This window comes from Carex rostrata, chromosome 12, assembly GCF_964058835.1.
Source record: "Carex rostrata chromosome 12, lpCarRost1.2, whole genome shotgun sequence".
Lineage (NCBI taxonomy): Eukaryota > Viridiplantae > Streptophyta > Magnoliopsida > Poales > Cyperaceae > Carex > Carex rostrata.
In genome coordinates, this window is record NC_135929.1 from 4,187,023 (window position 1) to 4,259,111 (window position 72,089).

Below are 72,089 nucleotides of genomic sequence, written 5' to 3' on the forward strand. Positions count from 1 at the left end.
CTAAAATTGCTTGCTGCTAGTATTTTTAAAAATATTCAAAAAATGTGGGCAATTTTGTATTTTATTTATTTTTGTAGGAATATACTAAAAAACGGTATGAGTAATGAGATAACTCAAAAATAGAGTTTAAATACAAACCTTTCGTTACACATTACAATGAATTGTAAAGCTGTCCATTTCCATTAAGATTGTCTCTCTCGTAAATTCTAACTAGATCTGATTTTTTAGCAAACTAATAAATTGAGCTAACTTAGGCCGTGTTTCATAGGAGGGGAGAAGAGGCTATCATTAAAGAAAAGGAAAGAAAGAGGAGGTGAAGAGTGACCAGACTGTGAGGTGACATGGTTTCTGCACTTGCTTCAGAAGAGGAAAATCAAAGAGGGAGCGGAGGGAAGCAAAAGGGAACAAACACTGTGCGGAGGTGACGACATTGTGTATTTTGTTAATATTTGTTACTCCCAAATTGAGGTGTATGAAATACTGTGCAGAAGTGAGCGACACGCTGATCACCTTCTTCCATGTTCCTTCTCCTTCCTCTATGCACAACATTTATGGAGCACAGCCTTAGAGGTTCTAGACTCCAACTTATGTCTCGCATAAATTGATTGAGAGTTGAGACAGATGATGCGAAGACCTTATGGCACGTGGTCGACATACGTTTTTTTTAGGTCTCTTCACACTGTGAATTTTCAGCAACTATCATTTCAATGATGTGCAAAATAGTAATAACTTGAACCCGGGTTGGATAGTTACAACATTCGTGAATTAAATCTGAATAATTTATTTTTTGGTAATGTCGAACTGAACGCCGAATTATTCGGTTGACCGAACTTTGACCGAATTAAACCCGAATAATTCGCGAATTTTGCAAATTTTTTCCGAATTTTTCCCGAACTTTTCCCAGAACATTTTTTTTTTGGTTTTTTTTTTTGCTCTCTTGCAGGACTGAGATCTCTGGTCCAAATAATTTCCGAATTATTAATAACAAATTTTTGACCTCTCCGAACCGAACCCGAATAATTCATTTGTCACTATGCCCGGTAGTTAATCTGTCATTGACTTGCTGCAGCCTTGCCAACAGAGTTGCAGCTATAGAAAATCAGACAAAAATTGAAGAAGCTCCTCGAAAATTAGAGAGCGTCTGTGGAAAGCTGTGTTACTCGGATACGGCTATTTAGTCGCCGTACCCGTATCCGATACATATCGGATACCGATACGCGTCCGATACGGCCACGATACGTATCCGATACGCCAGCTGACGTATCGGATGACGTGTCGTATCTCTAAACTTTCTGATACGATCGCGATACGCGTTGACTCGTATCCGATACGACTATTTCAGCTAGATACGGGCGAGATACGGCTATCAGCGCTGGTGAACCGTGCTCGCACCCGTGAGCCGCGACTCTGAGCTGCGCCGCACCTGTGGACCGCCGCACCTGTGGACCGCGTATACACCAGCTGAAATATATTTTTTTTCCGCCAAAGCTGTGGTTCGAACTTGGGAAGGCCCAGTCCCAGCCAAAAGCTTTATCCACTCCGCAAGATTTTGTTTGTGCTATATTGTAGTAACTATGTTATTTAATATCTAATCTTATATTAAGCCTTTAGTTTTTTATAGCTTGATTCGGTTTTTGTAATATATTCATCTTTTTAATTATATTTTTTATGATTATTTAAATGTAATATACAGATTAATAAAAAATAATATATATATAATAGCCGTATCGTATCCTTCGTTTTTGAAAATTGCCGTATCGCTGTATCGTATCCGATACGATACCCGTATCCGTATCCATGCAACATAGGTGGAAAGTAAAATGGCTGAGGATCTGAGCCATCGAGCTGATTGCAGTTTTTGTTGTTCCACGAAGCATAATCAAATATAATATAGTTTTTTTTTGTTTCGAGATATGATTAGTCTTTATTTTATTTATTTTTCTGTAGACTTGGTAGAGACCAGTAAGATGAGATCTGATTAGTCTTAGTTTATATGATATCTAACGTGGATTCAGTATTGATTCAGTAACAATTTAATAATAAATACCCGAGCTCATGTGCCTGATGCAGTGGATCAGATTTAAGATCATCTTACCATAAAAATTTATGATCCGGTGAGATTAAATTTGAACATGACTTGTCGATCAAATTCTAACCGAATTGAGTTGGAATTTTAATTTACAGATGATGGTATGGGCTTATATAAAACATAATTAATTTGTAGGCGTATTTATGGACTTGTATAATAAAATAAGCAAATAGTTGGAATTTTAAAACCACTTTCTTAAGGCTTCCTCTTATTCACATTTTAAAGCTTGTTCAAATTTTTAAGGAGTCATTCTATGTAACTTAAGTAACGGAAGCTTTTTAAGAATTTTAAACATTAATTTTTTGAAATTATTATTGCTCAACACCTCTTCTTTAGTGGAATTTAAAATTAATGAAACCAAACTAATGTGATTTAAAATTAATGAAACCAAACTTATTTTTGAAGTAACTTAACTTAAGTACCGGAAGCTTCTTTATGTGATTTGATAGTGCCCAATGAAACCAAACTAATGATTTGATTCTTTCTATGACTTCGAATTTTTTTTCGCCTTTCTGACTATTTACAGAATTAATACACTTCTCAAAATAAAAATTCCGCTTTACAATGGAAATAGTCAATAAAACACATAACATTTGTTAATTTAGAGAAGACACCATGTCAGTAATTTAAAATCAGTGTTCAAAAATCACAAACAATTAAAACATTAGAAAATTAGCACTAATGTAATGCTATGCATAAATACAGAGGATTTAAAAACAAAAACAAAACAAAAACAAAACAAAAACACTAATTTTCTCCACTGTGTAGTGCAATGCATTACGTTTTTTCTAATATTTTTTGTTTTTACTTGTCTCCAGTCTCAATTGTGTTAACTTCCTAGTATCATCTTACAAATTCGTATCTCCTGCATTAACGAAACGTGTGTTAATAGATCTAGACTGTCGAATGAGGTGGATTGGCCCCGATCCTGATCAAACAGTCAAGATGCATTAAACCAAAAAAAAAAAAAAAAAAGCTCTTTTGAGTTAATGCAGGTAGGGCTGGCAAAAAAATTCGTAGTTCGTGATTCGATTCGGGTTTGATTCGGGTTTAATTCGATTCGAAATGGGTTCGAATTGAAATGAACCAAACCAGGTTTGGTTCGAAATTAATTCAAACCAAACTCAAACCTAGCCTGGTTCGATTGAAATGGGTTCGGTTACTTTTATGGTTCGAATCTCATAATAACATCGGCCGTCATTTACCTGATGAAATTAAAATCCAAGATAGAGAGTCATTATTTAACTTAGCCGACACTCCATCGCTCTCAGATCTCAATAACCTAGTTCTCTTTCCACCTCTCTCTAACTCACTCTCCCTCTAGCTCTAAAATCTAGCCGACGCTTTCGGCGACTGGCTGTCTCTCCAGCTGTCACTCCTCTCTCCGGCCTAGATGACTATCTCTCCTCTCTCTTCGGTCGTCTCTCATAGTTCATACTAGAAAAGCCGTCTCTGATGTATTTTTTCATGAACAATTTTTCAACTTAAAAACACTCATTTCATAGTTCATACCGGTAAAAGGGAGCCATGTGAATTTTTTCCCGCGAGAAAAAATTAATGTATAAACTACCGGTATAACTAGGGCTGCTAAAAAATAATTTAGTTCGTGATTCGATTTGGGTTCGATTCGAAAAATGTGTAGTTCGCAATTAATTCGATTCGAAATGGGTTCGGTTTGAAACGAATCAAACCAGGTTCGGTTCGAAATTAATTCAAACCAAACTCAAACCAAGGTAAATTCGGTTCAGTTCGATTCGTTGCCACCCCTAAGTGCAGGAGATGGTAATTCATAATTTGTAGGCGAAATTCAGGCGATTTCGAAGCTGACGAGTGGCGACACTTAGCATATAAATTATAAGAGCATCTACATTCCTAAAACAAGAAATGATTTCTAAATAACTGTTAATTACTTTTTAGAAATTATGGTATTTAAAGTTTCTAACTCTCACATTTCTGAAACTCATTTTAGAGTTTCTATTAAGCCACGTTAGCAACAAATTAAAAAGGAGAAACAATTTGAGCCAATCATTTGGCCAACATAGAATTTATAAACAGTTTTTTAATAAGAAACTTTCCTACGTAGTTTCTAAATAAGAAACTCTCCCACATCTCTGAAATTAGATTAGAAACTGCCACGTCAGATTAGAAATTCTAATAGTTTCAGGAATTTAGATGCTCTAATTACTAATTTCTCAAATAATAAAAAGAAAAGGAAGCGTCTAATTGTCCACAGCATTTTGTCCACCATTTGTCCACAGCTTTGACTTGCGCGAATACTGTAAAATTACTTCTACATGCTGTATAATTATACAATATATCACATAAAATATATCACTTAATCACAAAACATCCAGCAACTATTTGAAGTGGTCTCATGATAGTTAGAAAAAGATTGCAACTTGCACAACATGACAAAATAAATGTACTTTCAAACTGTACTTTCGAAAATTACAGTTATAGGAAGTTATTGGCAGTTAGAGTTAGTTATTAGCGGTTATTAGCACTGGGTTGAATCTTGTATACTGTAAAATTGAATATTGTATACTGTAAAATTGAATATTGTATACTGTAAAATTGAATCTTGTATACTGTAAAATTGAATCTTCTATACAGTAAAATTTACAATTGAATCTTGTATACTGTAAAATTGAATCAGCAGAACTGTAAAATTAAATCTTGTATACAGTAGAATTTTCAATTGAATATTGTTCGGATGAGTAAGAAGCCTTTCTATCATCTTTTTCTTCCAGATTTTCACAAAATGAATACTGTAAAATTACAAGATAAATACTGTAAAATTAACAAATAAATACTCCATATCGCCTTTCTATCATCTCTTTCCTCCAGATTTCCACAAGATGAATACTATAAATTAACAAGATGAATACTGTAAAATTAACGGGGCAATACTATAAAATTAACAGATCAATACTCCTTATCGCCTTTCTATCATCTCTTTCTTCCAGATTTCCACAAGATGAATACTGTAAAATGACAAGATAAATACTGTAAAATTAACAAGGAAATACTGTAAAATTAACAGATTAATACTCCATATCGCATCTCTATCATCTATTTCCTCCAGATTTACACAAGATGAATACTGTAAAATGACAGATGAATACTGTAAAATTAACGGGGCAATACAGTAAAATTAACAGATCAATACTCCACATCGCCTCTCTATCATCTCTTTTCCCCAGATTTCATTTGAAATGTTAGATCTGTTACTGCATACAACGAAAACAACAAATTCAACAGAATGAAATATGAACACTAAGTGTTAGTCCCTAGTTTAATCAGTCAGTTTGATAGTGTATTAGAAATTTGAGATCAGTTGAGGTATACTTGTAAGATTTTAGTACGTTCGGTAGTACTTTGGTTACATTAATCCTCTAACATGGAAGCAAGATAAATTTAAGTTACATTGAAAAGCCTGGTTTACTGATTGAAGTCTATAACAATTAGAAGAGATCTACCTTCTCAACATACTATTCTCTTGTGATAATGTGAGTAATGCTTTGGTTCCATAAATGTGAAAATGAAAAAAAAAAGAGAAATATTTTCATGATTTTGTATATGATTGAAAATATATTGAGCTCACCGAAAGAGAATCAGCAATCCCCGACTCAAGCAACTCCCCTCTTGTAACCTTCTTCGAATTACTGCTTGTAATTCTCTTCGCCTCATTCTTTATATTATTCAAATCTGATTTGTGTGCTTTCAAATTCACAAGCAATCCTGCGAATTGAGAACCTGAACAAATGCTCAGAACAAAGGACGACCATGTGCAATAAGCTTGTATCTTAAAACACATCATTACCAGTATAGTATAAGCAGCAAAATTTCCACAAAGCTATAAGAAGAATTTTGTCGAACACCTGACAAGCATGGCCGAAACAATGCTCTAAGTGATTTCTTCTTGCGATTTCTGCCTCTCCAAATAGCTCTGACTGAATTTCATCAGATCTGAAGTGGTATAGGCTAATTGACTATTTTAGAGACGACAAAATCCCACCGTATTCTTCTTTAGAAGGTGAAATTAAATACTGTAAAACAAATATATAATTCTGTAATTTAATACACTAGACAATTCAAAACAACGAAATAAAGAAAACAACCTTTGTAATTTTGATTTCAAATATCAAATTTTACAACAAAAATTCAAATCAAACTTCATATAATGCAGACACGACTGAGACTGCATCAATTCAAATAAAACTTCAATAGAAGCAAGAAAATCGTAATTATTAATTCAAATCAATAGAAGGAACGAAACTTTAAATAGATCAGTAAATAACTTACTCAAATTGTATCTCGCTATCGTGGATTCAAATTGTATTCAAATCAAAGTTCAATAGAAGAAACAAAACTTAAATAGATGAATAAATAACTTACTTAAGAAGATGAAAATTACTTTTAAAACTTCAATTGAACCTGCGCCTAAGACTTCCGTAAATTATTTAAGTAGTTGCACAGTTTGGTGTCGATTGGCTCAAAGATTTACATCCATCTTATCTTAAATGAGGCTGAAGTAGATCGTAAGTTAGTAGTTGCACAGTTTGGTGTCGTTTGGCTCAAATCCGTCACAGAAAAGGAGATCGTCTAGTAAAATGAAAGAAATCGCGAAGGGAAAAACGAATGAGCTAAGAGAAATAGAAAATCGACCGTCACCACAAAATCGCAGAGAGATTTAGATTTGATTTGAAAAGAGGAGAACAAAGGAAATGGACCGTCACCACAAAAAGGAAGGTTTTATCGTCGGCCGACCTGTTTAAATAGGAAGACGAGACCGTTAGAAGGTGGGGATCGAAGACAGTTAAAATTAGTTGAACCAGAGTCAGATAATGCTGTGGACAGATGGTGGACAAAATATGATGGACACAAACCTTTTCTCAAAAGAAAAATGATCCGTTTACCAATGAACCAACCAAAAGCATCGGCAATTCAGCATCGGCCTTTTAAGGGCCACCTCCGCTCCTTCTTCTCTCTAACCTCTCTCCACAGCTCCACTCCCACCTCCCTCCGCTTTACTAACCCAACCAAATTTATGGCAAACCCGAACCCGACCCAAACCGGAACCGAGGTGTACTCCGTGTGGGCCTTCCCACCGGAGTCCGTACGGGCACGCCTGAAGAGTGTCATGTCTGGTCTCCGCTCCGAGTTCGGCGGACCCGAGTTCGAGCCCCACATCACCGTTGTTGGGGCCATCCGCTTAACGCCCGAATCCGCCTTGGAAATGATCCGATCTTCCACTAGCGGGTTGCGTCCGTATAAGGCCAAGGTGGCGTCGGTTTCAAGGGGCACTTTCTTTTACCAGTGCATTTATCTCCTGATCGAACCATATAAGGAGGTGTCTTTGTCTGATCCTTTTTAGTTCTTGTTTTAGTTGTCAGAATTATTATATAATTGTAAATGGGTTGGAAATTATCCGACTGAATCCGGATCCGTATTTGAAAAATAGATATGGATATCCAATATCTGACATGCGGATGGTGTTACGGATATGATTTTGAATTTTAATTATTCATATCTGAATAGTAGATAGATACCATATAGTTTAATATATATTATGAAAATATTTATGTATATATCTACGGATATCCGGTATCCGTATGTATCCGACTAATATCCGATCCATATCCGTATCCCGAAAAAAAGGCGGATGCAGATATGGTTTTACCACTATCCGATCCGTATCCGGACCATTTTCACCCCTAGTGTGGTTCATGTCAAACATTTTAGCATTACTAGTTTGATCCACCTAATGAGCTGTGTTTACAGAAAGGCTGGATCAAGGAGAATTGTTTGTAATTGAGTCAAAAAGAAATAGTAAAAGAAAATTGAAGGATGTTGAAATTTGATATGTGAGTTGTACTCGAGAATTTATGGTAAATTGGATAGTGAAACACAATGATTTTGTACATCATTTAATGGGCAAATAGTTTTTCTTTTTTTCCTGTTTTCTTATACAGGAGAGTAAAATCTGCTTCAATTTAACAAACTATTGTAAGATTTCTTGGGTCATACATTTTAGGTCGGATTGTACTATAGGAGTGCTCCTGAGCCTATTGATCAAACTTGGCTTAAAGACTGAAAATATGCCTATTAAATGTGCTGATAAAATTTCAATACTAAATCTCAGATTCATGTGCTTGTCAAAAATGTCTTTACTCTTTAGTGATACTTGCTAATTTGAACTGTTGATACCTTGATATTAGTGACATCCTCTGGACAACTAATTAATTAAAATAATGCTGATTTTTTTTTGGAGAGATCCCCGTAGATGTGATAGATACAATACAATAACTTTTGAATAAGCTTGTTTTGTGAAGTACAAGTAGATGAACCAAAAACAATGAAAATAATTAGGTTGTATGTTCAGTTGAAGTTGGTGCCAGTTCATGCATTGAGTTTTGTAGGGTATATGTGCAAATGGGAAAATTGGTAATCATATTTATGAAATGCTTAATTGTTTTGGGTTTTATGTGCTTAGGTGTTGGAGGCAAGCGCGCATGTTTGTGGTCACTTTGGATACCAGAGCTCAACTTGTGAGAGAGAGTCCTATATTTTAGTCAAATTTTCATTTTAAGATTAATTTCAATATTGGTTCTGAATCTTTTTGATGCATATATTTTAGAAAAACAAAGAAAAGAAAACCATCACAATCCTCTGTTCAATTTAGTACAGCCCAATCCACCCCTAATTTCTCAAATTAGAGAAAAAGAAGGAATTTTGTTATTGTTTTGGCAAAAATAGTACTGGAACCATAATTTTAGATTTCTATGTTTTAGAGGGGTGCATGAACATTTCTTGTTTTGTTGTAGTGTGGAAATTTAAATATTTGGAACGAGTAACATGTATGTCTCAATTGCAGCATATATGCCACATCTGAGCCTATTATATGAGAATGAGTAACATGTATGTCTCAATTGCAGCATATATGCCACATCTGAGCCTATTATATGGAGATCTGACTGATGAAGAGAAAGAGAAGGCAATAAAGAAAACAGAGGAATTAGACAAAGAGCTATGTGGCTTGGAATTTGAAATTTCTGAGTTGGCTCTGTACAAGACGGATACTGAAGATAAGAGCTTGAAATCTTGGGAGAAAATTGAAGTGTGTCGCCTTGATGGTAAATTGGAGTAAAGAAACTTGAAATCTGTTATGTGTTAATAAGGAAATGTTTCCACTCAGAACAATTGAGAAATCAGGACATTTGACTACTTTATGCTAGCTTAGAATGTGACTTGGAGAATGTTCGTTTTGTCCTTGTATTTTTGAATAATATTCTCGGTTGTGATTTCCCTGGAAAAGCCTTAATTGATACTTCGGATAACATGAAATTGTTAGTATAAATGCTCAGTTACATACGGTCCAATACTCCAATGTGAAGAATTTTTTTTTATAGGATGTTCAATGTTGAAATAAATCCTTGGAAATGTCAAGCTAACCATTGCTGTACCAGGTTGCTGGTACATGCAGATACTCAGTGAGAATTAAAGGGTCAGATATACATCATTGATCAGGATGGCTGGGTTGGTCAATATCAGGTATTTGTTGTATTTACTTGATTGAGTTGAACAACATATCCTTTCTCCTCAATCTCAACTACATAGTAATTTAGCTAACAAATAGTTCTTTCCCCCAAGTTTCAAGTCTAAAAATTCACTGTTTTCTACCGTTGTTGGCTTTGTTCAAATCAATAACCATCTGTGCTGCTTGCCTATGACCTGAAAACTCCTGCACGGAACCCGCCAAACCGGTTCTTTAGCACATCATAGCCTTACACATAATATAAGCTCTCTCATGACAATACCTGAATCCGCAGTTACTTCCTAATTCTTCCTTATTAATGCAATTGCCATCAAGTCCATTGTCAGTACGTAGTAGCCGTCCCTGCTAACCTTTTACCAGAAGTTACATGAGCAAGGCTATATTAGAAATAGACTGAATGTTTTGACTTTTGAAAGAAGATATTAACGGTGCAATTACAAGAATCTGTAGCCACAAGAATATAGTGTCAGCCCTCGACAATAGTCTTTTTATAACTATTAAGAATATGTGAGTAGCACAGATTCTTGTAACCATGAAAACGGATGAAAAATTTGAGAGGTTTAGACAATTTTTTTTGAGAATAATCCTTTTTTGTTGGAGAACATTGAAACTTTCTAAATAACAACACGGCATTATCAATTCTATTAAATAAACAGAGATATATCAAGACGCGCAAAATCATTATTAAGATCTATATATATAACAAGAAAATAGTGAGGAACAACCAAGATCTACGTAATGTCCGACAAACCAACTCTTTCTATGGGTACATATGACATACATCAAATTATTAACAAGAACAACATACCAACCAGACTAATTTAATCCAACTTGCAAAATCACACACCCAAAAGCCGACACAATCCAATACACACCAATGGAGACGGCTGAACCCTCATTATCCTGTACTGGTACATTGGGAGCAGATGCCGGTGTAAAACCAAAACCTGGCCCAGCCGGACCAGATGCCGGTCCAATACCTATTCCCGGCATAGCAGGGCCAGATGCTGGTGCAATTCCAATACTTGGTCCGCCTGAAATGGGTACAGGTGCTATACCAACACTGGAACCTGCACCAGGTACAGGAGGAGGTGCCAAAGCTGCAGCAGGGGAAGGTGAGAGTGCTCCATCTGGCGGTGCATTTGGAGGTAAAATGCTACCAATAGGTGGCACCGATATGGATGGGAAAGGGGAGATTGCAGGAGTTACAGGTATGTTGTTTCTCACAGCCATAACTACTATCACCATTTTGTGGCCCTTGTAACATTGGTCGGCGATGCCGCTTATAAAGTAGAATGGACCTGATCGGTTGAGCTGGACAATGGAGTAGCCGCCACGCAATGTCTGGATTGGGTTGTTTGGATTGCATGTGTTGTAGTCTGTTTCGTTCACCACTAGTACTGAGTCGCGTTTTTCATATGAAAACACTGCAAATAAGAATAACACAAGGGGGTCATTGGATCAATTCAAACAGAAGCAAATAAGTTCAAGAAACCACAATTTTGTTATATTTTGCTTGATAAATATCTTTTGATGTCATACTGGTTTCCTTTTTTGTGCTCAATTTTGTTATACTGGTTTCCTTTTTTTCCTTTTTTGTGGATCAATTTTATAACCTTTTCTAATGAACCTTAATTTTAACTGCTCAATGACTTGACAACATCAAGCTAACAAAATCAGGAAATATAATAGCTGATGAAAATTTTATATTACTTATCTTTTTAATGCTTTAAATGCGAAATGATTAATATGCTCTTCCCAACTTTGCTGAAAACTGAAGGTAAACATCATTATTAAGTTGATGTACATGTATCACCATTACTAGAAATATAAGTATATAACACCCAAAAATACAGCATCGAAAACTTAAACCTATTCTTATTTAATTGAGTTAATGATAATATACCGAGTCTTTTTCAGGATAATTAGATGTTTCAACAAAAAGAAAAACGGACAATAATGATACATATATACTATATGTAACCCCTAAATATAGTAACTATCTTTTAATTTAGTCACATACTAATAAAATATATCAGCTAGTAACTATCTTTAGTTTAGACACATACCAAGAGTATCATTGACTTGAAATCTAGCGTTCCCGGCCCAGTGATTATAACTCTCAGAAGGGCTGGGAACCCATCCATCTCTTCCCCCAACAAAGTGCACATACCCCTCTGTTAATGCAACAAAACCCAACAAAATTCCTAAAATTGCATAAAGAAAACCACCAACCATAAAAAATCCTCCAAAACCCTTCATCTCTCCTTTCTCTTTCCACCCTCAAACATGCACCGTAATCGAATAAGGAAACCAACACGGTACCAATGTTGGCATTGATGATATGTTGATAACCGACTGATAGATAGATAGAAAGAGCCCAGTGAAAGTTTGATGTCATCCACGCTGTGGTGTCATGAAGACACGTGGAGGTCACAGAGCGAGCCAACGGCACCCTTGATAAGATCTAGCACAAAGTGCACCGCTTGTGCCTTGTACTCTTGCCAAGGCTGCCTTACTATTGGGCCGGGCTGGATCTTGTGGGCCGAGCTCAATATAGCTTAATAGAGGTCGGGCTGTATATAGACTTATTGGATCTGCAAACAGCGAATATGTTTACGAAATCCGGTAAACATATTGGGTTAATCTGATCGGACCCGGTAAGAACTGATCAGAGGTTAAGGGGTTGGATCAGGCCAGGATATTGGGTCCGACATTTACCTTTTATGTTACCCTTTATTTAACAAATTAAAGAAGTATTTTTTATTTAAATAATTATAATCATCCCCACACCTCTTTTCCCTCATTTATTTCCGCATTTCCATTAAAAAAAAATTATACTATGGTCTCCACTAATTATATAGTTCTCCTTTTCCGGTTAACCTTCATAAGTATATACTAAAATATAAGAAATTAATACTTGTAAAATAAGATATTAATACTTACATGCGTAACTTGATATGACCATCCATTTTCTAATCCTCAATGGTCCTTGTGTCAGCCTTCATCAAATGAAGTAGTAGGGACCCCACATTCCCGCATCAACCTTCCCTAATCATCCCTGCATTAATTTTTCTCTAACAAAAATAGTTGATCACATATGTATAAATACTTCAGTGCATATATATAAATATTTGTAATACTTGATATTAATATTTTCAGATGTCAGCCAGTGTCATATGCAAAAAATACTTGTAAGTAAAGGTATAAATACTTGCACGACGAGATATAAATGCCTGTATGATGACGAGCCCAAAAGTATGTTATCATGGATCTTATTTGAAAAAGAAAATTGGATAAAAGACGTTAGTAGTTTTAGATTCGCAAAATTCCTATTTCTAATGAGATTGAGTGAAGAAAAAAAACCATTTCTAAAAACGTGTATCCTCCCGTGTAGTTTGAGATTTGATTGAAGAGAATTATTTATGTAAAAATTATTCAACTTATAGGTATAAATATTTTCGTTTTGAGATATTAATACTTATGTGCATGGAGATAATACTTTAGAAAAAAAAAAAATCAGTGCTGGAGCTTTTGTGGTCTCCAAAACAGTTGTAGAAGTTAAGTGCGGATATAAATGAGAGGATAGAGGCGTGAGACAATTATTAGAATCCTTTTTATTTTTGATAAATTTGAACTACTTTATTGACGTAAAAGCCTTAAATCATGATGAGTACACCATAAATTCCCAACTATAACGGTATATTTTTGTCATTGAGAAATATAGGACCAAAACCAACAAAATTTATCAATTTAATAATGCTGGTTCATTGATCGTATTACCATGCTGCATTAACCTTATTAGACTAATTTATAAGTGGCCACTTCGTTCTCAAATTTACTGTATGGTTGAATTCCATGAAATTTGTAAAAGGTTAATTAAATTCGACATATATCCTTGGTTTCAATCGATTGGCACCAAAGAAACCCTAAATCCCTAAAGGGGATAGCTATCATAGCTCTTCATGAGATGGAGAGGCTTCTGGCAACATAATTAAATTGGGTCTGTCGTGCTCGAATTCCCATGCAAGAAATATGAAGCTGGCATTGCATATTTATTATTGCAGTACTTGTCAATTTATGCACAGACATGATACAATAGCTGTCTCCATTTATAACCATTTTGAATTTCTGATTTCTCAGTATGCAAGGGGTCTGATACGACAGACACAGACATGTGAGCCCCTCCTAACTAGCCTTATTTATTTTAAAGTACTATGTATATATATATTTTTTTTTATTGAAAAAAGTACTGTGTATATGATCCACCATACGATTCATTACTGTTTTATATAAGATCTTTCGGAACTACGAAGCACAACTAGTTTCTTCTTTGCACAAAAGCCGCATGTTGTTTAATTGTTCATTAAAACATTGTTTCATGCATGACTCAACAGCTAAAATTATGGATCCATATAGGGGTGCACTACTAGAGAAAATGTGACTATACAAGGTTGAAAACGCTAATGAGATATGGTTATGCAAGTGTCTGCGCGAATCATGTATGAAAATGTTGATAAGTTGTATATGGTTACAGAACTGTGTCTACACGTGTACAATTTACATACACGGTTACTACAAGTGAACCGTGTCAAATATAAAAAATGCACTAAAACAAGATATATATTTACACACAATCAAGATTACCATGAATAATAGTACGGGGTATGTAGATGGTTCCACCAAGGAAATCATGTGTGTTTCAGGGGAATAATACATGATTGCTTATCAAGCATTTTGACGACATCTGACGAGTCTGGTGTAGACATTTTCATACTCATATTTACTTAAAATTAGTCTTACTCATATCATATCCTTACCCATTATATATTATAAGCTCCCAAACCCAACCCTTACCTATTAAAATAATGGGTAACAAAAGAAATAACAATAATTAGATAATAAATTGATAGCATATATATATATATAATTTACTTCAAAGGTATGATAAATAAATATATTAAAAACATCATGTACCTAATATCACAAAATTAAAAAAATTATAATTTTTTTATCTCATTTATAATTTTTTATCCTATAATTTTAAAAGATATGAATTAAATAAAATGATAAACTTTGTATAAATAAAATTTGACATAAATTACTAATTAAAGGACCATACAAAATGTTAAATATATTAATTTTATTATTAATTACTAAATAAACAATTATATGAAATACAATATAAGTCAATCTAATTAAATATAAAATTATATAGTTACATGTATAAGTAAAAAATAATAATTATAATTTTATATTTATTAATTATCTTATAGGGTAACAACTACGAAATAGCTCTTACATATACTCTTATCAATAAGCTAACGGAAAATATTTATTACCTATACTCATATCCAATAAAATAACAAAAAAAATATTCTCCATACGCGCCTTAATTATCAATTATGGCACGGGTCAGGTAAATGGTTAAAAGAGTATTGAATCCCTTGATCCATAAGAATGTTTTATTGCGTGAAAAATAACACTAGTAAGAACTTATCAGTTATTAGATTTATGGTGTGTATATGATTATATGTTTATATGTTTATGAGATAAAATAAGAATCAAGTCTTCAAACTTTATATGTTCATAAAAAAAATTTGATCAAATTTTAAACTTACAATCTTCACACGAAGATAATTATTGAAGTACTAAACGAAGACTAGTGCTCGTGATTATAATGTTTATACTTTTTACTCTTTTTCTATCAAAAGCCCGTAGGCATATACTTTGTAATATATTTTAAATGTAATTGTAATTAAGTTCTTTTAGAAGTTACTACAAGTCTACAAAAATTATAAAATTAAGTTAATACTTACATAACGTGTACAGGAGTACATGCAAATTTGGGTGGAATAACCTTATTACTTGAATTTTTTATGTTCTCCAAAAATAATATTTAATGCTCCTGACAGACAACAACTAACCTCTATAGCCCTTGAACAGAGCATTTAAGCCTCTCCAGTTCTCCATGTACATAGCAGGAGGACTCTTCTTATCTTTCCCTTTTAAAACTTGCTTTTCCTTGAGGTGGTGAGAAAGAGAGATAGGTAGAGATCTAGAGAGAGAGAGAGAGAGCAAGAAGAGAGTAGTCATGGCGAGTGAGAAACGAGTGAAGTCTCATGATTCCATGTGGTTTTTTCTAGTTTTATTAACCTCTCAACTAATGCTTGCTCCAGTTGAAGGTCGAAAACTTGGAGAGGTATCTGACCACACTTGTAAGTACACTGCCTCTCTTTAAGTTCATAACCTAACAAGGAAATTACTTTCCAACCTAAAAAAAAAAAAAAAATTATACAAGAAAACCCTAATCTTTTCTCTCTAGCTACATACCCGGCTCAAACTGAAAAAAAAAAATCTTTATATGTTGACTTATAGCGTTCCCATTTTCTAGTAGACTTATTTTTGTAGGTTATGTTATTTCATATAATTTTGAGTCAAAAACTTTTATTTTCAATTAAATCCGTGTAGAGCTATATATATATATATATATATATGGTTCTGTAATTTTTCCTTTTTGTGTTTTATTTATTTGGAATCTATGGCTTGTTCGGTATATATTTTATAGGCAACATTATTGTACTCTAAATGTTCGCAAATATCTCAATTCATGCAGCTACACAAAGTGAAGGAATTCGTAAACCTGATTGCTACAATAATCCTACACCATCTACACCTACCCCATCCACACCTTCTTCACCGTCTACCCCATCCACACCTTCTTCACCGTCTACCCCGTTTACACCATCTACCCCATCTACCCCTTCTACACCTTCTCAAGGCTATCCACCATCCTCAGGTAGTACGCCACACCACGGTAGCACACCGTCTCACCACGGTAGCACTCCATCTCATGGAGGTACACCGTCTCATGGAAGTGATCCAAATCATGGCACTACACCGTCACATGGTGGCACCCCATCAACCCCGTCACATGGTGGAGGAGGGTATTATAATTCTCCGACTGTGCCTGTTGTCACACCTCCATCCACACCATCCACGCCGACCCCTCTTGTGCCTGGTATTACACCTCCATCCACACCATACACGCCGACCCCTCTTGTGCCTGGTATCACACCTCCATCCACTCCATTCATGCCGACCCCTCTTGTCCCATTAGCGCCGACCCCTCCAGTTTTTCCGCTGATACCTACACCACCTACTACCCCTGTGCCGTTTGATCCGAGCACCATACTCCCTGGAACCTGCTAGTAAGCGAGTTCATTATCTTTTCATAAGCATTTTATCATTTTATTATTGGGTTCTGCATTATGTTTCCCTAGGATGATTTCATTATTAATTGATGATCACTTGTACAGTGATTTCCTTTTGCATGTTAATGCATTAGCTAACTAGCTATTGTATATAACTGGTACTTAAATTAGTTTGTAACAGAAAGACACTCCCATGTTCATTTCTGTGTAAAGATAATTCGTTAAGAAATTTAAATCTAGATTCTAGCTTGAATGTTTCATCTATCAAACTATAATCATAATAAAAAATTAATTGAGATCGTTTATTTCTTTTTCAGTTTTTGGGCAACACATCCTATGTTGATCTGGAGCCTGTTGGGTTATTTTGGCACAATGGGTGGGGCATTCAGCCCAATAGCGACAACAACCTTCGGTGAAAACCTCAGTTTTCCTGAGGCTCTAAGCAACACAAGAACGGACGGTATTGGTGCCTTATTCAGGGAAGGCACAGCATCTCTGCTGAACTCGATGGTTGATAACAAATTTCCTTTCACAACTCAACAAGTGAGAGATGCATTCACGTCCTCCCTTCACTCGAACCGTGCAGCTGCGGCACAAGCGAAGGTGTTCAAAAAGGCCAACGAGGGACACTTCAAGCACAAATAGGGTTTAGTCCGGTCTTTTATGTGTTGTGAGTTTTCTATGGTTGTGTTGGGTTTGTTGCTAAATTACTAGTAGTTTCTTTACTGTGTGGTAGTCTAGTGTGTTTGAGATGATGTCCTCTTTACTTTTAATTAAATATGGTTTGTTCAGGTTCAAAACTTAATCAATTAGAGATAACAAAATCTGCTGCCTTGTATGGTGAAAATGCTTAATCTGGCGTTTGATGCATATTAATTAATCATGTAGCTTGGTTAACATAAGATATGACTTACAAAGTTGCATTGGATGCTCTATACTTCACATAACTAAAAATTGTTGCAATTTTTTCTTGAAGTAGGTAAAAAGTATTTGTTCAGACTTCAGAATTTGTGTGGCTAGATTTTGAATCAATTAATTTCGAAGCATTAAAAGAGAGGCACGAGACTTCCTTTGATCATTGTTGCCATGTCATAAGTTATGACCAGCAAAGTGTTAAAATTCTGTGGGTCCATGTCATAGACATCATAAAGCTAGTCATTGTTAAATTTTCTCCTAGCCATCTGCTATATACCATGAGGGTATTGATTGATTCTACAAGTATCAAGAACATATATGCATGTTATACTAACATGAGAATTAAATCCAATTATTCAAAGATCGTATGGTCCTTCTTAGATTATCAAAGAAATACCGTGTTCAATATCTGTGCGGAGTTGCTGTTCAATATATAGAATATCATGCTATGTATCAATGACAAATTTATTGTTCTTAATTTCTCATTTATTGACGAAAGAAAATATTATTCTCCTCCTTTGCCGACATATGATGGAATATATCTTATGTAGCCTTTTGGTAAAAATATATAAACTTTTGAGGTTTATGTTCCTTCTATTTTTAATTTGTTGTTGAAGGCTAAGACAAGATGAGCTTTTTTTTTATTAATATTTTTTAATTAATGAAAGGGTTCGTCTATTTGGTTTAAATCAACCAATTACGATTAAAATTTAAAAATGAACTTTTTTTAAATAAAGAATAAAAAACTCTCACAAGATACACATATTTAATTTTTGAGTGTAGATTAGATCCTATTAAGGAGTACATAAAAATTCATTTTAAAAAAAAACTATCTCATGACAGAGATCTATATTATATTAAACGTTGCAACACATACATGCATTAATTATTACTACAATAACTTAAATGAAATCTCTAGATAAAGTGCTGTCAAAAATTAATTTCTTCAAAAGTTAAATGTTGCACTACATTTAATAACACATGGTAGTTGGCTAGAGTTAAAGCCCCAAAAGGAAAACTGTGGGGAATTTCAATTACAATTGAATATAATACCTTATTCTTCCAGCAAAGAAGAACAATCTATTTTTCTACGCTAGTAAAATCTGAGGATATATCAAGAATATGGAAAGCAATTCTTTAACTTTTTTTTTTTAGAAAAAGAAAATTAGTCACTAACTAATTACAAACAGAGAGAAGGGGCAAAAAGAAAGCTAAATAGAATAGAATAACAAGGGAAAAAAAAGGATCTCAACCAGTGTTCTAAATATCTTCCTATAGTTTTTTCGAATTCTAAAAGCTATGACGCTATGAGCGATATATAGCTAGTTATTGGCGTTATAGCTAAGCTATAGCTAGCTAGTTAGTGCAATCGCTTATTTTTTTTAATCGTACCGTTATACCGCTATAATCGCTATTTAAATCATTGATCTGAGCTAAAAAAAAAATGGAAAATTTCGTCTAATTGCTAAGTAGTCATGGTACCCATAAATATATATTTAATTCATTTTTATTATGGTCAATCCATATGGGGCATCTCTGACTCTTGTATTCCATGTTCCCTTTTAATAATTTTTCCAATTACCCCTTCCATGTTTTGTCGTGTAGCACACGGAGCATCAACCTCTGCAATTTGGACAGTTTGGGGATTTGTGCCGAAAATAGCTGGATGGCATATTGGCATCCATGGGGGATTCAAATCGAATTCGTATTCTCTGAGATATCTCAAACTTTGCGTGACTTTATGGAAAATTCCAACCGTTTAACTACGTTATGCACGAATCTCAAAGCACACATAATACTGACACCCTACATCATCCCCGAATAGGCACCGGACACGTCGGTCACGCAAAAGTTGAGATATCTCAGAGGATACGCACCCGATTCAAATCCCATCCATGGGCTATGAAGAGAACAACCCCCGGTGAATCAGTTGTCTGGTATCTTAGGTCCGTACCATCTACCAGTAAAACTTGAGGGTATAGTTCAGCCCGATTGAACACTTTCAAGCCAATGCGGTTGATTCCACATCAGGGTTTAGGGTTACCTTTGCGCTCCTCTTGTGCTCAGTACCAACTAGCATGGGACGAGGGCTTGTTTCGTAAGTGACGAATTCTACTTTACTCGGATTATGGGCCTCTTAGAAAAAGAAAAGGAAAGATAATATGTGCCTGTAAAACTATAGTAAAGTCTTTTTAAATCTATGAGCCTCGGCCCAAAAATATAAAAGGGCTTAGCAACTATCCAAGTTACATGGATGATGAGGTTATACCTTGTATAACGAGGGGTCAAACGGAATAAACCGAGATTTTTATTAATATCCAAAATATTTAATTAATTTCAAATTATACTCTTTTTTGAAAGAATTTTCAGAAATGATCAAACCGATCAAATATTACCGGTATTGAATCACTTTTCACACAAAGTTTCAGCGGTTAAAAACTCATCCGGATCAACATAATTTAATATTAGAAAAACCTTTTCACACAAATTGCTGATCCAACGGTGGCTGCTGATTTTATTGTTTTGTTAAGCCACCGTTGGATCAACAATTTTCAAAGTGGCTTAATAAATAGTAAAAAAATTCAGAAAAATGTAAAATTTGGTCTCCAAGTACATATTAATATGGAGAACAAGATGAACGATTCAGATCGACTTTTTGAATTTTGAAATTTCAAATTTGGATCATATGCATATCGGCCCCATGTGCTACCGAATGCATATTAGTCACACTCTCTCTCTCTCTCTCTCTCTATATATATATATATATATATTTGAATTTTAAAATTTCAAATTTGGATCATATGCATATCGGCCCCATGTGCTACCGAATGCATATTAGTCTCTCTCTCTCTCTCTCTCTCTCTATATATATATATATATATATATATATATATATATATATGAGGAGTGATCAAGTTACAACAATTTTTGAGTTACAACAAGTTACCACAACCATTTTCTACATTTTCAAAGTCCAAATCATCGATTCAAACCGTTAGATGTGATCTCTACAATAAAATATGCCTGGAGACCAAACTTTACATTTTTTGGAATTTTTTTACTATTTATTAAGATGGGTACAAAATTCAATAATATGAATTTGACTAGTTTTTGTACCCATCTTAATAAATAGTAAAAAAAAATTCAAATAATGTAAAATTTGGTCTCCAAGCACATTTTATTATAGAGATCTAACGATTTAGATCGACAATTTGGACTTTGAAAATGTAAAAAATAGTTGTGGTAACTTGTTGTAACTCAAAAATTGTTGTAACTTGATCCATCCTCTATATATATAAAGTAAGGCTACGGTGATGTGGGTAGAGGTGCTATTTTTACCCGATTACCCGGATCCGATTAATTTGAATAGAGTATGGTTTAAAAAATATAACCGGTTAAATTATGGGTATGGTTACAAAATTAATAATTTAATATCCGACTCGGATCCGAACCGAAACCGATACTGTAATGGGTAGGATATGGGTTTCATTTAATTATCCGACCCATAACTGAACCCGACTCGATACCCGTATAAATATCCGATAAAACATATATTAATAACTATTAATATATAAAAATACAACTTTGCATATTAATTTTTGCATAAGCTGTGGTGAGCCCAGTACTTTTTTGAATATGAGAAAATAGAATGCAGTGACATATTCGCTATGTTTATACACATAGATGGATGCCAAATTTATTCCTTCTAAAACAGCCAGATTAGTTTTTTAAATAAAATTTATTACTATGAATACATCTTTCAATATTTGCCTTGATATCCTCTGCATAATAATGGAAATTTATTGCTCTCATTGATATGTCATTTCTACAAATTATTAGTATTTCATTCATAGATTTTTTGAACTATAGAAAATGAAATCGTCATCTCTAATATTTTACTTTTTAAAAATTATCTCTTCTTCAATATTTTTTTTTCAAAAGTTATTTTCTCTCCATTCTCCTGATTTTTTTGTGACATATACCTGCTTCGGATCCGGAACTGCCCCATATCCGAACCGGATCCAATAATCTACAAACAAGTTATGGGTATATATCTACCCGAAACTAAAAGATTGGACCCAAAATATCTACGGGTATATAGGTACCCAGATCCGGACCCGACCCAAATTGAAACATATAAGTGTATGGATCGAAATATGGACCCGAACACTTTTAGGGTACGGGTCCAAATATAATAGTATCCGGACCCGACCCGACTCGATAGCACCTCTAGCTGTGGGTTGCATAGTGGCTACGGTGCTATGACTCAATATTTGAGTTTTCAAAATCCTAACGGTCGATCCGAACTATTCATCTTGTTATCCATATTAATATGTGTTTGGAGACCAAATTTTATATTTTTTGAAAATTTTTTACTATTTTTTTAGATATTTAGAAAATAAAAAGGGCAAAATTTTCATGAAATAGTGAACATTAATTTTTGAGTTTTCACTATTGGTCCTGAACTACGGTGTTACGACTTAATATTTGAGTTTTCAAAATCCTAACGGTTGATCCGAACTATTCATCTTGTTATCCATATTAATATGTGTTTGGAGACCAAATTTTATATTTTTTGAAAATTTTTTACTATTTTTTTAGATATTTAGAAAATAAAAAGGGCAAAATTTTCATGAAACAGTGAACATTAATTTTTTACTATTTCATGAAAGGAGAAGGTTGAACTAATTTTTTACTATTTCATGAAAATTTTGAACCTTCTCCTTTCATGAAAAATTAGTTGCGCAAATCCCAATTAAGAGGTACGTTATGTCAAAACAAAATTTACGGGTCAATGATTATGTTATCCAATAATTTAATTAATAAAAAATGAAAAGGGCACCAAGATGCCAGCTGTATAAAAAATATTTCTGTTTAGATCCGGACCATCGGACTGGTTGATGGGGATAATGATCGAACGGTCCGGATCTAACAGAACTATTAATGTTACATCAGAGGATATGGACACTTGCGATACCGGACTGCGTTGAATAACAAAATAACTTCGAAGTCTACGGGAAATACGGAGAGTCTGTTTTGAGATCGTGCCAGAAGAAATCAGACGACTCAGATCTATACTGCGTTGGATCTGAATTCGGAGAATATATCACTTTATATGAGCCGACAGGCCCAACAGGCCCCGACGTGCACCTCCAATTTATTTTTGTTTCTTTTCTCCACTCCACTTACTTGTAGGTACTTAGCCATAGACCCATTTTGTAGTTCATACTGTGAATTTAGTTTCCTTTCTTTCTATCCCCGCCTCGAGTTCTGTAAGTTTACTCTTCTCGCACGTGATTCATTCGATTCAGCTCTGGTTCTTTAAACCAGTAACTCAATTTGATCACTCAAATTCATTAATTTGATTCTCTCAATGTTTTAGATCTCTAAACCAGTCAATCGGTTCTCTAAGTTATATCAGTCCTTTTAATTTCTTCTCTAAGCAAATCTGAATCGCAGTAGCAAAAATGAAGAGGATATTTTTTCTCTGATTTGGTGTCTTCCATCAGTGATCTGTTCTAGATCTGAACTATTTTATAGAGAGATCACTTTGTTCTTACCGTAAATTTTTACAGTTCCATCAGATCCAGCTTATTGGATTCAATCATACCAAATCCTTATCTCAGAATGACTGAATTTCAAAGTACGTTGTAGTACTCTTTTAAGTCGTTCTTGACTCGTGAACATTCGCTTATCTTCTGATTGTACTGGTTCATCATTACTTTCTGGTAATAAAGCCAGCTTTCTAAGTAGATCCTTTTTTTTCATGTATGCTGTATGCAGAGTTTGAATTTGAAAAGTTTCCCTGCTTAACCAAATGTATATCTTTATGTCAAATTGTTTCCCCCCCTTGAATTTTAACACTGATTGATTACCCTTTTCAACAGGTATAAAAGGAAAACAGAGCTAAACAACAATGAGTACATACAAACCAAAGAACATTCTCATAACCGGCGCGGCTGGGTTCATTGCATCCCACGTTGCAAACCGCTTGGTCCGCAACTATCCTGACTACAAGATCGTTGTGCTTGACAAGCTTGACTACTGCTCAACCCTAAAAAACCTCAGCCCGGAAACCCGCAACTCTCCCAATTTCAGATTTGTCAAAGGCGACATAGCCAGTGCTGACTTAGTTAATTACCTCCTTATAACTGAATCCATTGACACCATAATGCACTTTGCTGCTCAAACCCATGTTGACAATTCTTTTGGGAATTCTTTTGAATTCACAAAGAACAACATCTATGGGACCCATGTGCTTCTAGAAGCATGCAAGGTGACCGGTGGGATCCGTAGGTTCATCCATGTCAGCACGGATGAGGTGTATGGTGAGACTGATGAGGATGCAGTTGTGGGTAACCATGAGGCATCCCAGTTGCTACCAACGAACCCGTATGCAGCTACTAAGGCCGGTGCTGAGATGTTGGTCATGGCATATAGCAGGTCTTATGGTTTGCCGGCTATAACCACAAGAGGGAACAATGTCTATGGTCCAAACCAGTTCCCAGAGAAACTTATTCCGAAGTGTATTTTGCTAGCTATGAGAGGGAAGCAGTTGCCGATTCATGGAGATGGGTCAAATGTGAGGAGCTATTTGTATTGTGAGGATGTGGCTGATGCATTTGAGGTCATTCTTCACAGAGGAGAGGTAAGGCAATTGAAATAATTAGTAAAATGAATTATGATATTGTCGCTACTATTGAAATTAGCCATGACCAAGTCGTAGCTGGTTTTCTTGGTCCTGAATACACCAAATAAGCACTAATGAGAGAAGATCTTGTTTTCGTTTTCTTTTCAATTTTTCCTTTTTTTTGCGAAGTGCACAAAATATTTTAATTACAGGCAAAGATAAATTGCAAACTATGACAACTAACATTTCCACAGTTCTAATTTTTAGATTTCGATAAGTGTTTTATCGGTTTTGTCCTGGTTGTCAATATCACATTTGTCTTTGCTGTACTGTTGCTAGCACCAAATATTATTGAAAGGATATTGATGAGTACTGGCATTAGCCCTAACCCACAGCTTTCCAGGTACCAAGAGCAAATCATTGCTCATGTTTTTGCTGTATTTACATTGTACACTTAACATATTAAGAGTTCAACAACTATCTTTCCTTGACTTATAAAAAAGCTAAGAAAAGGGGCTCTGTGGACACAGGTAATTATTGGGTATCTCGTGCCTTTTGTCTTTAGAAATGTCAGACAATAGTTGAGAAGTGGGAATGTTGGGTATTATCTAGATATGCAAATAAATACTTGGTGTGATTTCCAAAAGAAATTTAAAAAGATGACTTAGGAAATACAATCTCTTACGTTAGGTCGCTAGTGTCCGTACAAAAAGAAGTCTGTACATGCAGCTTTTGATGATACCTCAATTTCAGGTGGGCCAAGTGTACAATATTGGTACAAAAAAAGAGAGACGTGTCATAGATGTTGCAAATGACATATGCAGGCTCTTCGACCTTGACCCAACTAAAATGATCCGTTTTGTTGAAGACCGCCCGTTTAATGACCAGCGGTACTTCCTTGAAGACCAAAAGCTGAAAAACCTTGGATGGTCCGAGCGTACCACCTGGGAAGAGGGCCTGAGAAAAACCATGGAGTGGTACACAAGTCATCCTGACTGGTGGGGTGAGGTGGCGGGGGCTCTTTTGCCACATCCTCGCATGCTAATGATGCCAGGTGCTGACCGCAATTGGACAGAGGAGTTGCAAATCCTAAGACCAACCTCATCAAAAGAAAATAGTTCCCAGACTGCCGAACCTGCTTCTGTTTCAGAGGGAAAGCCGAAATTTAAATTCCTGATATATGGCCGGACTGGCTGGATTGGGGGCTTGCTTGGGAAACTGTGTGAGAAGCAAAGTATACCTTATGAGTATGGTGCTGGCCGACTTCAGGATCGGACCAGCCTTGTGATGGATATTCAAAGGGTTAAACCAACCCATGTATTTAATGCTGCTGGTGTAACGGGTCGGCCAAATGTTGACTGGTGCGAATCACATAAGCAAGACACAATCCGTACCAATGTGGTTGGTACGCTAACCCTGGCAGATGTGTGTCGTGAGAATGGTTTGTTGCTAATGAATTATGCAACTGGTTGTATTTTTGAATATGATGAGGATCACCCGCTTGGTTCTGGTATTGGGTTCAAGGAGGAGGATAAACCGAACTTCCATGGGTCATATTATTCAAAGACTAAAGCCATGGTATGTGAACATGATAGTTATGTCATTTCTTATTGGCTTATTTATAAAATACAATAAGACAATGGAAAACCTAAAAGCAACATACAATGAATTCTGAGAATATACAAATCAGTGTGATACCAGTAGGCCCAAGAACTTTTTGGCATACAGCAGTTCAGTTCTTTTCCTTCTAATAACATGTAGACAGTACTTGTAGTTACTTTGTGCACAAATCCTTGCATTTATTAAGGCTGAGATGCCAATCCCTGACTACAAGTCAAATGTTTATTCCAGGTTGAAGAGCTCTTAAAAGAATATGAGAATGTGTGCACATTACGTGTGCGTATGCCAATTTCATCTGACCTGTCAAACCCCCGCAACTTCATCACTAAAATTGCCCGGTACGACAAGGTGGTGAACATACCGAACAGCATGACGGTTTTGGATGAGCTGCTCCCAATCTCCATCGAGATGGCAAAGCGGGACCTACGCGGCATATATAACTTCACTAACCCTGGAGTTGTCAGCCACAATGAAATCCTGGAGATGTATAAGAAATACATGGACCCTTATTTTACATGGAAGAACTTCACACTGGAGGAACAGGCTAAGGTTATTGTTGCTGCTAGGAGTAACAATGAGATGGATGCGTCTAAGCTCAAAAAGGAGTTTCCCGAAATGTTGTCGATTAAGGAATCCATTATTAAGTATGTTTTTGAGCCCAATAAAAAGGTTCAGTTCTGAGTGAACTGATATTGGTCTTTTATTCTCTCTTATTTTTAATCTATTTTTCGCTCTCCCACTCTCTCTTTTATTATTAAGTTATTCTTAAGTTGTAAGTTAAGGTGAACTATTCTAGCTATTTGTTTGGATCGGTCGATTATATAGTTTTGTTGAGATTTTTGGATTCGTCAATGTTGGACAGCCATGTAATAAGTATTGGTTTACCGCGAGGGAAAACAAGTTTGGTTTATTAAATTATCAAGGATAATATAAATTTTGTTTAATTATTTTGTTTCACATGCCAGAGTGCGAACATAAACTACAATTATTAAGGTGCATTGTTGCTTCAAGTTGTGGTCCTGACAAATCAACATCATTTGACCTGATCGTGGGTACGCCCGATTATTATTAAACCAAGTACACAAACAGGCAAAGTGCTTCAAAGTATTGGTCTACAAGACTTGAAGGTTCCAAATTAAAAAATATTTAAAATCTTAACTGACTCACCAGTAGATTTATCATTTATGTGATTGCATGTTTATCTTCATTAAATTTCTTCTTTATCTTATTAGTTGGGGCATGCTACGACCTTTTGTTAGCGTTTTTAATTAATTTTCATTAATTTATTTTTGTATGAGAACTTTCTTCATTCTTTGCTATTTGATTTTGTATATAACTTAACATCCTAAAAGAATCAGTTGTCGAACTTTTTCAACCTTTTTAATAAATGGCGAGTAACAGAATTTTTTTTTTTTTTCACTAGTGCTGGGTTTTAATTGGGACAGTTTGAAAAGTTTTGAAACCAACTATTATAAATTGATTAAACCAATATGCAAAATAAGATAAACTTGATTCATACAAGTTCTGATTTAGACGAAACCCCGAAGAGATGGCCTTAGTTATGTGGAAATTTATGGAAGTGAATAGTTTTTTGAGTAATTATTGTAAATTAGTGTTTGTAAAAAGGAATCCGAGAAAGAGGGAGTCTTTTTATAGACTGGTAACAGATAGGGGTGTCAATGGCACCCTTTTACCTGTTTATCCGATCCGTATTGTATCCGAAAATACGGATAAGGGTAAGATTTTTTTTCCGTTAACTAATCGGGTACGGGTAAGGGTAATGATTTTTTTTAGGGGGCAATTTCATGTATATCTCTCAAAAGTTTCAATATTACATATTTATCCCTCCAAAATCAATAATTACATATTTATCCTTAAAAATCATACAAATTCACATATTTGTCCAATCTAACTCTACATATCAAATATCTCTAAAAATAATTAAATAATATTTTTAAAACTTTAAAAAATTATTTAATTTACAGTATTAATTGAAAAATATGTTGACTATTATACTATTCGTTTTTGTCCGTCTAAGTTATCTTCTCTCTAAGGCGTCAAACCTCCCGCCTCTCTCCAAACAAAAATGGAAAATTAAAGTAGCAAGGGGCAGCAGAAATCTGTGAGAGGGGAGGCGACTAGGGAAGGCAGGGATAAATCTATGATTTGGCACAATTGGAGCGAGTGGCGGGGGAGGTTTGGTGCCTTACAGAGAAGAGAACTCAGGCGGACTAAAGAGACTGAAGGGGTATAATGGTCAATATATTATTACTTAATATTGTAAAATAAATTTTAAAGTTTAAAAAAATATTATTTAATTATTTTTGGAGATAATTGATATGTTATAGAGTTAGATTGGACAAATATGTGAGTTTGTACAATTTTCAAGGATAAATATGTAATTACTGATTTTGGAGGGATAAATATGTAATATTGAAACTTTTGAGGGATATATATGAAATTCTCTCTTTTTTTCATTATCTTACCCGTTTTTGTATAAGATAATTTTCAAAAAATAAAATTATATATAGATATATATTTGTATGAAGATGATATATGATACAATAAAGTTTTTGTATTTTATTAAATTTTCATAATACAAATTAGTTGTATTCATTATTATTTTTTCTTATTTTGAAAAATATTTCATTGAAAATACAAATCGAAATGTTAATGACACTTTTTTATCCGTTTACCCGACCCGTATCGTATTCAAAAATATGGGTAAGAGTAAAAAATTGTTTTCGTTATCATAACGGGTACGGGTATGAAAATATCTCCACCCAACCCGTATCGTACCCGTTGACACCCTTAGTAACAGATGAACATTATTTTATTAGCGTTTTAGATTATTTTTTACTCACGATAATATGTCATAAGTTTTTAAATCGTCTTCTGTTCATGCTGAATTTTTAGTGTACGATCTCTTTCACGATTAAGAATAATATCTTCTTAATCACCATATTTTTTTTTTTTTGAAAAGCATGGTAGTAGCTACCAGCATAAAAAAAATAAAAAATAAAAAAATAGTCTCTATAGTCCCATGCAGCTCAAGCACGCAGACAAATCATTCTCTATATCTCAACGTGCTGCTAGCTCATGTGGCATCATTCTTTTCCTCCCTCTGCAGTACTTGATCCACATAGCAGCTTCCTCTCGGATCCTTCTACACAACAGCTCCGGTATCACATGTTTTCCTCTGAAAATTTTCTCGTTGCATTGTCTCCACAGTGTCCAGATTATACACAGAATGTGCGTGGCCCATTCCTTCTTAGCCTTGGCTGTTAGGCTAACACTCCTGATGGAGTTATCCCAAATATCCTCCATTGTGTCACCTGTTCTCATCAAGCGAAATCCATGCAAAGCACTCATGGTTCTCCATACTCTCCGTGCATATATAAGAACAACAAAATAAGAGATCAATAACAAGATTTACTAGTGTTTTTTTTTTTTAATTTTATATTTGATTTGGTTCAGTGTATTGATAGATTTTTCTTTTTTCTTATTTGATTTTTCTCGCCAATATTTATTTTGTCAACACTCATCAGCTCGCCTGTTAATTACATATTCCTCTTTTAAACGACCTCATATCCTCATCTCTTGCTTCATTCCACTTTAATTACTTTTGTGAATGAAATTGATAAAATACTGATCATTCAATACTTTGATACAGTACGTAAAGAAACAAAAATTTCAGAACACGCGAGTTCAGACAATTCAAATTTAAGAGAATATTATATTTTTTCAGCGTGAATTCTAATTTTTTTTTTTTTGTTCAGTTAGATCATAAGTGTTAACTCACTAATTTGTACATAAATTATATTATATTTTTATTTGATTTGATGTTATTAACAGTGAACATTGTACCCCGTTTTTTTGTTAAAGTATGAATTATGTATAAATTTTAACTACACAAGGAGTAGACTTTACATTTGAACATGATTACCTTTTGGGAACCAATCATGAATCTACATTCACCCACTGCTAAGTCACCCCTATAATTTTAAAATTTTAATTATTATTATTAAAATTTAATTGAATTTTTTTATATAGTTCATTCCCCTCATTAAATATACATGTCTACATCTAATCTAGTTTTTAGAGCTTATTTTGTGGTTTTGAAGAGCTTGGTTCAATTTCCATCAATAACATATTTTTCATTTTAAGTTTTAGCACCCTCTCATGAATTTCTAGTTTCGTCTTGGAACCAACTCTCCAACACATATGTGGGTAGGAAAATCTTGTCAATAAGGTCAATCTGTCCATACATCCATGATTTGGATGGTTACAATTTAAGTATGAAAAGTATAGGATTTTAAAAAGACAACCTATATTTTAATTGTGACCGTTCAGATCATGGATGAATGAACATATTTATTTTGTTGGCAAGATTTTCCTGCCACATGTAAGCAGGAGATTCGGTTCCTTAACTTTTGACGTATGTTCAGTTTAAATCTAATATAATTTTTTTAGAACTGTAATTACTCCAAAATAATTTCGTGGCCCGTTGAAAAACATGCACCCCGGTCTGGTGATTCAATCAATTAGAAGACCACTTTTCAATTTTTTGATAGTCAAATCTTGTTATAAGAATGTAACAATTAAATCATGTCAATTGTAAAACCCAATAGGTGAAAAGCTTTTGGAAAAAAGTTATCAAGTTCCTTTATTTTAATAACAAGTAAATAAAAATTATTTTGACATACATGATTTTTTTTTCTCATAAACTCCGATTTTCATAATTTTGGACTCAAAATATAAAAAGAAAATTTGGAGGCTTTCACAAGATATATTTTGTTTCTTATTTAGAAGACTGATATTTTTGTACAATATATAACTACTTCACGCAATAAAGTGAGCCCAATATTTTTTTTTATAAAAAACAAGCTTCTATTCTAAAAGATGAGCCCAATTTCTTGACTACTGGAAGAATAATTGCTGTAATAATAAGCATTTATTGAGTGATGGTGAGAGAAATACTTCGAGCATCACCGGCCCGGAAAAACCCTTTTTTTTTATGTAAAAAACTGTCGACCAATAAATGGGCTCAGTGGTATAATAATTTTGTTATACAAAATCCCTTTAACTTTGGCATGCTACATAATGTACTACAGAATTTATATTGATATAAATTTAGAAAGCAGCTAACAGTCCCTAAAAAATTTCCGGATATTTTCAACTAATTATGTAAACATTAATACTAAATCCTATAAACATCAATACTAAATCCTGTAAACTAATTCAACAAATCCTGTAAACATAAAAACGCGTGAAAGCTGTTGAAAACGCGTGACAGCTGTTGGGAACAACCTTCTGTGAACATACACATAATATACTATAAACATACACATATTATCCTGTAAACATACACATATTATTCTGTAAACATACATATTGTACTTGAAATTATAGCAGTTGAAATTATGGCAGCTGTGGCAGTTAAAAACGCTTCAGAACTAAGCTAAAAATGGAAGGCTTTTATACACGGAGATTTTTGGAGGACTATAGCCCGGAAGACACTACCTTTTCTCATAAATTTAGGGATTGAATCGTCTGCCCCTCTGGGGGCAGGAATTTCCTGCCCCCAGAGTCACTGTTGGTGGACCCCCTAAACCCTAAATCCTAAATCCTAAACCTCTAAACTCTAAACTCGGCCTCACCCGCAGTGACTGAGGGGGCAGGATTTTCCTGCACCGGGGGCAGGTGATCTGCTTCCATAAATTTATTTTGTACACAAGTAAATGATCTCGAGAGTTGTGCGATTGAACTCTTATACAAAATTTAACCAAGTCAACCGTTTAATATATTGTCAATGCTTCTTGGCCCTAGGGATTTGTTTCGGACTGAAATATTATGAGTATATTTGAAATTGGATTGCGAAAGTGTAACATTAAAGAGATGCATGCATAATTGCACATCCCAGAAGTTATATATGAGAGAAGAGTTTTACATGATCAAACATGCATATACTATTTGATCGTGAATTTAAATATCTTGTGAGTTATGTAAATAAACTTGGTACCATTCTCTTCTATTAAAAAATAGTCCAAACAATTGTTAGCAAGTAATATATTTTATCTTCTACCAGTGAATTTTTTTTTTATCTTCTAGAAGTGAAAAACGTAATACTAGTAATTATATTGGGATTTTATATATTTTAAATTTCGCAATAAAATATTAGAGAAAAATAATGATGGTAATTATATTTGATTTTATATGTTGTATCAAAACTAATTATAGCACATGCATTTATATAGTATATTAAAAAGCTATTTTTTACTACATATTTGTATTTCTTTTTATAATTTTATATAGATTAATTATCTTGTAGTTTAAAAAAAATACAAAATATGATATTTCTATTTTTCAATTTTATATAGTATATTATTGTTATTAATATTATATTAGGAGCCTGATAATTGTACCTCAAACAAAATCTCCGAGCGCATCCCCCAATTAGTTTAATAGAAAAAACTTCCAATGTTATCTAACTTTCATTTCCAGTGCTAATATCAAAATATTTAAAGCTATGTTTATAACATTTTATAATACTACTTGCAAGCATTTAAACCTCTATATGCAAGCATTTAAACCTCTATATGCAAGCATTAAAATTCTAAATTTGTATAATGTTAACTCCTAACTACTTTTGTTTTCAAGCCAAAAACGGAAATATTCATTTCACCCAATTTTTTTAATTTTTTCTCTGATCATTGTCATCCATATTATCGATGATCCATGATGAATTTTGTGAATCTAAAAATATAAACATTTTTTACCCGATTTTCTCTTTCAAATGAGATCCATGAAGAATAACTTTCAAGATATATTTAAATCGTAATTTTTTTACCACTTTAAATCTCTGTGACTTTCAGTTTTTTTTTATTTTTCTTCAAAATAATTTAAACCTCTGTTTACAAGCATATAAACTGTTGAATTTTGATGCTAACCTTGTACTGGCTTAAGTGCAGAAAAAGACCGAAAAACAAAAAAAATTTACGTCTAACTTAAGCCGAGGATCTATCTCCTTGATTGATTTCTAAAACTAAATTTATTTAACAATTAAATAAATTAATATAACATTATACATTGGTTCCAAATTCTAATTGGAACTGTCGCTGAGCTTGCCTCGCTGCTGCTTGCTGCTGCTGCTGCTATGGACAAGAGCACCAGACGTCCAGTGCCTCTATCAATAATCCACCAGGAACAACCAGAGAGCAGGTATTTCTTTTGCCATAAATACTCTACCTGCAGCACTCAGCTAAAATAGTTGTCTCACGATCTGTAGATACTCTGATTCACAACCACGTGCAAAAGCAGAGTTACTGCTGACTTCGTGAGATTACAACTCACTCACCACTCAAAATATATACGTCTGTACGTATATATTTCTTTCCTAACCCAAATACTATTTGAGAGGAAAAACCGAGAAAGAAAGAAACCTGGCTTCCGCAAATGATCAGTCAGACTTTCCTATCTTTCAATGAAAATTGGTATGCCTTTACCACCACCCTCCACCCATATTTATAGCTTGTATATGGAAGTTTTAGGGGTAGGTCGGTTTGTCCAATGACCATAATGAATATTCAGGGCCCAGAATGAATAGTATTGGACCTGGACTTTTGGGCTTTCTTAATTATATTCTAAATGTAATTAAGGCCCAAATATGTTAGCCCAAATATATAATTGTTCTTGAACAATTATATTCCTTTTCGGTCTGAGTTGTGATAACTATTGTACAACGTGTCATACACGCTTACAATTTTAATCTGTTTAAGCTTGTTAACTCTATGACATTTCTATATTAATTATAACATTTATAATTAATATTTAGCCATCTTATTAATTAATTATAACTATTTATAATTAATAATAAGATTCTCTGATTCGGTTCCTATTCGGTGTGACCTGATAGGATCTGTGTTATGTTGGCAATATAGTTAAAACTATTTTAATTTCTATAGATCATAGATGGCACCTGGTAGTACAATATGACCCCTAATTACACAGATGATGTTGTCCATTACAATATCACGATCCTGCAGTAAACTTATTAATTTACTTGTGTTAATTCTATCGTCTCATAGCAACAGATCAGGTTTAGGGTAGGTATGTGTCATCCTTGCAAACCTAATCTTTTCTTAATCTTTGAGTAGATTATTTTATATGATTAATCTCTATTAATCATATTGTATACGTATAATCCTACTCCTATCGAGGGGCCCAGTGTTACTATCACTCGTATAATAATACAAGGGACAATAGTACTTTTGGTGAGCATCTCTTCTTCCGCACAAGTCATGTGTACTGAAATGTCACCTTTATAACTACTTTTTGCAGATAGTGTTTAATAATACTTACGAATACACATTTCTCATGTAGGAAAGACCACACCTCATATTGTAGAACTTAACACTGAAATGAAACCGTTAATGACACAAACACATTACCATTTAACGCCTCATTTAGGGTCAGTCAAATACCATCTTCTTAACATGTATCTATGTGATTAAATGAAAACTCTTTGTATATGGTCCGTGAAACTTAACCATCATTTAATCCACATACTAACCTTATAATGGCTAATTAGTGTTCTTGATAATTACCACGGTTAGTGACTATTTAGAGTATTTATCATCTATATTATGAAGTTTCACAATTTCAGTCATGAACTTAAAATGATTCATAAATGCAATAAAACCCATGGAACAAAATGATATATATTAATCATCAAATTCATGAACAAAGTACAATTATGATTGACTGCTAGATTACTACCTAACATAAACCTCATTAATAACACTTTAAATCTCGAGAATAAAACATATAAACCTCATATACAAAGAATTTAAACCTCAACAATAACACTTCAAAGCATATAAACCTCAACAATAACACTGCATTTACAAAGCTCATTTACAAAGCATATAAACCTCATGTACAAAGCCTTGAAAATTTTTAATGTTTGTAGACTGAGATTTAAAAACTTAAAAAATTTAAAGTGCTCATGAGTTTTACTTTAAAAAAACAAATGACTTTAAAATTACTCAAAAATATTTCTTCATGGATCTTATTTGAAAGATAAAATCGAATAAAAAACGTTCGTATTTTTAGATTCGTAAAATTCATTAGGGATCGTCGGAAAAATAAATTATAATGACCAGAGAAAAAATAAAAAAGAATGGGTGAAAATAATTTTTTCTTTTTTGACTTGAAGACAAAAGTAGTTGAGAGTTAAAACTATTTAGAAATGCTTTCAGATAGAGGTTTATATGCTTGCGAGTAACATTTTAAAATGTTATAAACATAGCTTTAAATGTTTGGATATTAGCACTGAAAATGGAAGTTAGACAATATCGAAAGGTTTTTCTGTTAAACTACTTGGAGGACGCGCTCGGGTATGATCGCTCGAGGTACCAAAACATTTATCATAATATTAACCATAACAAAAACACCATTAATGTTTTAGTTTGATAATATACATGCGATCTTCCTTTTTGCCTAATCATTTTGTTTCATTACCAAATAATTTGTTATTTCTTATTAATCAAGATAAATTTATGTTGTATGCAAAGGAACTATGTTGAAATCAACACTACCAAACAGTTGTTGATCACTAACTTATTACGATTCAAGATTTTTTAGATTGTTATGTGTATTCAATTTGCAGCTTTGTTTAACAAGTTTGTGAGTTTGAGTTTCTTTCTTTGATCTTGTTTTATTTTCTTATTAGCTCAAATGTTTTGTTGTTTTAGATTATTTTTGTAAATTATATCCTAAATTCTAATAAAATTTAATTTGTAAACTAGAAAGCAATACATACAACCAAATTAGAGGGTGAGGGAAGGCGATTAATAAGGTATACAACACTTGAGCAAATTTCATCCCAAAATTGTGATGGTAATGATGCGTGAGACATAACGGCTAGGGTTAGTTCTATGATATGGCGATGTTTTCGTTCAACAAGTCCGTTATGTTGGGGTGTATAAGGGCAAGTAGTTTGGTGTATGATATGAGAAAATTGTTTGGTAATTGGTAGGTATTCGGTTCCTCCGTCGATGTGAAGGGTTTTGAGGGTTGTAGAAAGCAAGTTTTCGATTTGAGCTTTAAAAATGGAGAATAAATGAGACACATCACTTTTGTGTTTCATGAAGTAAATCCAAGTAAAACGTGTAAAATCATCAACAAATATCACATAAAAGCGATAACCATTAAAAGAAGTAATAGGGGAAGGACCCCAAACGTCCGAGTGAACAAGTTCTAAAAGGGAAGTAGTAGAAGAAAAAGAAGGACTAAAAGGTAATTTATGAGACTCGGCCAAAAAACAGTCATGGCAAGTACTTAATTTATTTGAGAAACAAGGTAAATTTGTTTTTTTAAGTAAATGTAGAGTGGTGGATGAAGAGGGATGGCCGAAGCGAGCATGCCATGTGTCAGCCGAAGCATGAACACCTAGAAGAGTTTGTGGTTGAATGAAGCGAGGTGGAGAAAATGAGAAGAGGCTATTAGTACATGGGACTTGAAGGATTGTGGTCTTGGTGAGGTGGTCCTTGAAAAAACAAGAAGAAGAAGAAAATTCAAGGATTAGTTGAGGATTATCATGTTAGAGTTGAGAGATGCTAAGGAGGTTCATAGAGAAATTAGGAACATGTAGAATATTTGTGAGAGAAATAGAATGAGAAGAACCGATGTGTGAAATTGGCAAGTCCATAACATTACCAATTTGGAGAGTATCTTGGTCTTCATAATAAAAAAATGAAGATAAATTGTTTAGATCATTAGTGACATGATTGGTAGCGCCCGAATCGAGTACCCAATTGGCAGAGGTATCAGTAGAAGATGAGGGATTAGCAACATGTGCTTGAAAGTTGGATTGTGGCCGGCCTTGGTAAGAGGGATCGGCTTCATACCTCCAATAGCATTCCTTGGCTATATGACCGAACTTGGTACAGATTTGGCACTGGGGTTTTCAGTTGTTTTGATAATTGATTTTGGGGCGTTGTTGTTGATTTAAGTGAGGTTGAGTAGGAGCAATTTGGTAATTTTGTTTAGGTCGCTGTTGTTGAAAACCAGTGGGATTAGCAGGTCTGGGGTTATATTGGGCATTGGTTCGGTTTTGATAGGAATTAGAATTAGTGGGTTTGGATTGCCATTGGTTATTGGGTCGGTTCTAATATTGGTTATTAGATCGGTTTTGGTAGTTGGGTTTAGATCCAACAGCAAAGGCAGAAGGGTTATTTGGTGAGGAAAAAGAACCATTTGTATTAGAAATCTGACATTGAATCCTTGATTCATGGCTAAGTAGATGACTATGAAGATCGACAAAGGTGAAGGGAGCGTGCCGGCCTGCCATAGTCATAGAAATCAGAAAAGAGTCATACTCCGGTTCGAGTCCATTGAGAACCGCCATTACAAGGTCCTCATCAGAATAGGGATGTCCGATAAATGCAAGTTTGTCGACGAGACGACGCATTGTCTGAAGGTATTCGGTGCAGGATGAAGAACCCTTGGTGGTGACCTAAATTTTGATGGCACAGGTTAGTAAGACGTGCTCTTGAGGTGGCCGAGTAGGTCTGTTTAAGAGAGTCCCAAAGTTCGCGAGTGGTAGAACACGAAGAAACTTGGCCTTGGATTGCCTCTATTAAGGATGATCGAATCCAGGCTAAGAGTAATTTGTCCTGCATATCCCAGGGCTAAAAAATCGGGTTGTTAATCATTACACCGGCATTGTTTTGGATTTGCTTGTTAGGTGGCGGTACTTCTAAGAACCGGGTGAGATTGAACTCTTGAATAATGGGTTGAATTTGCAATTTCCAAGTTAAATAATTGGTATGATTAAGCTTTGTAGAAATGAGATAATTAAAGGGAATTATTGGAGTTGTCTGTGGTGTTGTGGAGGTATTTACAGGGGCGATGGCCATTTCTGCTCTGATACCATAAAACTAATGATAAATGATTTTTGTATTTAGGTTTTTATTCAAGGATTTTTCTATATTGAAGAAGAAGATTATTACATGCCTTAATATAGGCGTACAACATACAATAGAAAACAAAAAGCAAACTGTCAAAGCATAAATGGTAAGGTTCTCTATAGAAATAAATTTCTGCCATTATTCGTTATTGAAGACATCAGATATCTAGGCATGATTGGAGGCATCCATTGCTATCTCATTAATTAAAATTAAAGAAAGTAAAATCTAATTCCCTACACAGCTCCAATTGTTGCTCATTGGCTCATTGCTTACTCGCACATTCATCTCAAAGTTTTGCATCTGCCTTCTCACCCAATTAGCTACTAATGTGAGGTTGTTTTAGCCTTTGCCTTCCTGTGTACTGCACCGCTACTTAAGTTCCCACTCATCTCACAATTCACATTCTTTTCCCCAGAGACACACACTTTCCAGCCAAACTCCTCTCGCCTTTCCTCCTCCTCTCTTTTTGAAACCCTTGTGGCTGTCAAGTCTCTCTCTCTCTCATGGAGGGCATGACAAAGCGCCCTTGGAGCAACGATCATATTGGTACTACTGATCTGGGCTTTTCTCCTCATTCTCTTCTTCCTCCTCTTGGCCGACTTCGTCGCCTCCTTTGTCAAAACCCTAAAACGTGACCCGAATCAAAACTTTGACTTCGAATCTCCGAACCCAATATCGCAACAAATTTCAAAACCAACCACTTCAATAGTGCCCAAGCTCGAAGTTGCCGTTGCTCCACCTAACACACCGACTTGTTCCTCCTCACTGACCAGCGAATTTTCTGGGTATATTTCGGACCAAGTTTTTGATGGAGTTCAGGTTGAGAATGAGGTTAGGACTCGGTTTGAGACCCCGGATACATCTCCTTCGCAATTTGGCAAGGAGGGAGAATGGTCGCCACCGATTAGATATATGAATAAGTTGCCACCGGTTCGATCGTCGCAACATGGGTTGGTTTTTGTGAGCGACACAAATAGGGCATCGTGTTCGTTCTCGCCTACTCCGTTATTTGGCGAGGAGGGAGAATGTTCGCCGCCGCTTAAGTATATAGATCTCAGTATGCTTCCACTGGTTTGACCGTGATCTCATGGATCGGTTTATTTCACCGACTGAACCGGGCTTTATCGTGTTCGTTCTTGTCTAACAGTCTCTGGTTCTCGCCTTCTCGCCCATTCATCTCAAAGTTTAGAATGTTCTCGTCTTATCGTTGCTCCAATTGTTGCTCATTGGCTCATTGCTTACTCGCCCATTCATCTTAAAGTTTTGCATCTGCCTTCTTACCCAATTAGCTACTAATGTGAGGTTGTTTTAGCCTTTGCCTTCCTGTGTACTGCACCGCTACTTAAGTTCCCACTCATCTCGCAATTCACATTCTTTTCCCCAGAGACACACACTTTCCAGCCAAACTCCTTTCGCCTTTCCTCCTCCTCTCTTTTTGAAACCCTTGTGGCTGTCAAGTCTCTCTCTCTCTCATGGAGGGCATGACAAAGCGCCCTTGGAGCAACGATCATATTGGTACTACTGATCTGGGCTTTTCTCCTCATTCTCTTCTTCCTCCTCTTGGCCGACTTCGTCGCCTCCTTTGTCAAAACCCTAAAACGTGACCCGAATCAAAACTTTGACTTCGAATCTCCGAACCCAATATCGCAACAAATTTCAAAACCAACCACTTCAACAGTGCCCAAGCTCGAAGTTGCCGTTACTCCACCTAACACACCGACTTGTTCCTCCTCACTGACCAGCAAATTTTCTGGGTATATTTCGGACCAAGTTTTTGATGGAGTTCAGGTTGAGAATGAGGTTAGGACTCGGTTTGAGACCCCGGATACATCTCCTTCGCAATTTGCCAAGGAAGGAGAATTGTCGCCACCGATTAGATATATGAATAAGTTGCCACCGGTTCGATCGTCGCAACATGGGTTGGTTTTTGTGAGCGACACAAATAGGGCATCGTGTTCGTTCTCGCCTACTCCGCTATTTGGCGAGGAGGGACAATGTTCGCCGCCGCTTAAGTATATAGATCTCAGTATGCTTCCACTGGTTTGACCGTGACCTCATGGATCGGTTTATGTGACCGACTGAACCGGGCTTTATCGTGTTCGTTCTTGTCTAACAGTCTCTGGTTCTCGCCTTCTCGCCCATTCATCTCAAAGTTTAGAATGTTCTCGCCTTATCGTTGCTCCAATTGTTGCTCATTTGCTCATTGCTTACTCGCCCATTCATCTCAAAGTTTTGCATCTGCCTTCTCACCCAATTAGCTACTAATGTGAGGTTGTTTTAGCCTTTGCCTTCCTGTGTACTGCACCGCTACTTAAGTTCCCACTCATCTCGCAATTCACATTCTTTTCCCCAGAAACACACACCTTCCAGCCAAACTCCTTTCGCCTTTCCTCCACCTCTCTTTTTGAAACCCTTGTGGCTGTCAAGTCTCTTTCTCTCATGGAGGGCATGACAAAGCGCCCTTGGAGCAACGATCATATTGGTACTACGGATCTGGGCTTTTCTCCTCATTCTCTTCTTCCTCCTCTTGGCCGACTTCGTCGCCTCCTTTGTCAAAACCCTAAAACGTGACCCGAATCAAAACTTTGACTTCGAATCTCTGAACCCAATATTGCAACAAATTTCAAAACCAAGCACTTCAACAGTGCCCAAGCTCGAAGTTGCCGTTGCTCCACCTAACACACCGACTTGTTCCTCCTCACTGACCAGCGAATTTTCTGGGTATATTTCGGACCAAGTTTATGATGGAGTTCAGGTTGAGGATGAGGTTAGGACTCGGTTTGAGACCCCGGATACATCTCCTTCGCAATTTGACAAGGAGGGAGAATTGTCGCCACCGATTAGATATATGAATAAGTTGCCACCGGTTCGATCGTCGCAACATGGGTTGGTTTTTGTGACCGACACAAATAGGGCATCGTGTTCGTTCTCGCCTACTCCGCTATTTGGCGAGGAAGGAGAATGTTCCCCGCCGCTTAAGTATATAGATCTCAGTATGCTTCCACTGGTTTGACCGTGACCTCATGGATCGGTTTATGTGACCGACTGAACCGGGCTTTATGGTGTTCGTTCTTGTCTAACAGTCTCTGGTTCTCGCCTTCTTTTTGATTGATTTGAAGAAAATATTCTACTTTTTAGTGCTAATATATTATTTTTGTTTATTTTTTATGTTGAATGTATGCTTGTTAAAATGTTCTGATTAGTGCTTTTGAGAGGGAGATATTAGAGCTAATTACTAAACTTATAATAAATTTTAAATTCTAGTGGGAGTAAATAGAATAATCCCTAACAATGCTTCTTCTCTATAAAATGGAGGTGAAAGAGAGAATCAATTGATCAAATGCAACTCGATCGAGATATAGAGAGAGAGAGAGAGAGGAGAAGGAGGATTCGCTATTCAGTGTCTATATATTTGTAAATTAGTCCCACGTTTGCTGGGCTGTATTTTCTGAGGATTTGCTTTACTGCTCCTGTTTATATAGGACTTCTTGGAAGAGAGATATTTTCTTCACTACTTCAGACTCGATTGATGGATCGATTGGTATTCACTAATGATTGATTGTTAAGGATATCTCCAATTGTTAGGCAATGGAGGGGCTAGGGAGCATGAGGTTGCACATGCTTAATGAACCGTCCTACTATCACGAGATGTTGTCTCGAAACTTTTTTTTATAGCATTAAATTCCCTTCAGTTTATAACACTTGTGCTCTTCAGTCCTTGATCATTCGTATATGATACTGACATTGCAAGTTTTTAACTGACATAGCGAGCAGTGATAATTTTCACAATAAAACACAAAACAAAAGGAGAACTAAGTTTGGATTTTTTTTCCCTTTACCAAGCTTTAAAAAAAAATTGGATTTTTAAAACTTGTGAAAGGGAACTGCAGTCACTAAAAGAAATGATAATTAAAACGACTCTCAATTATTTATTGAGGAAAGTGTCTCTCATTTATGAAAGGTTGTTTGATTACATTTTTTTGTTTTATCTGAATACATGGGACGAAGATTCGACAATGTTGTTTTTGAATGATATTAAACGTCAATTTTTAATCTTTTTTCTAATTTTAATTTTAAATTTTGCAAAAAAAAAAAAAACTTTAGCCTCCTTCATAAAATAAAATATAATAATGCTTAATTACTATCTAGTATTTTCATTTTTTATTTTCTATTTTCGCCGCTAGTTTCAAATTTTTGCTAACTTATAAAATAAAACAAGACTTCATTTTCTCGAATACCCTATAAGTTTTTTGATTAATTGTGTCAAAAGTAACGTGACTCCTATCCAAAATTTTAAATTTTCGAAACAATACGGCTATGGATATAATTAAGAATATATAATAATTTATTATTTTGTAATATAAATTATATATCAAAATGTCAATATTTTAATAAATTAGTTCGCAATTTTTTACAAATAAATGGATTACGTACACAATATATCTTTCGTAAAATTAGTTCAAAAGTTTCTGAAGATCAATGTTGAAAATAAAATAAAATAATAATAATAAATATATTACTAAAATACTTGTTACTATGATCCCACGTAACTCACGCTTTTCTTCACCATGTGAAACAGTAAACCCGTAAAGTCTTAGAATATTGTACTTGATTTAGGAAAGAAAATATGACGGGTCCATTAATTACTTCCGGAACACCCTTTACTTGATTTATGAATTTCAGGTCCTCCTCCCCTTAACTTGATTTATGAAATAAATTTGAGTGATGTTTGGAAATCAATATGAATGATCCATTACTTGCGGAACAAATATCAATACCAAAATTCAAAGTATACATAAAATAATAATAATAAAAATGAAAAAAAGGGAATACATTACTAAAATGATTGTCGGAGTTAAAAAGAAAAGTGTTATTGAAGGAGTTTGTACAAATTAATATAAGTTCTACGTGCATTTTGGCGTGTAAATATCAAACGAAAATTACTATACTATCCAGAGAATTTACAGCTTAGGTCCGTTGACGTTGATACAGGAAGGGCGAGCATAAGGGTTTCGAGGACATCAACGGTCTAGAAAGGGCTGAACGTTAAAATAAAAAAATATCATGGTGTGATTTTCCTAACAGTACTCTCTTTGGAACTGAGTTACAGTTGATTTTTTTTTTTTTTTTGAAATCCTTGGTTGTGATTTTTTTTTTTATTTTGTGTAATTTTTGTACAAGACAGGTTTTGAGGACATCAAATTCTCCAATTGTGTTTCTTAATTTGTTGAAGTTTAGTTTCAATTTGAGGGATAAATCGTCGGGTAAGGCTAAGGTGCTATGGGTTGCATAGAGACCTATGGTGCTATGACTCAATATTCGAGTTTTTAAAATTCAAACGGTCAATCCGAACCGTTCACCTTGTTCTCCATATTAATATGTGTTTGGAGACCAAATTTTACATTTTGTGAAATTTTTTTACTATTTTTTAGATAGGTAGAAAATTAGTTGATATAAAAAATTCTACACTATTCAGATATTTGATTTTCTACCTATCTAAAAAAATAGTAAAAAGTTTAAAAAAAATGTAAAATTTGGTCTCCAAACACATATTAATATGGAGAATAAGATGAACGGTTCGGATCGACCGTTTGAATTTTAAAAACTCAAATATTGAGCCGTAACACCGTAGGTCGCTATGCAACCATAGCACCTTAGCCTTACCCTAAATCATCAATTGAGCTATTGTTACCTTACAAGACACTTTTTTTAAGTTTCTGATCTATATCATTAAATGATTTGTGCATTTTATCAAAAATGAAGAAGGGAAATGCTTTATCTGTTGTATGTACTATTGTCAGGGAAAGAAAACTCATGTCTTCCCTGCTTTGCGAATTCAACTTCAACCTTATTTATAAACAAATCGTCCACAAGCTGATTTTTGATATGCCTCTGAAGTAACAGTTGTGCAATACACTTCATGAATATATTCATCTAAATATTTTTTTATTGTTCTAGTTAGTTGAGTCAAAATATTAAGGATATTGGAGAAAACTAATTGTACACCATTAAAAAAAAGTGTTGTATATCGTGTAGCAGCATAGTATATTAATTAGTATTATCAATCACTAATATAATCTAGTGAAATCTTGCACCAAATTCAAATTAAAATTACTTCACAGTACTAAATGTTTTAAGTTTGTAACAATCAGAAACAAACTACAAATTAGTCCAGATCTTCATTAATACTCTAATATTCTTTTAGTTTAATTTATGATAGTTACACTTGAATTAATTTATATTAAAAATTTTATTGATTAGTGTTTCAATTTGTTGTTGTTACTATAATGACATAATAATTATAGCACATCACATTTGTATGAATTGTCCAATTAAAATAAAAGTTTCTAATCATGATTTGATTTTTTTTGTAGGATATTTTTTTAAATATAATCTGAATCGTTTAATATAAATTGTAGGTAGATATGTCATCATATCATACTTACTCCAATTAGATTTAATGGGTTGATTTTCCTTTTAAGGCGAAGTATAGACAATTCATTGTATAAGTTCATTGTTGCTTTCCCTAAGATACAAGTATGATAAACTACAATTATTATTTGTAAGAATATTTAGGTGCTCGAATTAGCACATTGCATTCAAATGACTTTTATAATTGCCACAATAATTCTTATATTTTAATTTTATTCCGAGGTCAGTAAAAATGTTTACTCACGTGTTTTTTGTTTTTGTTTTTGTTTTTGGTTTGGTGTAGTGTATTGATAATTTATTATTTCTTTTCTGAGATTTTGGTTTTTCTCATCAGTATTTCTTTTGTCAAAAGCATGTTTGTTTTTTTAGTAAAGTTGGAATCAAATTATCCAATTATTTTAATGTGAATTTTTTATTTGAATTTTAAATATACAATTTTTTACACATAAAATATTACCTTTGCAACTAAATCAAAGTGCAGTTTTTACAGCTCGCTCATTAATTACCCGGTGACCTTTATCTTTTAAAATTTGAACTATACATGAAAAAAAAGGCACTTGCCTTGGTTACATGGAGAGAAACTTCTTTTATACTGTTCTATAGCTCGTATAAGTCTTTTTAACTTTTGACCTCTTAAGCTCGAATGTATATAAGATCAGACAGAAATCCTCATATTTTCCTTCATTTCAAGAGCGAGCCCCGTACCATTAATTACGAACATCCGTACCATTAATTAGGAACATCCGTTTTAATAACTTTTGTGAATAAAAATTATCAAATTGTAATTATTCCGAGTACTTTATCATAAAGTTTATAAAGAACACATAAGTCATGAGTCATGACCCTCGAGTTCAGACTTTGATCAGCAAATTGGCAAGAGCATTACTCATACGCAAATTTCAACTTTTACATAATTCACATTCAAAAGAACACTCGTGCTTCATTAGAAATTGTTAACCATACTAAACCATGATTATTTTTTGCTCAATTAAATCACAAGTTTAAATTTGTACATAATCTATACTTGACGGTCTAGAATTTTATATGATTATATTTGATGTTATTAACTGCGAACACTGTATATATATTTTTTAATGTATGAATCAAATAAAATTATGACTTGTACAAGGTTGACACCTGTGAGATATGTTAAGTTTAAATCTAGTATATATATTTTTTTTCCATAACTGCTCTAATATTTCTTAAAATTACTTTGTTATAGAAAGTTTTGAAATTTAAAAATCGTGGCCCGTTGAAAACCATACACGGCCCAGCCTGGTGATACAAAAAGCTTTTTTTCCCCTAAAAGAAGAGCCCAATACTGAATTCCTTAACCACTTGAAGAATACTGCTTGCTGTTATAATAATTTATTAAGTGAAAGTAAGACCTTCCCACAAAAGACCTATTGAATAAGTTCAATAGAAAATAAACATATCTCACCGGTCCGGAAAAACCCAATAAAAAATATGTAGAAAACAATCGATTAATAATTTTTATATGTACAATAATTATCCGTAATCTCTATAATGGACTACAAAATTTAAATTTTTAGAATTTGTTTTTTTTATACAAAAGTGAATGATTCAGAATAGTGCAATTAAACTCTTATGCACAATTTTAATGATTCATAATGCTTCTTGGCCTAGATGTTAGTACCGAATTTTGATAAATACTAAAGGACTATGGAACTATATATATTTATAATTAGGCCGTTAAAGGAGAAATTTTATAAAGTGCCCTTCATTTTCAAAACATAGAACAAAATGACTCCGAATCCTCTACCTCATGGGTGCAGGAATTTTGTCCCCTCAGTCACTGCGTGTGGGGGGGCCGGTCACTGTTAAAGGGGTCGATCACTATTAATTTTCGAACTGGGCTCTTTCAAAAAAAAAAATTTACTCTTTCAAAAAAATTTTCGAACTGGGGGTCCACCTCAAACCCACACACAGTGACTCTGGAGGCAGAAAATTCGGTTCCGAACAAAATATCATCCTTCTAAAATTCTTAACAAAATGCTCTTATAAACCCCACTTGTTCCCTCTCTTTCCCTCCCTCTCCCTTCTCCATATTTACTCCTATATATTATTTACTTAAATGGGCCAAGAGCTCTATTTCATTCCGTACTAAACTTTTATTTAGGAAATAATGAAGTAATAGCACTAACTTTTTTTTTTTTTTTTTTCAAAAATAACATTTAGCTACTCTATAATTCGGAAATAAAGAAGTAACATAAAAAAGTTTGTCAAGTTGCATTTTTTTTCTTTCACTGACCAATTAGTATACAAAAGAAGGAACACAGTTTTTTTTTTTTTTTTGCATTGTAAGATCAATATCATCTTGTCTACAAAACAATATTTTTATTTTAAAGCTGAAATATTTACCGAACAATTTTTTTTATCAACATCTACTTTTTATTAAGCAATTTCATTAACAGTAAATAACAAAATTCAAAATATCATATAGGTGTCTTCACTGTTTCTCTTTCCAAGATTTAAAGAATTGATCTTCGTTATCTATCATGATGACATTTAGTTTTCTTGGTGTATATTTCAAATGGGAGCATTTTTAGACCACATTTAGTTTTTTTTTTCTTCTGTGGAATTAATTTCCTCAATTTCTAAGACTTTTCTTTTATGAATTCTCATCATTAACCAACTCTTGCGGAATTTGAGTGGCAAATTCTGAAACAACTCCGACTCCTTGGCATTATGTACAAGTATATCATAAGCTTCAAAGGTCTGTTGATCAAATTCCATTTTAACAAGTTCATCACAAATTATTTTTGGTGTACTTCCTCTGCACAAAAACACAATCATGAAAAGGTCAAATAAATATGGAGATTGAAACTGATACATTTTTACATATTTTTACACCTTCCAAGTGCATATCTGATCTGATTAATTATCAGATTTAGCAAAGTTCAGTTTAAAATTTTTCACCATAATGTATTTACTGTCGAGTCGTATTATTTGCATTGTAACTGATTCAAAGCTGCTGGCATTATTTCTTGTATTGATTATTTATATTCTTAATTTCTTAAAATTATATCATATACATAATTAGTATATTTTTATTGAAGCATAAGTATCTCACTAAATTATTTTTAAGATGTGATTGATAAAATTCTTATAATTGTGAAAACCATGAATATGAAAATTTTATACCGAATAAACTAGATAAAATGTCGTATGTTAAAAATATTTATATGTTATATTTTATCAAATAAGTTAATACCATGTCTTATAATAATTTTTCAAAAGACTCATATGTTGCAAACGTTCTACAAATACACTAATACTATCCTTTCTGATTTTAGCAAATAAAATTGCACACTTAATTTTTTTATTCTAAATCATTTATACACATAAAAAATAAAAAGTTATTCAAAACTTAAATGAAATTTCAATTGTATATTTTACATAAGCAAAAAATAGATGAGAGTAAATAGGGAAAAAGATGAGGGAGGAAAAGAGAGGGAACAAGTCGGATCCACAAGGGTATTTTGTTCTATGTTTTTTTTTTAAAAAAAGGTACTTTATAAAATTTTCCACATTAAAGTGTAGCATTAAAGAGAAGCATGCATAAATGCACATCACAATATACGATACATGAGTGAGAAGTTTTACATAATCAATCATGCATATATCATTTGAACATGAATTTAAATATCTTGTAAATTATGTGAATCAAATTTGTTATCATATTTTTCTATAAAAAAAATAGTTCAAAAAATTGTTAGCAACTAATAAGGAATCTATTTTATCTTATATAGTGAAATACATATTTTAAGTAAATATATTCAGATTTTATATGTTTATAATTTCAGAATATAAGAAATTAGAGAAAATCAAATAGTGAATATTTATATTTAATTATATAGAATTCAATTTTACTAAAAAAATTAGTTTATCCCTTATAAATTTATTAGCCTATATAAAATCTACTTTTGTAAGGTCATGCAAAAGACATTGATAGGTTATAACTACAATAAAGACAATTATTGGTTGGAGTAAGAATTTGTGCCTAAAAAATCATACAACAGATGCAACATATATTTGTCAAAATATAACATTACTCATAAATCTGACACAATTTACAACATCACTTTATAAAACAGATGCAACAATAATAATTGTTCATTTGTCAAAATATAGCATTACTCATAAATCTGACACAATTTACAACATCACTTAAGAAAAACCAGTATTAATATATTTTTTATTATTTGCTCTCAATGTTTTTTGGATAAATAAAATTTATACTTGCAATTCAAGTTCAAAGTGTGTGAAATCATAACATGTTATAATATGATTTGTTGAATGTGGTTGGAGGACTAAAATTTTGTCAAATTATGTATAGGTTTATTTAGTTTTTGTTGGTTATTTATTTGTTATCAACTAATAAGGAATCCTTCCATTTTGTTTTGGTGCAGTATGCCCTCGGTGAGGTTGTGATATTTAATTGTTGCTCCGTCAGTCAAAGTCGGAGATAGATGAATTGCAATAAGAGAGAAAGAATATGAGTTTGATTAATGAGTAACTAACTGATTGAGGTGTTCTGGAAAATGCAATAAATTGTCAATTGTCATGAAGTGACTGGAATTCATCTGAATATCCATTCAAATTGTCTCCTTAGTCCTTACTGTAAATCTCTAAAGATTTTAACTTCAAAATTTTAGCTAGATAAAAATTAATTATATTCAATTGAATATTAAAATAGTAGTTAATTATTAATTAGACGAATACACTTATCGCATTTAAATTTCAAAATTTTGCAACTAAAAAATTGACTGTTAGTTTCGAACGAATTAAGTGCAGATACGTGGTCATCATTCATCATTATTCTTAGACAATCGTGACGAAAATTTCAGACGGATATGCTACCTGTGATATCTGACGTCGGATCTAATATAACTATATTCAATTAATAAATATGTATTATTGTTTTATTTATATATATAATTATTCCATGTTAAATGTAGTCAGTATAATTTTGAAGTTATAATTTTTTAGCTATTACATTATTGAATAAATATTTTTTCCCCATCTCCTATCTCCATTAATCCCCCATCTCCTATTCCCCATGAATATTTACATTACGATGTATAAATACTTACAATACTTGATATTAATACTTTCAAACGTCATCTAGCGCCACAAGAAAAAAAAAAAAAAAAGATAGAGAATATGTTAGATACAAACACTTGATACACAAACTATTCACACTTACATGACGAGATATGAATACTTGCAATACTTGATATTAATACTTTTAGACATTATCTAGTATCATATGAAAAAAGTTTGATAGAATTTGTTAGATACAGACACTTGATACATGAACTATTCACACTTGCATGACGATGTATGAATACTTGCAATACTTTATATTAATACTTTCATATATCATCCAGTGTCATATGGGAAAACAATTTAATAGAATATGTTAGATACATATAATTGATAAATGAACTATTTACACTTACATGACAAGATAATACTTGAATACTTGATATTAGTATTTACAAACGTCATCTGATGCCATAAAAAAAAAACTACTGATAAAATATTTTAGATAAAACGCTTGATACATAAACTATTGACATTTGCATGACAAGGTATAAATATTTTCAATACTTGAAATTAATACTGTAATACATCATCCAGTGCCATATGGAAATCAAAATAAAATTTTCATAGATTTTGTTATTTACTAATATTTGACATATGAACTATTTGCACTTGCATGACGATGTATAAATACTTGCAATACTTAATATTAATATTTTTAGACGTAATCTAGTGTTATATGGAAAAAAATTGATAAAACATGTTAGGTACAAACATTTCAGACATGAATTATTTACATTTGCATTACGAGATATGAATACTTGCTCGATGAGAGATAAATATTTACACGACAAGGTATTTTCAACGAGGTATGAATACTTGCATGACGAACAATCTGAAAGTATGTTATCATGGATCTCATTTGAAAGAGAAAATTACGTAGAAGACGTCCATGGTTTTAGATTTGCAAATTTCCTCACATATCGTCAGAAATATTGACAAGATTGAACGGAGAAAAAAAAACCAACTCGAAACACGTGTAAAAGATGTATGTGTGATGTGTCCATTTTTTTTTTCGAAATATTTGGTATTTTAGGTATGAATACTTGATATATTATATATTAACACTTGTGCGCATAGGTATCCATATTTGCATGCGTCAGTTATAAAATCTATCAAAGATTAGATGGTCCCTCAAGTAATAAATGAAGTTCAGTTAGTTAATGGTCTCTACAAGTAGTTATTGACTGGGGAATAAATGAGATAATTGAGTGGAGACTAGTTAGTAGATCCCTTTTATTTATCTTTCTAACAGCATAGCAAATGTTTGTAGCTCTTGATTTTACTGTAGTTTAAAAATTGGATGCTAGTGATCATATGCACGCGTACATGTTTTCTTGATATAAATATTTGAATTCAAAATTATCAAAGAGGTATGCAAATAATTAATAAGAACATTTATATTCTAGACTTGCTCATTAATATATATAGTGACATCACATTATCCTTCAATAATGATCTATCAATCTCTAGCATTGCCAACAGTTTATTCACTATTTATTAACCGCTAACACTACGTGTTTCTCACTTCAAACAAACACATGATTCACACTTCTAAAAATAACTACTCGCTAGCAATGTTAGATGTTGGCGCTGGTGATTTCTAGATGAAAAATAATTGACAAAAAAAACATTACCTTTTAATAAAAAGCAGCAAAAGAAACTAGAGGAGACAAGTATCCCATTTTTATTCAAATATAATCGTTTCTATTAATATCAACTGTTCTTATTTTCATACATGAAAAGGAAATACATCAGAAATAGAGTTTTCAAAAAAAAAAACAAGAAGAAGAAGAAGAAGAGAGACCCGCTTGGCTAATTAATGTAGTAGGCAGTAGACTTGTTATAATATATAGTTTTAAATTATATAGTTTTCGTTAATAGTTATGTATGATTGCATAGTAATTAATCCAGTTTAACAACATAATCTTACGCTAAATAGTCTAAGATTTATCTTTCTGTTTTAACACACCATCTTATAAACGTGACACTCAAATCTCCCCAACTGAAGTTATATATTAAAAAAAAATCTAGCCAACTTACAGCTTGGAGTAGTATTTCATCACGCTATACTTGTTAAAATCTTATCATGAGCTTCCTTGAAATGTTTTTGTTAATTTTACATGGATTGCACTTTGAAATTTGTTCTTACAAATTTGATTTTTAGTATTTATTGTAGTTGTACCATATTCTCACTGCCAATTTACCCACCCCTAAAAAAAAATTCTTGAACAAATTTCAGGGGTCATTTATAAAATTTGTGGTACTTACAGAAACGTACCGAGAAAAAAATAATTAAAAAAATCTGAAGAGAGTTTTCCACACCAGTTTAGACTCATTATTAAATTAGTCAAAAAATTAGTTAAGAGTTAAGTAATAAATTGCTTGAGAATTCAAATCGAAGACGGTAGTCGGTAGTATTGGAGTAACAGTAGGGAGACTTTTCAAGTAACACTTAGCTGGTGATCTTATCCAAATCAATTACTTTCTTTGACCGTTTGGCTAACTATTTAACTTAGAACGGCGACATTAGCATGTAATAATGTTAGCATCTTTTATGGTTAATTAAAAGCAACTGATTTGTCTTTTACTGGCTTGGTAATAAATTAAGGGATACCCATTATATCAGTTAAGCAACTATTTTGACTTGCATTTCACCAGCATGTGGTTTATTTGGTACGCTAGTTATTTGGTTAAGGTGCTAGTTTACATTTCCGAGCAAAATATCTTTTTTTTTATACTTTGGATATTTCAACGAAGCAGAGGGCTTCAATGTCCGGAAAATAAAAAATAACCATTAATAACATTACCATATATTCCAAAATAATTTATTAAATTTTATAGTTATTTTATTTTATAATGTACAATAATAAAAAATATAAGAAACTTATAGTATCAAAATATTAATATTTTTATAAAATAAATTCATAAAAGGGTCGACTAAATATTCACAGACTGATGAGGGAAAGGGATATGTAATTAGGAAAGAAATTAGCAATCTTCCAACCTTAAATCCTAATTTGATATTAACATATATTATATCTATCAAAATTTTCTAATTTTTGGAAATCAAATAGTGTTGCATAATTTTAAGAAGCATGACATTTGAAAGCAAACATTTCAATATAACTACGTACCTCCATAACTTTTCAATTAAACAAATTTAAGTTCTAATACAATCTTCCAAATTCTCCTCCACAAATTTATTAGAAATATGGTAAGATAAGTGTTTTTTTTTTAAATAGGAAGAATATGAGAACACATGTTCAATACGGTATATACGGTCTAAATATTCTTATGTAGTAAAAAACACAAGCATAGAATAATGTACCACATACTCAATAACGAATTCGTATCCTCTACATTAACTCAAAAAAGGGCGGACCCGTTAACAAAGGCAGAGATGGGATGTAACCTGGGCGGAAAAGTATGGACGCTGTGGAAGGAAAGGAATCGTCGGACCTTCTCGCGACAAACGAAACCAGAGCACATCCTAATCAATGCGGCAACCATCGATGTTTATAACTGATCACACTTTTTATAGGAAGCTGAGAGTTAGGGTTGAGATACGAGAGGCAGGCTTAGATAGGTTCCTGGCCTTCTTAATTTTAATAGCGGACCTCTTTGACAAGTAAGTTGTAATAACTAGAATACATATCGACTACAGAAGGTAGTCGGGCCATGTAAATATTTTTTCTTATCAATATATCTTTTAGTGGATTTACCGCTAAACATCAAAAAAAGAAAAAAAAAAGAATCTTTTGAGTTAATGCATTTGAACCGTCTAATACACTTTAAAATCTGTACGAATTAGATTCACATTAATATTAAAGGATACCTGGCTAATAGACTATGACGGGATTGATTCCGTTTAAAATCAAACGACCAAGATGCGTTAACTCAAAAGATGTTCTTTTGAGTTAATGCAGACAATGCAAATGATGTGAGAACTAGCCTTTGGTCTAGTGGCAAAGGCACATGGTCTCTATATGAGAGGGTATGGGTTCGAAATCTAAATGGAGGAAATTCTTTGTTATAATAACAAGGATATTAAATAGTTGGGTAGCTTGACCTCCAACATTTACTAAAAAAATGCAAACGATGCAGACTCCTCAATAACATGCTCTATTTTTTTTATTTTTTATTTTTATTTTTAAATTTCATCTGAATAGACATATAATATGAACATATCTGACTTTATATTTAATAAAGTTAAGAGTTACTTATATTAATGTTTTCAAGATAATCTTTCGTTCTCGAGTTTTTTTTAACTTTTTCAAAATAAATATACACATATTCTAATATCATCCGTAATATTAACTATAGTTTAAAACCTTGCAGTATATCTTCGATCCATTATAAATGTTTAAAATACAATGAATTCTAAAGCCATTAAACCAAATCGTAAAGCATGCATATTGTAGATCAAGCTAGAACAAGTTGAGACCCCTCCTTTAATATTGTTTCTGGTCTAATACTAGGCCAAGAATTATTCAAATAAAGTGATAATTAAGTCATTAATAATAAAATATAACTCAGTTAAGTTGAATTATAAAAATATAGTTGCGATAATAATTGACAACAAATGTAATGCATAGTATATCAACTATATTGATATATTATATTGTAGATTGATTCCATGCTACTCATTTTATTTTATTCATATTAAATCCAATAAGTATCCTTCCAATTATTTAATAAATTGTATTACACGTTGGGTTTACTTGTACAACTTATCTTAAAATTAAAAAAAAATGATCTAATTTGAATCAAATGATCGATTCTTGCATAACAAAACCATCTATTTTAGAGCAATCTTGAACTCCAATTATTCTTTTTTTTTCCACCTCAATTTGGATCTAATTTGACACATCTGTGGGCTACTGAACTTGGTTTTTGAGAGAAGACTATGTGCCATTTGTTGTAATTACCTCAGCAAAATCCAACACAGGATAAGGGTCGGTTTCGTGTTACCAAATCTACCAATAACAGCAAATAAATCATAACAAATTACACGCACAATTTACACCACCCAATTAATAAATTATACAACATTATAATAGTAGAACCCCATACAACATTATGCACTATACAGATTCTTTGTAAGAAATAGTAAAAAAATTGGGATGTAGTAAAAAAAAATGAGGTGCCATGGGCCTGTAATTTTCAGATGATGGAATCTTTGACCTGGACACGTGGCGCCTACGTGAAACCATGTACGGAAATTCAATCATTTTGTCATTATTCGGAATTACATATGAATAAGAAAATGATTGTGTGTGTAATTTCCTGCTGCTTGCCTTTCACCCAATTAATTTTAAGTCAAGGAATTTTTTTTTTTTAAATCACATGACAGCTCATCCCTTTCTTCTCTAAAAGTAAAGTTTAATGGAGGTGTCCAGTAACAAATTATTGATATCACCATTGGAGAAGTTAATTTAGAGCTGATGGAAATAATCCAAGAAATTTTTCAGAAATTGTCCACAATTTATCCCATAATTGATCATGGAAATATCTTGCCGTTAAGCTTGCTAAATTTAAATTCTAAATTAACTCAAGATACTCTGCAATGTTGTAGTTGTAGTCCAGAAAATAATTAATGTAGTGATATTATACACAAAAATTGTTATTATGAAACTCTGTTTATTCAGAGAAAAAAATTACAAAAAACAATTCATTCTCTCTCTGATGAACCATCAGCAAACCTCTAAACCCCCCCCCCCCCCAAAAAAGAATTCGACTTAGAAACAGCCCTCAAAACAACTGACTTAGTTGAGAGAACGAAAAAGCTTAAGAAAGGGATGAACAATAATTTCTATTTCCTTTCATGTAATTAATGATGAAATATCATTGCTCAAGATAGCCAGTTGAACGAAGAATCGAGATTCGCGCAGCCCTCTGCTCCCGTCCCTTGAGCTTTCTCCCATTTCCGATGCAAACCGAAAATGGCATCTTATCGGCATATCTTTTCGAAACCAAAATATGCGGTGGCACTATGTTCCGACCAACACCATTATAATCATCTCCCTCATCATCATGTTCATCATCATTCATGTCAATGACATTTCCACCATAGTTGAACCCTGCTGTCCACGACTGACTGACGGGACCTCTTGACGGGATGAGAATTGGGGCAGATGTGCTGGGTCGGGCACAGGAAGTTGTGGAGCGCACGTCGAATTCGGCGTTGTTTTCTTCTTGTTGGTCTTCTTCAATCTCAGGCCAAAGTATGTCTACTTCTTGGTACTCTTCCATTTGATTTTGGAATTTTGGATGTAAAATTTGGATTTGGTATTTATTTTTTTGAAGGTATTTAAGTTATATATATAAGGAGAGGAGAAGAGATGGATTAAGCTATGAGTTAACTATGTCGTCAGGGACACACTAACAAGCAATTAAAGGTTGCGTCATCCAATGGCTTTTTTGGTGTTTGATTTATAAAAAGAGAAACTTTGTTTTAGCTTCTCATCATTTAATTTATTAATAGAATAATAGGAGAAATCTAGATTGCATGCATGATCCCTAAACGGATATGCTTTTTCCAAGAGATATTGCATGGATTTTAGATTTCTCATTAGATTTGTGAGGTGTCTCAATAGATGTACCTGGTATAATTTAACTTGATAAAAAAATTGTACTTCTCATTTGGTCTAAATTAAAACCTGGTTCTCTTAACCTTCTACGTGGTTACTAAGCATATTGCATATTTAATTATTAAATAAAATTCATGTATTGATAACTATAGAAGGTATATTCTTCGCAATTTCCTGTCCTATCATAAACCCACAATTTTCGTTGGAATCTTAATTGAAAGAAATGGTATCTACAAATTAAAAATGACATAACCAATATTAAATGCAGGTGCTTCATTCAATAAAAACGCGCTCTATATTAGAAATTACGTGTGAAGAATTATATTATGACTGTGTATCTTATCAAACGTGATTTTTTTTTTTTTTTTTTTTTTTTTTTTGCAACTTTGCTAGATTAACATATAGATCACTAAGATATATAGAGGTCAAAGTTTGCACGTGTTGTGTACTTCTTTGTTTTTTTTTTTTTTTTTTTTTAATATCTAGTGTACTTTTAGGAGATTTATTTCATGTACGTCCTTCAAAAACCTCAAAATATTCCATACCTGATCTTTAATTAAAATGGGAATAATTATTTTTTTTTTTGAAAAAGTGGGTTTTCCCACCGATTTCATTAGAAATCATATAGTCTTACTGTAACCAGCTCCAAAAATCTAGAACTAGCACAGTTTACACAAACTGGAATCATTCCAGTAACAAAAACAAAGGCAAGTCAACCATACTCCAAAAGCTAACAAGAAAAGAAAATACAAGTCAACACTAAAACTAAAGATAGCACAGAACCAATACTGGTACTAAGCTAAAAAAAAACCAAGTAGAAAGGCATCAGCTATTGAGGAACTCTATCCCACGCATAGGGATTGTATCTTCTGGATCCTGTATTTCTGAAATTAGTGCCAAATCTCGGACCTGAGAATCCACCTCTGCCCCTAATGGTATCATGACCTGGCATGGCATGTCATTAGTATGAAGAGGTAATATTAAAGATAAGTGCAACATAGAACCATCATTAAGAGTCTTAGACCAAAAAGATGCTAAAGAGATTATCTTTGAACCAACCACCTGCAATGTTGGCAAAGAATGATTTTGAAAGCAAATTTTGTTACGTTCAAGCCAAATACACCAAAGTACAGCACCCCTAACCAGTTCTACGACTGGCTTGTTTTTGAGAGGGATAGCAGCATTAAGAAACCAAACATCGTCCATTGAGTAGCCATCAAAAATAAAATTATTGTGAGCTGCAATCCATTTCCAAATTTGAATAGTGAATGGACAATGAACAAAAAGATGGTCAGTGGATTCAAAAGCACCACAAAAAGAGCAAGAAGTATCACCAGTCCACCCTCTAGATATGAGATTTTCCTTAGTCAAAATTTTGTTTCTTTTAAGAAGGTAAAGGAAAATTTTAATCTTGAGGGGGATTTTGGAGGACCAGATTGAAGTAAATTCATTATTGACTATACCACCATATTCGAGCCAGAGATAATAAGAATGTACAGAGAATGCCCCTTTAGAGGACCATCTCCAAAGTAATGAATCTGGTAGGCTAGAATCGGGTTTGCAGTCAATCAATAAGGAAGATAAAGCATTCCAGTCATTTAATAACACACCAGTTAGTTGTCTATTAAAAGAAAGATGTAAAGAATTATTTGGAAAAGCTTCAATAACCAACAAATCAGGATCAGCTGATATGTTATATAAATTAGGAAATAAACTAGCAAGTGGATGTTCTGAAATCCATCGATCATGCCAAAACTGAATAGTGGAACCATTTCCCAATTTTCTAGAGAAACCCACTTCAACTACAGGTGCTCCTTTAAGGATACCCTTCCAAAAAGGTGAACAAGTGGAAGAAAAACCATAAGGACCATATTTAGTCAACACAATAGACTTCCATTTTCCAACAATAGTGGAATCATGAAATCGTACCCACCACTTGGCCAATAAGGCTTGATTAAGTCTCTTTAAGTCGATAATACCTAATCCACCTTGATTTTTACTTTTACACACAATTTCCCATAACACCAAGCAATATTTTTTCCTAACAGCATTACCCCCATACCACAGAAACCGTCTTCTTAATTGGTCAATTCTCATTCTGATCTTAGCTGGCATAACAAATACAGATAGCCAATAGATTGGTATAGACGACAAAACTGAATTCAAAAGAGTAATCCTACCACCATAAGAGAGAAGTTTACCTTTCCAACCTTGAATCCGAGATTCAATTTTATCTATAACTGATTGCCAATCAAGAATGCTTGGTTTTTTATAATGTAAAGGCAAACCAAGGTAGGTAATAGGCAAACCAGTCACCTTACAACCGAAGAGCTGTGCCAACTGATCCCCTTCATGTGATTGTAAGTTAAGGGCAACCATCTCAGATTTAGCATAGTTGATTTTCATCCCAGAAAGATTTTCAAAAGCTATAAGATGTAATTTGAGAGCTAAAACCATTTTGGGATCAGCTTGCATAAATAAAAGGGTGTCATCTGCGAATTGCAGATTCAGAACTGGACCTATAGAATTAAAATTACCTACTCCAGTAACAAAACCAGCTGATTGGATTTTTTGTAAAGACTTGTTAAGTACATCAGCAACCAAATTAAATAACAATGGAGACAAGGGATCACCCTGTCTCAAGCCTCGTCGGCATCTGAAATATGGACCAAGTGTCCCATTAAAATTGATACATGTTTGGCCACTATATAGGATAGATTTTATCCATGAGATAAATAAATTACCAAAGCCTCTTGCTTTAAGAACCTCAATCAAAAAATCCCAATTAACCCGATCAAAAGCCTTTTCATAATCAAGCTTAAAAAGGAGGCATTTTAATTTTCTTCGATGAATGTGATGTAAGACCTCATGGGCAGTAGCTATATGATCTGTTATTAACCTCCCCTTAATGAAAGCTGATTGAGAGTCATCAATCAGAGAAGACATAATTCTTCCTAATCGATCAGTGAGAACCTTTGTAATTAATTTGAAACTGCAATTAATAAGGCTAATTGGCCTATAGTTTGTTATTAATTTGGGATCATCCTTTTTTGGGATGAGGCAAATAGAAGCAAGGTTCAGCTTAGAAAGATCAAGGGAATTGGAAAAAAAAGATTGAAACAAACAAAATAAATCATCTTTGACTGTATCCCAAAAGGTCTGGTAGAATAGAAATGAAAGACCATCTGGACCAGGAGACTTATTAGGGTTACATGCAAATAAAGTGGTTTTAATTTCATCTAATGTAAATGGGGCCTCAAGACTAATACATTGAGAAACTGTAAGCTTCTCAGATGAAGACCATAACTCGTGATTAAGGGTAATATCTCTAATTGTTGTGGATCCCAACAAGTCCTTATAGAAAGAAGTAACATGAGCACGTAAGATGATAGGATCAAAACATAGTTGGCCATCAATTTCTAACGAAAAAATAGTATTTTTCTTTTTCTTGGCAGAGGCAGTAACATGAAAAAACTTGGTGTTGAGGTCTCCCTCGAGAAACCATTTAACTCTGGAACGTTGTTGCCAGTAAGTCTCCTCATCACGATAAAGTTGATGTAGAGAGTACTGGCAACTCTTCCATTCATCTAATTCAGCATCTGTAATGGAACCCAATTCATCTAATTCTTCAAAATGAGAAATTTGGGCCAAAATTCGTTGTTTATGACGTCGCTGCTCACCCATGACATTGGCATGCCATCCTCTCAATTTTTTCCTTAAAAATTGCAATTTTAATTTCCAAGAGAGCCCGATATCATGACATAAATCCCATGACTGCCACCAAGAAATCAAAAGTTCCTTGAAACCCTCATGAGCCAACCAGGCACGTTCAAATCGAATAGGAGCTTTTGTATGAAAAACTTGTGAGGTGGTTTGCAAAATCAAAGGATTATGATCAGACATAAACCTAGGCAATGAAAACAAACGATTGGAAGGATAATGAGCTTCCCATTCAGTAGAGCAAAAAACTCTATCTAAAAGAGCACGAGATAGAGAAGAGGCTGAACGAGCCCAAGTAAATTTACGATCAGCTAAAGGTAGTTCGATTAAATGTAAGCGAGATAGTAGAGCATTGAACCTATTACTCAAAGAAATATTAAAAGCAGGACCACTCCTTTCACCTCGATTTCTAATTAAGTTAAAATCTCCAGTCAATAGCCATGCTGAAATACCATAGCTAAAAATCAATTCCAATTCAGAAAAAAAAGAGGAGCGGTGAGAAGAGAGAACAGGACCATAAATCAATGTGTAAACCCATTCAAAATGATCAATTTTGTTTTTAAAGTGGATAGAAATGGTGAAAGCACCTATCCAACTATTAATCATCACAAACTGGGAGGTATCAAACCCAACCAAAAGTCCTCCAGATAAACCGACAGAGGGTAACTCTATCCATTGAGTAAGATTAGAACTAAGAGAATTAAGTATTCTATCAGAAAAGGATTCTTTTTTAGTTTCCAAAATACCAACAATTGAAACAGAATGAGATTTAATATAGTCACTAAGTAAACGACGCTTGTCAGCCTTACCCAAACCCCGCGCATTCCATGTTAATAAATTAACCATTTAAAGAATTTGATTTCCCTACTTGAGGTGCTTTAAGCACAAAATCACTAATGTCAGTCAGAACTGATGATAGAGGCTGAGCCCCTATATGGTCACAAACATCATCTAACACAGAAGATAATGCTAACTTAGAAATAGTACGAAATTTATTAACAACATCTAATTTGACCTTATCAGAAGCACCCAAACTAAAACCTCCTATTTCATACATCGCAATAATCTCATCATCAGTCAAGTGTGCATAAGGAAATTGAGACAATAACTTTTGTGTACCTGAGCCTGTGCTACGCCTAGGAGGCAGAGCAGAGTCCCCTTTGTTATCAGCAGCATCCAACAGCTTGATGCGTAAACTGCTTCGTAACTCAGAAGAAGAAGATTGACCCCTTGCATGGGCAACCTTGTCAGAAACTGGAACTACAACCTGACCAGCTACAGGAGCAGCTGTCTGCTTAGAAACTATGGCTTTAGGAGAGGAATGATGCGAGACAGAAACCTGAGCATCGACAGGAGCAGCTATAGGATCAGCAACCTGCGCAGTTACTATGGCTGGCTGAGAGGAATTCTGTGAAACAGTAACAACAGGAGGTGGATCCTGTGACACAGAAGCAACAGGAGGCTGATCCCAAGGGTCATAATCAAGTGGGGGAATAGGTGGATCAGCAGCTAATAGAACCAAATCAGTGTCCGCTAAGGCAGAAAATCGATTACCAGTGGTAATAGGAACCACCGGCTTAAAAGGCATAACAGGTGGCGGGGGAGGTGGGGGTGGAGGGGGTAAATCCTCAACAGGAGGGGGAAGCACTACCTGATAAGGGGCTTGCAGCTGTAACTGGTTACCAGAGGAAGAGGGAGAATCCTCTTCCACAAACACATAACAGTCATGGTATGTAACTGTACGGTCTTCATCAGTAAACTGCAATCGGCGACAAGGAGGGATCACAGATCTATCTGGAACTCCTATTTTAACCCGAAGAATCTCGAAATCACAACAAGCAAAAGATTGGGGGTCAGTAGCAATCCAAAAACCCCCGAGATTCTCAGCGAGCCGTTTAATTTCACCTGGACACCACAAGTCGTGAGGTATCCCCAAGATGTTAATCCAAAATGTCTGAGGTTTATAACCCTTTGAAAATCGAGCAATAGAGTAGGGCTCCAAGGGAAAAATCACATCCCCAAGGGAAATCTGTCTCTCTCGAAGGGCTATTGTTCGCCAAGCATCATCAGGTGGATCAATTAAAAAGAACTGAGGAGCCAATTTACGAGGAATCCATTCCCAATCTTTCAATGTGGTGAATCGCGCCTTAAAATGAGATTGAATAAACTGAGCGCCCCTGTTCTGACGATCAAACAAAACTACGCCCCTAGCAAGAGTTGCCCGCAGACTGCGAGTATCCTTGTTCGAATAGAATTTCATAGAGGTGCGCGAGTTCAGGGAATCCATAGGAGAGGTAGAAGGAATAGCAAGTAAGGATGGAGATTTGCAGGTAACAGATCGGTGACCAACTTTGCCACATGCGAAGCAAACCAGAGCGCTACGACAGTGAGAAGCAAAGTGGCCTCTCTCGCCACACCGAAAACAGTAAACTATGCGAGATTTCTTAGGGTTCTGGATGGAAGAAATCTTCTTGGTGACCTTTGAAGGGGGAAGGGTAGGGTTTGGAAGAGGAACGGTGTGGTTAGAAATGGAGGGGTTAATTGGTGGTCTTGGTTCTTTGAAATGAGTACTGGAGACGGGCTGAGCGGTACCACTGGAGACGGGTCTGGTAGAACCTTCTAGCGAAGTAGATGCGTCGTGCAAAGGAAGCCAGTCGTGAAAACCATCCAAATGAACCCCTGATGACCCACGAGAAGAGATTCGGTGCAGAGGAACAGTCGCACGAGAGGAAGGAAGCGAGGCACCTGACCTAGTTGGCGCTTTCGAGGCGGGCATGTGAAGCACAGATGGATTTTGTGTGACGAACTCAGGTGAGGAACGAGGATGGAGATGCTTAACAGCATCTACGACCCACTTCATGGCCGACTCCAGAGCCACAATAGCCTCAGCGAGAGACATAAGGAAGGGCCCTCAAAGAAAAGGCCGAGAAAAAAAGAAAATGGAAATCAAGATCAGAGTTCTTGATTTGCCGATTAGGCGGAGATGGAAGTTGGCCCAAGAGCGAAAAAGCTAAAACAACAAATGGGAATAATTATAACTCCCTAAAAAACAAAATATTCTATACCTAGATCTTTAATTAAAATGGAAGTTCAGTTCAGTCTTGATTTATTATTTCTTAAATTTATTAATTAACACATTTCTTGGAACTGAAGTTGACAAAGAAATTAAAGCCAACCATGACTTTCCAAATACCAGGCATCACAACTGAACATGAATAAATAATAATACACTTGCGCACCTAAAGTCATCTTTCAATGAATACATCCATAATGGATTTAGCCCAACTTAAAAATTATAATACATATTTAAGTTTTCATTGCAATTCAAACAAAGGAGGGTTCAAATGCCTCCATATTTTTGTGCCTCCATCATGCCTCCATCTCTCTCCATCATTTTCAAAGTTCAAACAATCGATCCGAACCGCTCAACCTAACCTCCATACTAAAATATGTTTGGAGACCAAATTTTATATTTTTAGGAATTTTTTTACTATTTTTTTAGATAGGTACAAAATCAGTAAATATGAACCATCTAAAAACAGTATTTTTGTACCTATCTAAAAAAATAGTAAAAAAATTCCTAAAAATATAAAATTTGGTCTCCAAACATATTTTAGTATGGAGGTTAGATTGAGCGGTTCGGATCGACTGTTTGAACTTTGAAAATGATGGAGAGAGATGGAGGCATGATAGAGGCACAAAAACATGGAGGCATTTGAACCCTCCTCATTCAAATATTAGTTATTGCTGCTACAGTGTAAATTTTTGCTGAAACGATTGTGCATCTTAATTATCCAAGTTCAAAATTATGATTAAGTCAAGTCAACACAATTGCCAACAGCTATTTTAAATGTGCATACACATAAAAATCAAGTTTGCATTTATTTAAGCTTAATTAAATGTTCATTTTGTGGGTGCAGGAAATCTTACGGGGAGTATTAATTAGACGGTTGAGATTTGTCTTCACGTACCGTATAAATAATTTTAAAACATATATAAACACATTTTGCTTTCCTTTTTTTTTTTTTGAGGCAGTTTTGTTTTCGTTTGTTTAATACTTTGTTCCTTTTTTTTGTTTACTATTTTAAACGAAAATTTTCTTTCCTAGGTGGTACTGCTTACCTGATGATAGGAAATGAAGTTAATTGTACGTTCTCTTTATATATTTCGATCATTTTATTGATTTACGTTTATGTATAATTTGTTTGACCATTTCATTTTAAACTGTAGTCCACTAATTAAGGATGAGCAATATGACTCTTCAAAATTCAAACACTGAAGAACAATATAATATAATAATAATAACAGCAAATGTACGTAATAATAACAATCATCATCATCATCATAATTTTGAGATATAAATTTAGTATAGAATTTGTTGGATTTAATAAAGGGTACGCCAATTATGGGAAACTAAAAACCCGACCCGTTATGAATAGATGCGAACCCATTATGAAAAGGTGCATTGGTTTTATATAAACCATTCATATCTCTCTCTCTGAAATAATCAGAAAAACGTGTGAATAGTAACAACCAAAATTAGAGAGAAAAGATAGAGAGCACCAAGAAGCACTCTGTTAAGGATTGAAGGTTTTAGGTCGTGGAAAACGCAGGGCTTCCGGCTTCGGCTTGTGATTCCTTGCAGAACCAGTAATACTGCTACGCTCGCAAAATCCGCTTCCGCACGAAGATTAACGGAGTAATTTGTAAGTTCTATCCGTTAATTAACATAATTTATGTCATAAAATAATGTCAATGTTTTTGCACTCATTTTTGCTATTTTATTTATTATCTTGAAATTTTCTTTGTTGATAATTTCCATTCCTAGGTTGTAATCAGTGATCAATTTTTATCTTTAACAACTGCTTCCAAAGTGTTCGGTAGCTACTACAATAATTTAAAGCTGATTTTCATCAGAATATTAACTAGATGTAAGATATTATAATAATTTAAAGCTACTCTTTATCATTTTATAGAATGGACGCTCAAGCCCCAGCTTGACTCGTAACAAAGACTCCTCCATGTGAAAAATATCCCAATTCTTTTTATTGAATGAGACAGATAAAGCTGCCTACGGGCGTGTTTGAAGCAAAAAAAAAAAAACGAAAAGAAAAGAAAAAAAAACAGAGAGAGACAGATAAAGGAATTTTTTTTTATAAACCATAATTAATTTAATGAAATTTATCATGATTATTATTATTTTTTTTAAATCACAAAGATCGAATTGGAAATTCAGTCTCCCCATTTGCTTTTTCCTGGGACCGAATCCCCAATTCGGTCTCCAAACTTTTTCCATTTTTTGTGCGGCCAACTGTATAGAAAGCTATTTTTCTTGAGACCGAATTGGGGATTCGGTCTCCCATGTTTTTTTTTTAATTTATTTTATAACCATAGTTAATAAAAATAATTTTTTGTTTAGTGTAATTTCAGTTTTTGTAGTGTAATGAATAATTATAGAATTTTTTAGTTTGCATGCAGAGTAATTTACCGATATTTTTATTAATATCCAACTTAATGTAGAGCATTCAAAAAGTGATTGCACCAGCATGTAGAGCATTAAAAAATACACAGAATTGATACAAATTTCAATTTATTTGGATTTTTCTACAATTAGTTATGAATTTTCAAAGTTTAGCTTTTGAAAAAACTTTAAACAGTCATTCATTTGGCTAGAAAAGTTGGATTTGTGCGTATGACCACTTTTTGGAAAAGAGGAGGGGACGAGACGGATCCGAATTTTGTCTGAAGGAAAACCTCCGAGCATCCGAAGCATCCGAAGCATCAGAATTTAAAAAAAACATCGTTTAGTGCCTCAAAAATTCAGTTTAAGTTTTATATCAACGATAGACATATAACGACTGGTATTTTGTTTAGTATAATTTAGGTTTTTGTAGTGTAATTTTTAATTATAGAATTTTTTTTTAGTTTGCATAGAGAGTAATTTAGCTTTTTGCATATAGTATAAATTAATTGTTGAATAATTTAATTTTCTAGTGAAATTTAAGTTTATGCAGTGTAATTATTAATTGTATAATTTTTTAGTTTGAATGTAGAGTAATTTAGCTTTTGCATGTAGTATAAATCAATTGTTGAATGATTTAAATTTTTTTAGTGTAATTTAGATTTTTGTATTGTAATTGTAGAATAATATAGAGTAATAGATAGAATGAATGTTAATATTTAATTGGGTTTGTATGTCATGCATATTAATATTTAATTTGATTTGCATGTTAATATTTTTTTGGAGAGAGAAGAAGAGTATTTAAAAAAAAAAATTCTGGAGACCGAATCTCCAATTCGGTCTGGGGTTATTCGGATCTTCCGTGGCCGCATCCACGAAAAAGGTAAAAAAACAGGGAGACCGAATTGGGAATTCGATCCTAGGAAAAGCAAAATGGGGAGACCGAATCCCCAATTTGGTCTTTGTGGTTTTTGAAAAAAAATAAATAATCATGCTGCTTTGCTAAATTTTATTTAATTAATTATGGTTTATAAAAAAAATTCTAGATAAAGCAACCTGTTAAAATTCAATACTCTACTTCAAAGATACTTAAATTTCCTGTGTTTCTAGATGGAAAGCTTTCTAAATTACCAAATGATTTCATACAGTGTCACAGTGATGGGCTACAAAGTCCAAACTCCAGAATTGTGGGCTCCACCACTCAATTGAAACCATGGATTTATTTAGAAACTTTTATGAATTTAATTCTCTTAATTTGTTTGTATTCCATATTCCCATCATCACTTTATAAAACTTCTTTTTCATTGAAAAGGACCCCCCAAATCCCAATTCATACGTCACGCATGCATGCATGGACATTTTTTGTGATATTTGTTTGCATGCCTTGTCCGTTTAGGAAACCCTGTTGTCTGATTTGTAAAGATAGGACAAGGAATGAAAATTTATTCAATTCGATCTGCCTCAATAAGTCAAAAATTGACAAATGATTAGTAATTAATTGCTCAGTGTTTGGTGATGTAATTCCAAATAATTACTACTACAACTCAGTACTCAACAGAGAATGGATAGCAGGATAAGATGGGGACAAGGAAAATTTCAATTTGACAACTTGAAAGTGGTAGATTAATTGACGGATCAAAACAATTAATTAGTACTTATCTCTTTTTTTTCTATATAAAAAAATGAATGATATAGTTCGATCAATGATTTTTTTTTTTTTGTGTGTATGCACCTTTTTGAGTATGCATAGAGAATAACTGCAACCTTTTGCTATCAAAATTACCTTATAATGCCAATTAATGTATCTCAGTGTCAATCTATATAAAAAGAAAAAAAATTATCTTAATAACTTATACGATATGATTTCGTATATTAAACTAAAAAAAATGAAGAGTGAGGCTATGGTACTTTGCAATGCTTGGATCGTTTTGTGCATTGGATTCATATTTCTATTTTTAAAGTCCAAATAATCGATCCGAACCGCTCAATATTATTATCATATGAAAATATACTTGGAGACCAAATTTTATATTGTTTTGAAATTTTTTTACTATTTTTTTATAGGCACTACTTTCAAACGGTCCAGAATTTTTAGATGAAGTGATTTGCTAGGTGTCTCAAAAAATAATAAAAAAGTTTCAAAAAAAATATAAACTTTAGTCACCAAGTATATTTTCATATGATAACAATGTTAAGTTGTTCGAATCGACTATTTGAACTTTAAAAGTATAGATATAAATTCAATGTACGAAATGATCAGCACATTGCAAAGTATCATAGCCTCACTCAAAAATGAATTCTCAGGGAGTTTTTGGTTATTGGCAAAACCTATGATCTATATATTAATTAGCTGCAAATTTAAATGACATAAAAATAAAGTACCTACTGTTTGTTAATTAAACACTTAAAATTGGTATCTAATTGAAGTTTGCTTACTGTTTATTTTCTATGTGTCTTCGCATAATATAAAATATTCCAACTAGTTAATTAGTAAATTATAGTTACTCTTCCAAAATAAAGATTAGTAAATTAGCTATGAATTAGTCAAAGTCTTTCTTTTATTTCTTTCTTTGCTACTTCCTTATTTTTGGTTTTTCTTATCCATATTCCTAGAGCAAAATTAAGGATTCGAACTAGTAAGAAAAATTGAACAAATATTGCATAAAAACAACAACAATTAATCAAATATATATGTCAATTTTCTTTTCTCAAGCAAAATCTCATTCCCATATATATGTTCTTACTTACAGAGAAAACATACATCTCTCATATCCTTGAACAAAATCAATGGGCATATATATATCAACCTCCTTAAAAAGACTTAATTATCTCTACTTATCTACCTGAACGCAAATTTTCCTCTCTACAAGCATTACTCCAAAAAAAAATAATAATAATAAACGGACAAAAAAGGGGTCCATTTTTGCTCAAGGAAGTCGATTCCCACCAAAAAAAAAAAAAAAGAAGAAGAACGCGCGCACACGAACTCTCAAATTAACAACCCGGTACAATAAATTGCTACAACAGGTGTGCAAAATGGTATCTTACGTCTGGGGATATCGATTGGAGAAGAGATTTTTGTTGCTTCACCTTTCATGATCGGTTGATCTTCATCCCCAAGGGAACAATTCTCCCATTCAAATTCAAAATCACGGTGCTTCAAGCTCTCTGGTTCTGGCCACAGCACATCCGCTTCTTGCCATTCCTCTTCACTACAGATCTCCTTTGATAAGTTTCCAATGGAGAGGAAGAAGGAATCATCTCCAGTCCCGGGCCATGAGAGCTCAGACTCCTGCAACTCATCTAGCATGCAAGTGGAATTGGAGCTACTAATTGAAGAAAGACGACTGGCCTCGCTCTCGCTTGGTGTGAAATGGTGATATATTGACCAATTAACGAAGCTTTCAGGGTTTTGCATGGATTCAGGCCAAAGGATATCTGCCTCTTGGAACTCCTCCATTGGTGTTTTTTTTTTCTGGATTAATGAATGGTTGAGTTGGACTAAAGGAAGAGTTTATAAGAGGAGAATATGCGAATTGCATTGACGATTCATTTTTAATTTTATTTTCATACTTAAAACTATTATAGTTTAGTAGAGATCGTCTGTGACAATCAGGTTAAGTATCTTGGTATACTCTTTCTCCGGTTAGAAGTTAGGGATTGTTCCGGGGACCACAATATAGCGGTAGATGAACACGAGATAATGGATCTGATCGCCACAACAGATCTGAATTTGAATCACTTTGTAAGCCAATGGAATGTTGTAGTAAGGTTACAAGTATCTCTATGGGATGTCCCATCACGCGGTTGCTTGCTCGGTACAATTTATGTCTTGGTTTGGAATCCACATTTCACATTTGTTTTTTCTCTTATTTCTTCTCCTTCCATCCATTTTTTTTTCTTGCCCAAAACTATCACTATTAGCATTCCATTAATTAGGATAATGCTCCACAAAAAAATGTAGAATTTGGAATTTATAAACATTGGAAGTCCTAAATCATAAAAATTTCAACGTATACAAGAATATGTGAGTATTCATGAGGATAAAAGTACTTAATTGTATCAATATCTTTGATAATACTTCTGTCGGTAATAGCGGTACCATTGAGAATATCAATTTCTACCAGCTTACACTAGGCAATAGTCATTTTTCAAGATTTTTCTAGTATATTATATTTATTCATGAGCTGGATATAAGATAGAGTTTGGCTAATATAACATCAGTGTCATTTCAACCTATATAACACCAACTCTAAAACCTATCAAATCGATATCAAATGGTGAATCCAAACCGTTCAAACCGATCAACTTCATTAGTTGTGCATTTATATGCAAAATTTATAACTTTTCGAATTTATTTAGTATTAAGTCAAGCGATCAAGTGTGTGAGTTTTTAAGTTAATTTGAATACATTAATTTTTCAATATTTTTACCGCTTGATTTGATACAAAAATAACTTGAAAATATAAAAAATTTGTATGTAAACGCATCACTCATAATATAAATCGGTTTGAACGGTTTGGATTAGTCGTTCGAAGTCGATTTGATAGGTTTTAGAGTTGGTGTTATATAGGTTAAAATGACACTGACGTTATACTAGCCAAACTCTATAAGATATACTATGCACGTTAAATGTTTTCCCAAATTTAAAATGTTTGTGTTTAAGGTCTCATCATTAATTAATTAGTTCAACAAATTGCGTTTTTGCATTTCAATTTGCGTGATTTGAGTTTGATAACATTATATATTTTTACACTGACAATGAATAACACTACGACAACGCTAATTAAGTTTACAGCTTTGATAACATATTTTAAGTTGTATATTTTTGTTGACTATATATTATGCGAACTCATTGAAATGACTTCAGATAAATTTTCTTTATTTTTTTTTTCAAGCATTTCTTATTTATGCATCATCTATCATCTTTTAACAATCACACAGATAAAGTGATATTTAATAGATAAACTGATAATTGAAATCAGTACTATCAATTAATATAGATAATAGAGAGTTTCACCAAGGCAATGTACATTTTATGAATCAATATTTATTAGCATTAAATGGGCATGCATGGTCATTAGACTGATGCGTCTAATTTAAAATTTAAAATGACTGTACTTAGATAATTGTTAGTGACACTTAAATATCAAAGATCTATTGTGTTTGAGAGGAAATTGGAAGATTATTTTCTTCCTGATTAAAACTTATACACTAGGAAATTTCAATTTATTAGGACCAACTCAATAATAATGTAATTATCAGGATAATTACCAATTCAAAAAATATTCTATTGTCATTCTTTTTAAAGTTACAAAATAATTTTAGTGTTTAAAATAATGATACAATTATACTCTATATATTTTGTAAATTTTGTCCAGAGTCCAACCTTGAAAGCATTTTTAAATATATTATGTGAAAACAGTTCCAAGTAAATTGTGTGATATACACATGAACAATGACAAAAATTACAGAAAAATACAATAGAGATAATTGTAGGTAACATTAACAATCAATTCTCTATCATATCCTACGTGGCCCATTGCTGCATGAAAGCAATGCTACTCGAGGTAAATGACACCTTAACACAACGTCATGTTGACTATTTTCTTATTTTTGATTGGTGTTGCCAAGTGTTTGTTTTGGAAGGAAGGTAACTTCTCTATTAAATATTTATTTTAGTTAACAAAATATCCTTGTTTTAAAAAAGACTTTGCTCTAAAGACTGACTTCAGAAAAAGCTAGACAAGGTCAATTAATGCACAGCTGATAAATAATTAATTTGGTTGTGATGTCTTGAATGATAACATGAATTATTAGTTGACACAGTCGAATGAGATCTAAATTTTAATCAAATAATTAATTCCCAAATTTTGTTTCTGAATTTGCAAATAAAAAACCTCTTCTAATGACTAATTAATTTAATTATAACTCATACAAATTGCTTGCATAAATCAAATCTCATTGTTCTTGTTCTCAAGGACTACATAAATCGCTATTGTGTAACTGCAGTCATTAATGAAATACGGACATGACTTTTATTTTTATTCGAAAAAAGAAAAAAAAAATTACTTACATCCATGCTGTCATCGCTACTATAAACCGATCGAGCCTCATTCCATGATAAATTATGTAGATTACATGAATACTTAAGTCATTTAATTGAACACTAACTCATATTAAATTAAATACTAAAGAACTTTATATTGTTTTGTTAATTTTGAACCGGTTTAAGACCCACTAGCATCATTTTCACATTGATTAAAGTACTGACTTTTATGAAATAATTTGAATATTTAAAGTCATTCAAATGAATACTAACTCATATAAAATACACAATTATAATGTATTATTAATTACGCATTTGTTTTTCCTCTAATCAAAATGACATGTTTTATCCAAGATTTTGCATGTGGTGTTCCTTGCATCGGAGGAACATAGAATATTATAAAGAAAACAAAATTAACAATAAAAAATGGAATAGAGAAAACAGGCAAGGTGAGACCCGCATTATGAAAACCAACTATTTTCTCCAAGATTCAATGGTGTTGATTTTAATTTTATTGGATGTAATATATTAGTTGTTAAGGGCATGTTCCGTTGTATTGGGATTGTACGATTTGAAAAATACAAAAAGCTCACAAATTGATTAATAAAAATTCATATCTTTGAGTATGCTTGGAAATGATCAAAAAAATATGTTGAAATGAATGTTCGATTGTAATGTAAGAAATAGTAGTGGATAATTATAATT

At 33.5% G+C, this 72,089-nt stretch overlaps 5 protein-coding genes across 5 annotated transcripts; 3 read left to right on the forward strand and 2 right to left on the reverse strand.

The window, feature by feature from the left end:
- Window positions 1-7,014: 7,014 nt before the first annotated feature.
- Window positions 7,015-9,406, forward strand: LOC144563425 (cyclic phosphodiesterase-like). The gene is made up of 3 exons (XM_078312901.1): window positions 7,015-7,442; window positions 8,586-8,640; window positions 9,028-9,406. Exons 1-3 carry the CDS (start codon window positions 7,140-7,142, stop codon window positions 9,237-9,239), a joined length of 570 nt encoding a protein of 189 aa, XP_078169027.1. The 5' UTR covers window positions 7,015-7,139; the 3' UTR covers window positions 9,240-9,406.
- Window positions 9,407-10,314: 908 nt separating this feature from the next.
- Window positions 10,315-11,953, reverse strand: LOC144563236 (early nodulin-like protein 3). Its single transcript, XM_078312679.1, has 2 exons — window positions 11,717-11,953; window positions 10,315-11,074 (listed from the first exon to the last, which is right to left on the reverse strand). Exons 1-2 carry the CDS (start codon window positions 11,907-11,909, stop codon window positions 10,464-10,466), a joined length of 804 nt encoding a protein of 267 aa, XP_078168805.1. The 5' UTR covers window positions 11,910-11,953; the 3' UTR covers window positions 10,315-10,463.
- Window positions 11,954-15,687: 3,734 nt separating this feature from the next.
- Window positions 15,688-17,678, forward strand: LOC144562689 (uncharacterized). Its single transcript, XM_078311919.1, has 3 exons — window positions 15,688-15,865; window positions 16,264-16,858; window positions 17,179-17,678. Exons 1-3 carry the CDS (start codon window positions 15,742-15,744, stop codon window positions 17,504-17,506), a joined length of 1,047 nt encoding a protein of 348 aa, XP_078168045.1. The 5' UTR covers window positions 15,688-15,741; the 3' UTR covers window positions 17,507-17,678.
- Window positions 17,679-22,912: 5,234 nt separating this feature from the next.
- LOC144562690 (trifunctional UDP-glucose 4,6-dehydratase/UDP-4-keto-6-deoxy-D-glucose 3,5-epimerase/UDP-4-keto-L-rhamnose-reductase RHM1-like) lies at window positions 22,913-26,970 on the forward strand. The gene is made up of 4 exons (XM_078311920.1): window positions 22,913-23,049; window positions 23,665-24,425; window positions 25,161-25,985; window positions 26,259-26,970. The coding sequence occupies exons 2-4, from the start codon at window positions 23,694-23,696 to the stop codon at window positions 26,706-26,708; spliced, it is 2,007 nt and encodes a 668-aa protein (XP_078168046.1). The 5' UTR covers window positions 22,913-23,049; window positions 23,665-23,693; the 3' UTR covers window positions 26,709-26,970.
- Window positions 26,971-55,384: 28,414 nt separating this feature from the next.
- LOC144563325 (uncharacterized) lies at window positions 55,385-55,858 on the reverse strand. Its single transcript, XM_078312792.1, has one exon. It carries the CDS (start codon window positions 55,814-55,816, stop codon window positions 55,409-55,411), a length of 408 nt encoding a protein of 135 aa, XP_078168918.1. The 5' UTR covers window positions 55,817-55,858; the 3' UTR covers window positions 55,385-55,408.
- Window positions 55,859-72,089: the final 16,231 nt, after the last annotated feature.

Excerpts from the sequence above, each read along its gene's own strand:
- LOC144563425 (XM_078312901.1), top strand. The coding sequence starts at position 7,140 with ATGGCAAACCCGAACCCGACCCAAACCGGAACCGAGGTGTACTCCGTG. Across the intron at positions 7,443-8,585 it reads TGATCGAACCATATAAGGAG|GTGTTGGAGGCAAGCGCGCA; the intron begins GTGTCTTTGTCT and ends TTATGTGCTTAG. Across the intron at positions 8,641-9,027 it reads TGGATACCAGAGCTCAACTT|CATATATGCCACATCTGAGC; the intron begins GTGAGAGAGAGT and ends TCTCAATTGCAG.
- LOC144563236 (XM_078312679.1), bottom strand. The coding sequence starts at position 11,909 with ATGAAGGGTTTTGGAGGATTTTTTATGGTTGGTGGTTTTCTTTATGCA. Across the intron at positions 11,075-11,716 it reads TCAAGTCAATGATACTCTTG|TGTTTTCATATGAAAAACGC; the intron begins GTATGTGTCTAA and ends TCTTATTTGCAG.
- LOC144562689 (XM_078311919.1), top strand. The coding sequence starts at position 15,742 with ATGGCGAGTGAGAAACGAGTGAAGTCTCATGATTCCATGTGGTTTTTT. Across the intron at positions 15,866-16,263 it reads AGAGGTATCTGACCACACTT|CTACACAAAGTGAAGGAATT; the intron begins GTAAGTACACTG and ends CAATTCATGCAG. Across the intron at positions 16,859-17,178 it reads ATACTCCCTGGAACCTGCTA|TTTTTGGGCAACACATCCTA; the intron begins GTAAGCGAGTTC and ends TTTCTTTTTCAG.
- LOC144562690 (XM_078311920.1), top strand. The coding sequence starts at position 23,694 with ATGAGTACATACAAACCAAAGAACATTCTCATAACCGGCGCGGCTGGG. Across the intron at positions 24,426-25,160 it reads TCATTCTTCACAGAGGAGAG|GTGGGCCAAGTGTACAATAT; the intron begins GTAAGGCAATTG and ends CCTCAATTTCAG. Across the intron at positions 25,986-26,258 it reads ATTCAAAGACTAAAGCCATG|GTTGAAGAGCTCTTAAAAGA; the intron begins GTATGTGAACAT and ends TGTTTATTCCAG.
- LOC144563325 (XM_078312792.1), bottom strand. The coding sequence starts at position 55,816 with ATGGAAGAGTACCAAGAAGTAGACATACTTTGGCCTGAGATTGAAGAA.